Here is a 72,089-nt window from a genome sequence, read left to right as displayed (position 1 = left end):
CACCTCGTTCCAAATTATTATGCAAAATATATTTTTCTCAGATTTTCCTAAATAGTCGATGCAAATGACAATCAGTATAATTTTCAAGTCATCAACCGTTAGAGTATAATTCAAATTTTATTGAACAAACCTCCCAATGATAACAGTAAAAAAAATTAAAATAAAAAACTCAAAATGCACTGTTCCAAATTATTATGCACAACAGAGTTTCAAAACATTGTATAGGTTGTAAAGAACTAAAAATGGTAATTTGATGAATTTAGGGTTAGGAGGTCATATTAGGAGGTCATATTTACTGAAATCAAAAGCTATTTCAAACAAAAACATCTTAACAGGTCAAGTTACATGTTAACTTAGGACCCCTTCTTTGATATCACCTTCACACTTCTTGCATCCATTGAAGTTTTTGGACAGTTTCTGCTTGAATTTCTTTGCAGGATGCCAGAATAGCCTCCCAGAGCTGCTGTTTTGATGTGAACTGCCTCCCACCCTCATATATATTTTGCTTGAGGATGCTCCAAAGGTTCTCAATAGGGTTGAGGTCAGGGGAAGATGGGGGCCACACCATGAGTTTCTCTCCTTTTATGCCTATAGCAGCCAATGACACAGAGGTATTCTTTGCAGCATGACATGGTGCATTGTCATGCATGAAGATGATTTTGCTACGGAAGGCACGGTTCTTCTTTTTGTACCACGGAAGAAAGTGGTCAGTCAGAAACTCTACATACTTTGCCGAGGTCATTTTCACACCTTCAGGGACCTTAAAAGGGCCTACCAGCTCTCTCCCCATGATTCCAGCCCAAAACATGACTCCGCCACCTCCTTGCTGACGTCGCAGCCTTGTTGGGACATGGTGGCCATCCACCAACCATCCACTACTCCATCCATCTGGACCATCCAGGATTGCACGGCACTCATCAGTAAACAAGACTGTTTGGAAATTAGTCTTCATGTATTTCTGAGCCCACTGTCATGCTGCAAAGAATACCTCTGTGTCATTGGCAACATTTAGTTTTACTTTGGGCTGACTAGGTAGGATAAGGAGAAGTTTGTATACTTGTTTGGTTACACATGAGTGGATTACTTGAATACTCTTGTTGGCCTCTAATAGTATTTTTTCAACACTGAAAATGTTTATGTATGTAAAGCCTACTGTAGTTGTACTACATAAGCGTCTTTGAGTGTCTAGAAAAGGGCTATTTAAGTCTAATGTATTATTATTACTATTATTATTATTATTATTATTACAATGAATTTGAGGAACTTGTTGCAGTTATGACACTTCCTCCATCTTTTAGCAATAATAACCATGTCATTTTGACAACCCAGAAAATTATAAATTGTGTTTACATTTTGCTGGGTTGTCATGGTAACATTAGGCTACATGTCAGAGTGACATCATTGGAGGGTTCCAATAATGGGGTTGCCAGGTGATATTCTAGAAGGTGAGAGTAGAACAACAGATGGTTTTAGCAGTTGGTACAGAGACACTGAAGAGGTTACGTGAGTACGATATCTTTGGATAATGATTATGTAACAGGTTGTAAATAGGCTAACTAGTTTGGTGATGGTGAAATTCCTGCTAAAAATGTGAATGTTAGTCTCAGGAATGTGTTCAAACAGCGACATCTACTGGTAGTAGAACATCTATGAAGTGATAATTTATGAAGTAATAATTTATTACTGTAACTTAGTTGGCACTGTGTCTCGGATGTGATGCTGCTGTTGCTGCAGTGTGAACTATTGATGGGTATATAGGCCCTAGACCTCATGGATTTAAAGATGTTAAAAAAATGGAGTCTGGGTGTGGCTGCGCGGGTGCGTGTGTGTGTGTGTGTGTGTGTGTGTGTGTGTGTGTGTGTGTGTGTGTGTGTGTGTGTGTGTGTGTGTGTGTGTGTGTGTGTGTGTGTGTGTGTGTGTGTGTGGGCGGGGGTCTGGATGTGGCTGCGCGGGTGTGTGTGCGCGCGAGCGCTGACTCCGCTGAGTGTCAAAGTCTAGCTCGTTTATTGTTTGAAAGTGATCCAAAGTGTCAATGCCAACAGAGATTCTTATATAAAGAAGCTTTTTCTTTACAACCCGACGTCCTAGCCATATTTTTTGAAGGTAGAAATACGAAAAGGAGAATGGCTTTTTGGCACGTTGCTCCTGCAACTGATGCTTCAATCACAATGTCACGCAATATCAACGTCAGTCACTTTGGAAGTTCAAACAGCCTCACAGTCATATATGAACTCATAGGGGACAAGTCATTCTATAATAATTATATATAAATATAAAATACGTCATTTCACATTCTCTTCCTTGTTCAGATGTTTGTAGAAAGTTATAGAAATGCCAAATAAGAAGAAGAACCAGGGAGATGACTTCAATGTCCAGTCTGCTTGGCAGCTTGAAAAGGAGTTTCCCGATGACGACATCACCTTAACCGAATCTCTGGCCCACAGAGCAGAACCCAGAGGTGTGTGTGTGTGTGTGTGTGTGTGTGTGTGTGTGTGTGTGTGTGTGTGTGCGTGTGTGTGTGTGTGTGTGCGTGTGTGTGTGTGCATGCGTGTGCGTGTGCGTGTGCGCGTGCGCGTGCGTGTGCGTGTGCGTGTGCGTGTGCGTGTGCGTGTGTGTGTGTGTGTGTGCGCGCGCTGAGTAGAAATCAACGTGAGTCTTGTGTGTAAATTACCGGAGAGTCTTGAATTACAGATTTGCGCTTTAAAAATGTGCCTTGACAAGTAAAAGTCTATGGGCTTGACGGCCCGCCTGTATTAATAGAGTGTTTTAACTTTTTAGGTTAAATTATTCACTTTAATTGGTCCCAGAAGGCCTTGCGGCAAGACGTCATAGAAGTTGACAGTTTAGTTTGTTGGTTTTTGAGAAATGCAAATTGTAACGTCCAGAATTAAAGTGAACATCCAATAACTCGTTTATTGTTTGAAAGTGCTGAAAGTGTATGCCAACAGATTTTTTAATATAAAGAAGCTTTTGCTTTATAACCCGACGTCCTAGCCATCATTTAGGAAGGTAGAAATACAACAAGGAAAGGATACAGATTTTTGGCACGTTGGCACGTTACTTACTTACTTACTTACTTACTTACTTACAACTAATGCTTCGATCACAATGTCGCGCAATATCTATACGTCAGTCACTTTTGAAGTTCAAACAGCCTCACAGTCATCCATGAACTCATAGGGGACAAGTCATTCTATAATAATAATATATAAATATAAAATACGTAATTTCATATTATCTTCCTTCCGTTTCTTATATCGTAGTCATGAGCAGGAGCACTCAGAGGAAGCTGGAGGAGAAGAGGGAGAAATGGAGGGCCGTGGTGGAGACCAAGTGGAGGGCCGTGGTCAAGGACTCTGAGCTGGAGGCCGAGGACTCTGAGCTGGAGGCCAAGGACTCTGAGCTGGAGGCGGAGAAGGCCAGGAGCACTCAGAGGAAGCTGGAGGAGAAGAGGGAGAAATGGAGGGCCGTGGTGGAGACCAAGTGGAGGGCCGTGGCCAAGGACTCTGAGCTGGAGGCCGAGGACTCTGAGCTGGAGGCCAAGGACTCTGAGCTGGAGGCGGAGAAGGCCAGGAGCACTCAGAGGAAGCTGGAGGAGAAGAGGGAGAAATGGAGGGCCGTGGTGGAGGCCAAGTGGAGGGCCGTGGCCAAGGACTCTGAGCTGGAGGCCAAGGACTCTGAGCTGGAGGCCAAGGACTCTGAGCTGGAGGCGGAGAAGGCCAGCAGCGCTCTGGCAAAGGCGGAGTTGGAGAGAGCGAGGGAGGAGGTGGAGGAGGGCCGACAGAGAGAGGAAGGCCTCCTCCAAAAGCTCCACGATATGGAGCAAGAAAAGAGGAGCCTCGTCTGTGACAACTCCGACCTGGAGAAGGAGAGGAGCCAGGCCCTCGCTGCCCAGCGAGAGACTGAGGGGAGCCTGGCCGGGGTCAAGGCGACCCTCCTGGAGACCGCCAACGCCACCAGGGAGGCAGAGGACCACATCAAGGCCCTGCAGAAAGAGGCCCTGGAGGACAAGCTGGCGGCAGCTGAGAAGGCTCAGGTGCTTGACAGGGAGGTGGAGAAAAGCAGACAGAGAGGGAGAGACCTCAAAAGAAAAGTCCATGTTATGGAGCAGGAGAATAGGAGTCTTGTCTTGAGCAGAAGAGGAGTCTTGAAGGAGATGAGCCAGGCCCTCGCTGCCCAGCGAGAGACTTCGGGGAGCCTGGCCGGGGTCAAGGCGACCCTCCTGGAGACCGCCAACGCCACCAGGGAGGCAGAGGACCACATCAAGGCCCTGCAGAAAGAGGCCCTGGAGGACAAGCTGGCGGCAGCTGAGAAGGCTCAGGTGCTTGACAGGGAGGTGGAGAAAAGCAGACAGAGAGGGAGAGACCTCAAAAGAAAAGTCCATGTTATGGAGCAGGAGAATAGGAGTCTTGTCTTGAGCAGAAGAGGAGTCTTGAAGGAGATGAGCCAGGCCCTCGCTGCCCAGCGAGAGACTTCGGGGAGCCTGGCCGGGGTCAAGGCGACCCTCCTGGAGACCGCCAACGCCACCAGGGAGGCAGAGGACCACATCAAGGCCCTGCAGAAAGAGGCCCTGGAGGACAAGCTGGCGGCAGCTGAGAAGGCTCAGGTGCTTGACAGGGAGGTGGAGGAAAGCAGACACAGAGAGAGAGACCTCAAAAGAAAAGTCCATGTTATGGAGCAGCAGAAGAGGAGTCTTGTCTGTGACAACTCCGACCTGGAGAAGGAGAGGAGCCAGGCCCTCGCTGCCCAGCGAGAGACTGAGGGGAGCCTGGCCGGGGTCACCTCCACAGCCTCGGTCACACAGCCTCAGAGGGATGCTAGTGGGAAGAAGAAGAAAGGGAAATTCAGGAAATTCTGTTCAATGGTGAAGCGCAAGGTAAAACAGAAATATACAGTGAATTTATAAGAGAGCCACATTCCACATAATTTCACATTAAGGAAATGTAATGTAAAGGTAAAGTCTTACCAGTTTATCGTAAAACAACAGACAAGCTATGCATTGTTGTTGTAGGAATACTGGGGTTTTAAGAGATATGTTCTGTCATTGATTCTTCTTCTGTAACAACTGATATAGTGCAAGAGGACCAACCAGGCTGGTGTCCAGCCTCCAGCCCCAGGACAGGAGGACATCGAGGTTGCCCACGACGATGGACAAAGCAGAGGTAAGTCAACATGTAGAACACATAGACCTAGGACATACTAACCAGACGCCTGATCCTGGATGTCCTATTATAAGGACGGTTATTCAGGAGGACTCAGTGCAGGACCCAAATGGTACAGGCATTGCCCAACCCTATCTAGTTTCACCCCTCTATATAACGAAGAAGTTTGAACACACTGCACCAATCCTGAGATTGCCGAACATTGGCGCTGTCTGGCGAACGAGCCCGCGTTCATACCAGTGTATCGTTCGCCGGACAGCGCCAACGTTCGGAGGTTTCCGAATGCGAACGCGAACCGGCACGGTTCTTTGCCGGTGTGAAAGCCCTATCAGAGAATTGAATTCAAAGTACTCCCAATTGTATACAAATCACAAAATGGTCTTGGTAGACTAATCAGCTAATCATTCCAAGAGTGAAAACAAAACACGGTGCAGCAGCTTTTAGTCACTCTGCCCCATGCTCCTGGAACTCCCTGAAGAAATCAAACAGGCCCCTAAAAATATTTAAATCTAAGCTAAAAAAATGTTTTGCAACAGTAATGGTTAAACACTAACACTTCGATCTATGTCTTTTCATCCATTATCTATTATCTTATTAATTATCTTGTTAAATGTTTATCCATATATATCTATTCTTGTAATTTAAAACATATGTTACGGTACATGTGGGAATACGGTACATGTGGGAAAACTAGGGTTAGGGTTAGGTGCTAGGGTGCTAGGGTTAAGGTTAGGATTAGGGTTAGGGGTAGGGTTAGGGTTAGGGTTAGAATTAGGGTTCGACATGCCAGCATGTACCAAGTCACCCTAGCACCTAACCCTAACCCTAGTTTTCCCACATGTACCGTATTCCCACATGTACCGTAACACATATATATATTTTCTTACTATCCTCCTCTTGGTATTGTTCAATGCTGTATGTAAAGCACTTTGAATTGCCTCTATTGTATGAAATGTGCTACAAATAAACTCACCTCGCCTTGCCTATGTGACACCAGATATGAGGGTATCACATGTCTTGCCAAACTTTGGCAAGGAGGATTATGGCCTCTTGGTGCGAGGGATCTGCACCAAACTGCTGGTGAATATATTTCCCGCCATATCTGCGAGAGACCTGAATGAGAAGAGCATACGCGTCACAGAGTCGGTCCTCTCAGACTTCTGCGCAGCGTCACGCATCCCACGGACTCAGGAATACCCTCGGGGTCTGGACATCTACAAGATCTACATGGATGTTCACAAGGAGCTTGTGCAACAGTTCGGTGGTGAGGAAGGCCTCAAGATGGCGGCTGAGTCCAAATATCCAGCAATTGTCAATGTTTTGGAGACGTCATTGACGACGGAGCTTCTTGGTGCGTGTGGTGCAGCACAGGCAGCCAAGAAAGGAAAGAAGGGAAAACTATTCTCTCGCTGGAAGGTATATTACACATACTGAATCTATATCTTTCTAAATGTTAATTGATAACACTGCCTTGTCTTTAACTAATTGATACAGAATTACACATTTATATTCATATGTGTAGTATTTTAGTTTGTATAATTGCATTGCTTTATTGGGATTGATAAGCTGCAACAGGTATGGCATTTCCATTTGCACCTTTTCTCAACATTCAGGGCTCCAAGAAAATAGACGGCAGTCCTCCGAAATCGATGAAGAGCAAACCTCAAAGCTCTTCCAGGCCTGTATCCTCTACAGCAGTGGTCTTCAACCGGGGGTCCGCAGAGGTACTGCAGGAGGTCTGCCAATTTCTGTCATAATAATTGACAACTTTCACCAAAATAATCAGTGAGAATTAAAAAATATAACAAAAATGATATTGAGTAAGGTACAAGAATTAATAGGCAATAATAAGCTACGTTTGACAAAAACAATTTACAAAATAAATGATGCCCATGATTCTAGAGTCTAACATAACGTCAGCTGGAGAAAAAACACATTGCGAAACACATTGCGAAATTAACGTTAATTAATAACTAGCATAACGTTTCTAATTTAGTTACTAGTTTGATAATAACAAACCCGCCTCTTTGCTTCTCTATGCGCCACATTCCACATAATTTCACATTAAGGAAGTGTAATGTAAAGGTAAAGTCTTACCAGTTTATCATAAAACAGCAGACAAGCTATGCATTGTTGTTGTAGGAATAATGGGGTTTTAAGAGATATGTTCTGTCATTGATTCTTCTTCTGTAACAACTGATATAGTGCAAGAGGACCAACCAGGTTGGTGTCCAGCCTCCAGCCCCAGGACCGGAGGACATCAATGATGGTGTCCAGCCTCCAGCCCCAGGACAGGAGGGCATCGAGGTTGCCCACGACGATGGACACAGCAGAAGTAAGTCAACATGTAGAACACATAGACCTAGGACATACTAACCAAACGAATGAAGTATTCTATTCTGTAGCTATAGGCCTGGTGAAGCTCATATGAACTCTCTCTCCTCTCTCTAGCGGCCAGCCCAGTGACAGCTGAGACGCCGCCTTGTGAGGAGAGCGGAGCTTCAAAGAAACAGAAGCGTTCCCGCCTCCAGAGGATGCTCACATCTGTGAAGAGCCTTGGGCTGCTGAGCTGCGGTCCAGGCAGACGGCCTCCGTCCCCCCAGTAACCGTCTTCACGACGATGGACACAGCAGAGGTAAGTCAACACATAGAACACATAGACCAAGGACATACTAACTAAACTAATAAAGTATTATATTCTGTAGCTATAGGCCTGGTGAAGCTCATATGAACTCTCTCTCCTGTCTCTAGCGCCCGTCCTCCAGAGGACGCTCACAACTGCAAACAGCCTTGGCCGGAGCTGCTGCCCACCGTGAATAAAAAATAATTTGGATTGCATTCCTTTTGCTTGTGCATTTTTCATATTCTTATGAACTTGTTATGCTGAAGATTGTGTAACTAGATAAGTGATCTTAAATATCATAGCTAGAAGCAACTGCGATTACAGCAACAAATATAGTAGCTAAGCATGTTTACAGCTATGCTTGAGGCAATATCCCAATAGAAATGTAATCATAACAAGAATCATATACAAGAATCATATACAAGAATCATAACAAGAATCATGTACAAGACATATAATGAATCATTAGAAATATACATGAGCTAGAAATGGTAGGCCTACTGAAGAAAGATGGTCATCCATTCTCCCTCCCTCCCTGATACTAAACAACAAAGTAATTACTATTAAAGTGTTTATTACTATACATGTATTAACTTTAACTTTATGAAGCAGTTTAATTGGAGTTGTGTTAGCCACATAAAGAAAATACATATCTAGAACTGAATTATGAAGGTTACTATGGGATTAGGTTAGACTAGAGAGAGAAGGAATGAGGATTGTGTTACAAGCAATATCCCCCTACCTGGTCGTACCCTTAAATGTCCACTAGATGGCAGGCATGTATCAGCATAAAGCAGGGGTCTACAACCTTTTTTCATCTGAGAGCTACTTTGAAAAAATGTAAGTGGCCGAGAGCTACTCATATCTTATTACTTACATTCATTCACATAACGAATTATTTTGTCTTTTTGTCTCTTTCAAAAAATATTGTGCATGTGTGTAATAAGTGTGTTGACTCATTCCTACCCTTAGTGAGATGACTGTCACTGCATGGAGTCTACTACAGTTGTGTATGCTGGAGTGTATCCACTTAGGTTCACTCTTATAGAGTCATTTAAATGGTCATCTGTCAGGCTTGTTCAGAATGTAGATTTCATTACATTCATATCAGAAAAAGCTGATTCGCAAACGTATGTAGACAAATAAAGCAAATACTTTCAGGGCTGCTTGGTGAATATTCTTATAGTTGTCTGGGTCTACCAGGCTCCAGAAATGTTGTGAATGTTGTTGCGATTGTAGCTGGACATTATTCTGGAGATTTAACCTCCATCTCCATCTCTACAGGATTGACACTGAACAGTTCATCTATCTGCTCTCAGTGTTTCCCCTAGGTTTGCTGCCTTGGGGGGGTGGCATGGACTGTGGCATGGAACCCCCCCCCTCGGTGATGATAACTCAGCATTAAGGGTTGGTTGGGGGTAAGACCCTGCGACATACCAGCGTCATGTCCAGGGGGTGTACTTGTACATCAAGCCGCCTCACGCTACAGAAACAGGAAAATCCTGCCCTATGGGCCATTAGGCTCGAGAACCATCGGTTCACAAGGCTACTTATGTGGTCTTGACTACCTGTCCACTTTCCTGGAGCTGGAACTTTTGGAACTTTTTACTTATTGAGCCTGCACTGTTTTATGTATTTTATTGAATGTTTTCTGTTTTCTGTATTGAATGTTTTCTGCCCTAACTGAGCTGTTTGACAACAAAATTTCCCCATTGGGGACAATAAAGGTTTTCAATCAATTCAATCAATCAATGCCGACGGACCGTTGTGCCGACAGCCCTCCCTGCATGTGAATGCTCTCCGCTTCTCTGTTACGGTACATGTGGGAAAACTAGGGTTAGGGTTAGGTGCTACGTCGACTTGGTACATGCTGGCATGTCTAACCCTAACCCTAATCCTATCCCTAACCCTAACCCTACCCCTAACCCCAACCCTACCCCTAACCCTAACCCCAACCCCAACCCTAACCTTAACCGTAGCACCCTAGCACCTAACCCTAACCCTAACCCTAACCTTAACCGTAGCACCCTTGCACCTAACCCTAACCCTAGTTTTCCCACATGTACCGTCTTGTCAGCTCTCGCAGAAATCCGCTAATAAACTGTCGGCATCGTGGTCCGTCGGCACAGCGGGTGGCCCCCAACATAAGAACCAGAGTATTTATAATCTAATAAGAGGTATAAATTGATCCATATCAATTTATAACATTATTATAATTGAATATTGGATTGCTGTGGGCAATGCAGTCAGATAATGTCATTTTGACTTTACTCTCACCTGAAAAAAAATCGTATGTCCATCTATAAAAAACAGACATTTCCAATGCTTCAATCCACTGTCCATGTACTGTAAATATGCCATTATGGTATTACCATGAAACCCAATTCTAGCAGAATAAGAAAGATTGTATATCTACTTTAAGTAAAATAATAAAGTGCATCCAGTTAGCTCTTTAGCTGGCAAGTGTGCAGCAGACTAGCTCATCTAATCACCTCTGAGCTAGCTAGTTAGAACAGGAGACGAAAGGAGACCAGAGGGAGAGAGAGGCAGAGAGAGAGAGAGAGAGTACCCGTTCCCAGAGTCCCGTCTGTCTGAGCTCCCCCCCCCTCCCCCCCCCCCCCCCCCACCTGCCCTCCTCCATCATGACCACCAGAGGAAGCAGTCGCCCCAACGGCACGCTGCCCCAGACCAAGATCTGCCAGTTCAAACTCGTGCTTCTGGGGGACATGGCTGTGGGCAAGTCCAGCTTGGTTCTGCGCTTCGTCAAGGGCTAGTTCGACGAGTTCCAGGAGACCACCATCGGAGGTAAGGGGGAGGAGGGGTTTGGTTTGGTTTGGTTATTTGGATCCACTATTAGATACAGCAATGCAGTAGCTATTCTTCCTGGGGTCCTCATACCATACTTTCAAACAATTGTTCATCTTAAACACTTAAATACAGACAATACACTTCCATAACATTCATACATACATACATACATTAGCTCTATTATTTACATTTAACCACTACGCCAGCCAGACCGCTGTGATGACAGCAATGCAAGTTGAGACAATTACTTCTTTTTTTTTACACTCTTTTCTTTATTGATCTATCGATCTATCTATCACACTTTCAAAATATCAAGTTATCTATCACACAATCAAACTATCTATCGATCGATCACACTTTCAAAATATCAAATTATCTATCTTTCACACAGTCAACCTATCCATCTATCTATCTCGTGTGAAGTGGGAACTAATAATTTCCTAAAAGAGGAACTGTCGTTCGGGATGTAGTTTCCGCCTGTGAGCCTTTTTTGACGCGCGTCTTACCATAGCCTGTGTTTTAGCCTGGTCGCGACCAGGCTAATTATATCTGACTCAGAAGGAGCTCAACCAAGCAGCGAATTATTTGAACCACATTGATGGCACCGAACGCAAGCTAACATTTTCGAGGCTTAGAACTTTATCGAGGCTTAGAACTTTATCGAGCTTCGTGGAATACCCCCCAGCTGTTTAGTCACTTGAGTGACGTTAAAATCACTTCAGGCTTGTACAGTACTTACTTCATGCTGGCACAACCTGACAATATTGATGTCTAACTTACTAGATTGTCTGTTTCCTTTAGCTTCCTCAACTTTACATGTTACATGATTTTTTTTTTTTGTATTGTTGTGTTATGATTATCTGTAGCCTATGCAGACATGATTTGGCAAGGACCTTTGTAGTTTGAGCGTGTATCTGAGATATTGTGTGCAATTAAAAAAGTTATTAAAATGTATTGTGTTCTGTTTTTTTCATAGTTTTGTCAGACAAATACCTCCCTTTCAACAAACACATCAGCAGCATAATGAATTCCTGTCATTCTCACATCCACCAGTAGAGGGCATACAATACAAAACATTCACTGACATGACTGACTACAGTGTAGTCTGTAGATTCTATGTCGTCAATAAAAGTTGTATACCTGACCACAAAGCGGCTATGGTCTGGAAAGAGAGTAGAGGTTTTTGCTCACAGTGGCATAGATGTAGCATGTACGTGTAACCAGTAAAAAAGCACAATGTGGTAGAGGTCAAATGGGTTCAACGGATTACGTCATAAACATGTTTTGGTGGTGGTGGTGGTGGTGGTGGTGGTGGTGGTGGGGTGCGTCATTATCGTGGGTTTAAGTTAAATAACCATAAATGATAAACTATAGTCTGGATCGTGCACACTTTTAAATGTAGGTACTTTTATATCATTATCTTAAGTATTCATAGTATTGCAACAGACAGAAGGAAGCAGCATGGTATATGTATAGTTTAGTACTGGTGTGAATCTGTCCATGCACATCTGTGTGTGTGTGTGTGTGTGTGTGTGTGTGTGTGTGTGTGTGCGTGCGTGCGCTCGCGCGTGTGTGCGTGCATGCGTGCCTGTGTGTGTGTGTGTGTGTGTGTGTGTGTGTGTGTGTGTGTGTATGTTCATCTCCAGTGGATGCCCAGCAGATGGGAGCTGAGGGCCCAGAGTTTCAGAGCGGTGTCCTCATCACCGCCAGCTCTTGAACACACAGCACAGTCTCTGAGAACACGAGATGACAGTTGGACAGGAGAGGGGAGGTGAAGGAGAGGAGAGGAGAGGAGAGGAGGGACGACAGGAGAGGAGGGAAGAGGAGAGGAGGGGACGACAGGAGAGATGAGAGGAGAGGAGACAGGTGGAGAGGAGAGGAGGATAGGAGAGAAAGCAGAGGAGAGATGAGTCATACTGTACAGTTTTATGACCTTTTGCATCAGCAGCCTTTCAACCACTTGCACACCGAAGCTAATTGGGCATCACTCAAGGTCATGATGTATTTTGTCACCAAAAACAACAATTTCCATCAGACCCAGAGTTTCAGGCCTGACCAAGGCCAAGCAGTCAAGACAGGGTTAAGACACATCTGGCTTTAATTTAATAGCGTAAAAACCAATCTTGGCTCAAATGCAGGCGCTGGGGGTGGCGTTGGGGGGTGATGTCTGAAATATCAGTGCTATTTTCAATGCCAGAATTGTTCAGCGCACCTGGGGGGTCATTAATAAAACGGTGCTATCTATACTGACTACAATGGAGGCAAAGTCTGACAGAAAGGCTAACAAAAATACATTTCACGCAGTGAAATTCTGCGCAACAGTTCTGCGCAACGGAACACGTGATAACAATGCACACGTGAAAGACGGTTTTTTAAATGTCAGTAGATTTATTAAAATTGAAATACATAAATACTGATATGTACGTAAGTATTCAGACCCTCTGCTATCAAATCAAGTTTTATTTGTATAGCGCATTTCTCACAAGATGCGACTCAATGAAGAAAACCTGACAGGAAATAAAAGAACCAAGAGTCATGGTCATTATTATCCCCCTCAAACAGATCAGGCATCTCAGTCCAGTTAGGGTGTAGTAACCTTCTTCTACAACTGAGTGGCGCTGTCACCCTACAATGATAATAAATCTCTCAGCGACCCACGCAATAATGTATCATAGATGGAGGTGTAGTAACATAATCTTGTAGTCACAATGTTTTAACATTCCGCACATAGTCAAGTTCACTCACAGAAGTTTTGACCTGCCAGAATATACTCGACTCTCTAGCGAAATCCGTTTGTCACTGCGTTTTATTAGTATTCACAAGTATTCACGATCAATAACCATTATTGATTGTTCTTCATTAGGTATTTATTCCTCCAATGCATCAGAAATTACATGTTCAGTATAATATTTTTGATGTGTGTCTATATTTTATAGTTACTTGCTGTTTTAACTCGTTGGTTTTTCATGTTTCTCCCTCCCTTATGTTACCATGGCCACAGTTAATATGGAGGGTGGTTATGATTATGAAGCCCTATTCCACGGGGAGGTAAGTTGAAACAATAGTCAGGCACAAATGCACAGGAGATAAACTGTTAAAACTTTAATGTGTGTCTCCCTCTTTTGCAGAAAAAGCTCATGAAGGCGTTCATGTTGCTGAAACATCCGGTGGAGGTCCCCTCCTATATAACAGCTAAGGACATGAGGAACTGGCTGTTAACGGAGAGGCCCTTCCTGCTGGATGAGTGAGTGATTTCTTTTTTTGTGATACATTTTTTATTATTATTTCAGGGAATAATACAAGGGAGTGGTAACAAAAACTTAAACTCAGGAGAGAAATACAATGACAAAATTCAAGTACAAATATAAAATTACCATAAACCTGCTGGCTATGTCTATGAAGTCTAAGATCCACCTCTGCATAATCAAAGATGAGTGAGAGATTTTATCAAACTGTATAGATAGGTTGATATATTCTATGGATAGCAGTCTGATACATTATTTTATTCACATGAAGGTATGATGACATGGCAGAGAAAGAGCCCAACTTACAGCTCCATCTCCTTGAACTTGTAAGTAGCCTACTAGGACAACACATGAACATGTTTACTGACTTACCCAGCAATAACAGGCAGTAAATTCATTTTATTAACATATTAGTGCCCTGACTCTCCTGCAAGAAATAATGTGGAATGTTGTGCACAGCTCTGGAGAGCCGCTCCTCGGAATGGAGAAGATGGAGGAGGAAGTCCGCAGGGAGATCCAGGATGAGCACCGCCTCTCACTGCTGATGGGCAGAACGGTATGACAACACAACACACTGCTATTTCCTGGAGACAAACCTCAAAGTGCTTGCTTGAGTCAACTCTCTGTCTGTCACATGAAGGTAACCATGGAGGGGATGGACCTGTTCCTGTGCAAGACCCGACCGGCTGCGGAGGAGGCGGTCAAGAAGATCCTCCTTCCTGTCCTCGCCTCACTCCTGAAGGAGGTCACTCTCTCCAGGGTATTTCGATTGGTTGGAGATCTCTCCCCAGAGATCGTAGAGATGGCCTTTGAACATCTCCTGGCTAGGTAATACAGAAGCATCATGCCTACTGTAAATGGACTGCACTTATACAGTGCCATATTCCAAAACGCTTTACAATGGCCTCTCATTCACCCATTCACACACACATTCACACACCAATGGCGGCAAGGTACCATGCAAGGCGCTGGCCCGCTCACTGGGAGCGATTTGGGGTTCAGTGTCTTGCCCAAGGACACCTCGACACGTGGCCAATCAGAGATTGAATCTCTGAACCGGCAACTTTGCGATCATTAGACGCCGGCTCTACTTCCTGAGCCACAGCCGCCCCATACTGTAAAATCTTATTTCACTTAAGAATGGCATCACAGAACAAGGCATCACATTACTGCAGTTAGGATTTTAGATAACAACATACAGGCATATATTATATTATTAAATATTATTTATTATAGATATTTTATTTTTATTTTATAGAAGTGACCTAACCCTAACCCTAACCCTAAATCCTTAACAGAGAACAGGTCAGAGGCCAAACTGAAGACCTCCACCATGGAGAAGACATGGGAGGCTGCTGCTGCCAGGGACATCAGTGGGCTGATGGAGAATGCAACTGCCTCTTTTCTCTCCCAGTCTGGAGAGGAAGTGCCTAAAAATGATGTTCTCTCTGCCATCACCAAGGCCATGGCCCAAAATAATTAAGACAACAAAATTATGTTATGAATATATAAAATCAGTGCCCTTTGCAGTGACGAGATGATGCATTCAAGTCAAGAGTCAAGTCAAGAGTCACTTTATTGTCCCATCACTGGGAAATTTGTATTGGGCTTACACCCCACAGCAGCCAACAAAGAGCAACAGACAATACAGGATATTAGCACACAAACAGAAGGCAGACCTGATTAAAACAAGAGTGGGAATAAAATGATAAGCAAGATAAGTTACATTCATCTGGTGCAGTTTAAAAGTTTAACAGAAACGGGAATAAAAGAATTTTTAAATCTATTTAATCTAGCGCGGGGGACTCTGAACCTCCTCCCAGAGGGCAGCAGTTCATACTCTGCATGTAGGACATGGGAGGGATTCATGAGAATTCTACTAGCCTGTCTGAGAGTAGCCTGTTCAAAAATAGACTGCAGGGATGAGTGGTCTTTCACCCCTATGATCTTCCATGCAGTCTGTATCAGTCGGACCAGTTTGGACCTTAGTTTTACAGATAGGTTACCAAACCAAGATGTAATGCCGTATCTGATGAGACTCTCTAAGACAGACTGGTAGAAAAGTAGCATAAATTTTGGGTCAACACCATGAACTCTAAGGCGGCGTAGGAAGTGTAGTCGTTGTTGTAATCTGCTACAAAGGCTGTCTACATGAGTGCTCCAGGTGAGTGAGTTATCAATGAAAACCCCAAGATATTTGTAAGAGGCGACCTGAGAGATGGATTGTTTGTGGATGACCACAGGCCTGTGGTCCCCAACACCTCTGGGGTCGAACACCATCTCCTCAGTTTTCTTAACATTTAAAACCAGGCAGTTAACATCACACCATTTAACAAACCTCTGGATTTCAGAATAATAGTCATTTAGGTCACTGTCCTTTTTGATTAAAGCAAGGATGGCAGTGTCATCCGAAAATTTTATGATGCGGTTGCTAGGGTAGGTGCTTCTGCACTCGTTTGTGTATAAAGTAAAGAGCACGGGGGAACTGACTATACCCTGTGGAGCACCAGTGCTTATGGTTCTGGGTTCCGAAAGAGTGCCATTAACACTGACCCGCTGTGTGCGGTTAGTTAAGTGTATTACAAATGAGCCACGATCACAATAACATTAATGTTTTCCTGTGTAAGACACTACAGGAAATAATGTGTTGCTGTTCCTACTCTTAGACTGCTCTCCTCTGTTTGTTTACAGCCCTCAGAGCTCATGGCTATTGATTCCAGTGGTACGTTACTTTTACTGTTAATTTTCTAAAATCGCAACGAGTTAACATCATAAAACAAAAACCCTCACACCAATCATTGTGTCTAAAGTAACAGTTGTATTAATCATTTAATAAATGGAAGAACACTCAAGTATCTTGTCCTTCCTTCACAGAGGATAAAGCCACCAAACTGAAGACGAAGAAGAAGAAGGGAGGAGTTCGGAGGTTCTTCAGCCGCGTTTTCAAAATGATTAAGTGCATCAAGTGCCCCCCCCCACACACACACACACACACACACACACACACACACACACACACACACACACACACACACACACACACACACACACACACACACACACACACGCGCGCACACACACACACACACACACACACACACACACACACACACACACACAGTGGCTGTTAGAACAGGTGGCATAATTATAATGAATTAAAGAATGCTTTAAAAAAATGTTGTGAACTGTAGCTACACGGACAGTTCTTCACCCTTTCACAGTTGTCACCCTTTTTACATAACATATAGTTAAAAGTCCCAGTGCTGTTATACTGTATATCGTAACTCATGGAATGCCTCTTGTCCAATCAAATCACTTGGTCGGAACTAACTGTTGTATATATTATTATCACTTTGGTTACAGTCACAGATATTTAGATTGCTGTATCTAAGGCAAGTAGAGAAAGGCGATTGGTCAAAACAGGTAATCTCACATCTGATTGGACCAGAAGGTAATCTCATCGCTGATTGGACCAGTAATAACCAGTAGTAATTCAGATTGTTGTATCTAAGGCAAGTAGAGAAAGGCGATTGGTCAAAACAGGTAATCCCACATCTGATTGGACCAGAAGGTAATCTCATCGCTGATTGGACCAGTAATAACCAGTAGTAATTCAGTCTTTGTCACCAGCGGGAATCTCCTCACTCGCGGACTTTCCTGAGGGGATTTAGGAGAGTCATCACATAGTTTGAAACCCGAATAATTCATTCCGAGATAGCTACCGACCAACCCCGTTTCCTTTGCAACGTTGGCACTTTTGTGAGAGTGAGGAAATGTTTTATTATCCTAATGTTCTTCGACGTCGCAGTGGCTGCTTTTCCACCATTTGGTAAGTCCATGACAACATGTAGCTAGCTAAGAGTTTAGCTTGATGCTAACAAGTTACCTCTGTAGCTAGCTTCTGATAAAAACCTCACTGAAAGGGATCTAGCTCATATAACTCAACTGGAAACTAAAGCCTGCACCTTTTCAGTTCAACCTGTGAGGAATAGCTGGATATGTATTTGTATGTAATACCGCTTTCATTCTTTGGGAAGAACCCTGATGTTACAATGCTGTTGGCTGTTCCATCTAGTTAATGTGATGTTCCTGGTGTATTCTGAGGTAATGTAACATAGTTAATGTGATGTTTCTAGTGTATTCTGAGGTAATGTAACATAGTTAATGTGAGGTTGTTGGTGGTATTCTGAGGTAATGTAACATAGTTAATGTGATGTTCCTGGTGTATTCTGAGGTAATGTAATATAGTTAATGTGATGTTGTTGGTGTATTCTGAGGTAATGTAACATAGTTAATGTGATGTTTCTAGTGTATTCTGAGGTAATGTAATATAGTTAATGTGATGTTCCTGGTGTATTCTGAGGTAATGTAACATAGTTAATGTGATGTTGTTGGTGGTATTCTGAGGTAATGTAACATAGTTAATGTGATGTTGTTGGTGGTATTCTGAGGTAATGTAATATAGTTAATGTGATGTTCCTGGTGGTATTCTGAGGTAATGTAACATAGTTAATGTGATGTTCCTGGTGTATTCTGAGGTAATGTAACATAGTTAATGTGATGTTCCTGGTGTATTCTGAGGTAATGTAATATAGTTGATATGATGCGTTTTTGTGTGACTATGCCAAATGTTGTGTGCCTATCAAATATTGCAATACTCATTGTGTAACCTTAAACATACTTTAAGTGTGTCCACTCTCAGGACATAAACTGACCACTCTGAGTCAGCATGCGTTTCTGTAACTGGACCTGAGCCAAATATAGAGACCACAGCTAGTGGGGACCAGCATAGAACCTGGGTCAATAGGTCAGTATATTTAGGACCAGCCAGTCAGCTGACCAGGGTCAGGTAGCTGGGTTGTCAGGATAATCAGCCACTTTTGGGAGATGGGGACTTCTCGTCAACAACCCTACCTAGACTCAACGGAGCCCTGTCTTTGGGAATGATTTGCATGACAAACAGCTGGCTGCTTGATCAGCAACTTTTGCCTATATCAAGCCGCTGCAAAGTGTCATTAGTGTGTGCCTCTCACCGTTGCTTGCCGTGTGTTGAGGGGTTGACCCAGCGCTGTGTATGGATTAAACTTTATCTTAATTGTCTACCTCGAGCATTAATTAATTATCATAAGGAAGCAACACATCTCGGCCTGCCGCCCTTCATCTGACATTCATCTTATCAAATGGCTTCTAACGAACAGGATGCTAGATTCAGCGAAACAGGTAAGGCACAATGTAATTATTTGCTTAACCTGAATTGCTGTTCTAGAACGAATCTAATTTTTTTCAAAAAGGAGATGTATTGATATTGGAAAGTACTAAATTAAAATAGTTTGAATAGAAGGCGCTGTATAGTCAAAGACGGTGTGACTGGTCAAAACACTGAGAGTTAGGATTTATTGAGATTCTGAACTTTGTAAGGAACAAAGCAGAAGTTTATTGCGTATTAAGTTAGGGACAAGACCTTAAATACGTGATTGAAAGCACAGCACTTTGAGGAAAACTAAGTTTGAAAATATTTGGCCATAATATTTAAAAGACTCTAAGAGAAGTTTCAATCAACATAATTGATTACTAAAACCGCATGTCTATTAACATCATGGGAAGCAAACTACTATGTATGGCATGCAGAATGTTATCATTAAGAATGAAATGAATAACAACCATATTTCTGAACCAAGCTTCACAACAGGGCGAGAGTGTTAAAACTCTGACCCTAGGCTATTAATAGAACGGAGACTGCTCCTGTAACCAAACACACACACACACACACACACACACACACATCGAGCTACAACATACAATAAATAGACAAATTTGTCTCATATTGAAATGATCATGCAAATCTGTGTTGATTCAGCAGACATATAACATTTTGATTGATTTAGTGAACAGAGAAATACACATTAAGACTCTAAGACTGTGAAACATCAAAGGAGGACATTTCTGATGGAGAAAACACAATTCAGCAAGAAAGACCTGGAATGTATTCTGACAATGCCTGTCAATTCTATTTCCTGACAGAATCAAGGAAATCAAGAGACATTGAGCGAAGGACTAAGAGACCGAGATGCTGTTAAGATCTGGTCTAAGTTAACCATTGCAGAAGTGGGGAGAGAATGTTACAGATGCTGAAGGAAGCTATTGCCGGATGAAACAAGAGAAATGAGACAAACTAATGACATTTCAATGTGACAAACAATGGAAATGTTAATTCTTATGATTTAAGACAGAGACATGATGATGACAAGAGAGACTTACACATACTTTTATGTAGTCGTAATTGTTCAATTGTACTGACGCACGCAACTAACAGTGTCATCAGCAGTAAACAGCTGAATTATACCATGCACACACTATTCATGGCATGAACTTACAAACTTTCTTCTAGGAATTCTAAGGGACGGGAACAACAGTCCAGATAACCCAATTAACAGACTTATGCTTAACATCTGTATTTTTGTTTCCAACTGTTTCTGAGCAGGTTAATTCCACAATCCATTGATGGAAAGCTTAAGATTTTATAGACTTGAGTCAAGAAAAGGAGGGGTGTAGTGTAATGATAATGCTAAAATTGTCTTAAGTTAATAAAACCTATTAACGCTGTGAACAGAGGCAAGAACACGTGCAAGACTGATGACCATCAAAGAATCAAATAGCACTCCTTGTTACCAGAAACACAAGGCCGTTCCTTTGATTGAAGATCTACTTCCAGACATTGTTATATTGACATATAATGTACTTTGTATGATGGAACCGATGCCTAATTTATTTCTGATGTGGTCATTCATTGACGTTATTAATAACACCACATGTTTTTCAATAGAAATAATTTACCAGTCAAATTAATCTTACATCATGGGGAAAAAAAAAGAGTGAGCTGATATGATGCGTTTTTGTGTGACTATGCCAAATGTTGTGTGCCTATCAAATATTGCAATACTCATTGTTTAACCTTAAACATATGTTATGTGTGCCCACTCTCAGTAGTAAACACATATTTAGGAGCAGGCACATACCATATCAAGTAACAGTGAGACCAGTTTAACTCTAAAGGACATAGGAGCCTTAGCCCAGTGGTCAGCAGCAAGAGCAGAACAGCATGAACACAGAATAGCCATGTATGGGAACTAATGTCACTATTGTAAGTTACGAGGTAAAGCTATTTCCCTCTCTGAGAACTGTATATAAGCTGTAACAAACATCAGTACTTGGCTTGGCATCTCTATGCCACAGCCAGGCTCGGCACCAGCCATGTCGTAGCCATGCTTGAAGCTTGGACTTAACAGAGCATGCTGCCTTGGAAACATCTGTACATGGGAATGCAACCCAGATCTGCCTAATACAATGATTACGATTCAACCTTCTCTCTGAGTCATCAATATACAATTTCCGGCCACGTGACCAAGAAAGATCTCCTTATATCAAATGGCGTCACGAACATTATATCAATAGTTAATGTGATATTGTTGTTGGTGGTATTCTGAGGTAATGTAACATAGTTAATGTGATGTTCCTGGTGTATTCTGAGGTAATGTAATATAGTTAATGTGATGTTCCTGGTGTATTCTGAGGTCATGTAATATAGTTAATGTGATGTTGTTGGTGGTATTCTGAGGTAATGTAACATAGTTAATGTGAGGTTGTTGGTGTATTCTGAGGTAATGTAATATAGTTAATGTGATGTTGTTGGTGTATTCTGAGGTAATGTAATATAGTTAATGTGATGTTGTTGGTGGTATTCTGAGGTAATGTAACATAGTTAATGTGATGTTGTTGGTGTATTCTGAGGTAATGTAATATAGTTAATGTGATGTTGTTGGTGGTATTCTGAGGTAATGTAATATAGTTAATGTGATGTTCCTGGTGTATTCTGAGGTAATGTAACATAGTTAATGTGATGTTCCTGGTGTATTCTGAGGTAATGTAACATAGTTAATGTGATGTTCCTGGTGTATTCTGAGGTCATGTAATATAGTTAATGTGATGTTCCTGGTGTATTCTGAGGTAATGTAACATAGTTAATGTGATGTTGTTGGTGTATTCTGAGGTAATGTAATATAGTTAATGTGATGTTGTTGGTGTATTCTGAGGTAATGTAACATAGTTAATGTGATGTTCCTGGTGTATTCTGAGGTAATGTAATATAGTTAATGTGATGTTGTTGGTGGTATTCTGAGGTAATGTAACATAGTTAATGTGATGTTGTTGGTGGTATTCTGAGGTAATGTAACATAGTTAATGTGATGTTTCTAGTGTATTCTGAGGTAATGTAACATAGTTAATGTGATGTTCCTGGTGTATTCTGAGGTAATGTAATATAGTTAATGTGATGTTCCTGGTGTATTCTGAGGTAATGTAACATAGTTAATGTGATGTTGTTGGTGGTATTCTGAGGTAATGTAATATACAGGCATGATAATCGCTCACCTTTCGGCGAAATTCGCCGTTTTGAATCCATAATAGACATCCATACTTTTTTTTATTTTTTATTTTTTTTAATCTTGTAATTCTGCATGTGACCACCACTAGAGTAAATCTAAAAGAAATCAGATATGAGCAAATGGAAGCTAATTATTCCACAAAAAAAACTTTCCGCCGGGACCGCCTAGCAGGTTCCGGGTCTCGTATCCTTCTCACCTTTTTCACCCCGACCCATTTTCATGCCTGATCTGGGTGGTTTTAGGTTGGCAGCCACGAAAGGAACCAGAATAACACGCAGGGAGCTTCTGAAGGTCAATGTTGGGAAAACATGGTATGTAAACCCCCCCCCCCCATCCCCTCCACTGTCTGAGGGAATACGAGGTATTGATTTAGCATTATGGTTTTATTGAAACTTCTGTCACAGCAGTACTAATTCTTGTACAGACCTTTCTGATCTCTTCAGACTACATCTTACCTGTCAGGCATTGTAACTGCCAATGGCCCCTGGTCATAGCATAGATTACTTTCTTGTAATGACTGATGCATAGATGATTCACTTACTTCAGACAAATGTATTTGTGTAAGTCGCTTTGGATAAAGGCATCTGCTAAATGCTTAATGATGTACATTGTGTGTCAGACTTTACAGTACAGCATGAGGCCACCAGACATAGGTTTAAATAACACATGTTATATTTCAAATATCTGTGCTTGACTGATGGCGCCTGGAGCAATTGAACCATTGTTGAATAATCCCCAAAAGTGCAAATCATGCCATTCAGGGACTCCAGACAGGCTCAAGTAAACGCTCAAGTATTTGAAAGGATTTCAAATAGTATTTGACCCAGGTCTGAAGGTCACACACTGGTGCTTTAGATCAGAATCTTTGATGGGTGTGTGTCTGATATGTGTCACGTTGATCCTAGTGATGACATCATGGACTATGTGATGGTGCGGGTGCCTCCCCTCCAACCAGGCCTCCCCCGGCCCCGCTTCTCCCTCTACCTGTCTTCCCAGCTCCAGTACGGCGTAGTCATCGTCTACCACCGCCAGTGTGCTTTTCTTCTGGGTGAGAGAGAGAGGGAGGGAGGGAGGGAGTGGGGCTGGGGGAAGGCAGGGCATTTTATGCCCTGAAATGAAGGGCATAACAAATGTCATTGTGGAAAGAACTGCTGTCGATACACACAGAAATGAGAGTAAGGTAAAGTAATACATCAGGTCTGACAGCTGCACAGTGAAGGGCACTGGTTGATCTGAAATACAAACCACCAAAGCCACAGGACCTACTACTACACGCACTCACCTCCATACACACTCATTGATAAAACACAGCACATGCAGCACATTGTCATTAGAGGTAGATACAACTCACTAAAGGATGAGGCTTACCGTCTCTTCAAAACACTCTGGTACACAATAATACCTTTTATTTTATTACCATTTAGCAGAATTAATTCGTAGTAGTAGTTTATCTTTCGTTACCAGCCAAACTGTTAGATTTATGACCTCCTCCACCGCAGAATGCAGCATAAACCATAAACACTTCAGCAAAGTTAGTTGTGATGGTACTGTAGATGCAGAATCACATCATCTTCCAGGTCACCCACGCAGAATCACCACGGTAACTGTGCAGCCTGTAAAATGAATGTGATGTCACACAGTACCTTGACCTCATGATATACTGTAGTAACTTCCCTGCTCTTTTCCAGATGAGATTCAGCAGACCATCGAGCGCCTGCTGCGCTCCAAGATACACATAAGCATCGACTTGCCTGAGCCTGACAGGTCAGGGGACACACATCATACATGCACGCTTACACACACACATACACAATGTCACCCACACACCTGCCCCAGAGTAGGCATTTACCATCGTCTCCCCTCAACACACTCAGAGTAAAGGGTTTGTTTTAGCCGTACTTCTCAGAAGTTCTCAAAGCTAAAAAGGGAAATATTAGTTTATTCGTTAACGATCGCGGTTAATTTGGCAAACCTTTACGCGGTAAAAAATTATAATTATAATACGCGAATGAATCATATTACCACGGTATATACAGAACTCTATATTAGTTACTGGGTTCAGGTTGCAATCTCATCTGGAGTCATGGGTTCAAATCCTGCTTCTGACAACTTTTAGTTTTTTACTTACATGTTACTAAATATGAAATACGGTGGAAATACACAGTAGTATTCGTTCAGTGGACCACTGACCAACAACGAGTGTTGGGTCATCGCAAATCTGAAGAGCCGCTCGTTTTGTGTGTTTGAGCTAATTCCCCTTCCTCTCACAAGGCTAAAGTACGGACCCCCCCTGGGGTCCCAAGGGTTAGGGTTAGGCCCTACCAGGATTAGGGTCAGGGTTAGGGTTAGGTTTAGGGTTAGAATCCTTGCGATCGTTCTGGCTCGTAGGGCCTAACCCTAACCATAACGAATTACTAAACCGAGGGAACTAATTACTAAACCGAGGGAACTAATTACTAAACCGAACGAACTAATTACTAAACCGAGGGAACAGATTTACTTAACCGAGGGAACGGATTCACACATCAAATAATGTTTTCCTACCATGTGACCCCAGGGGGGCTCCGTACTAAAGTGATCTCAAGAACGAATGGTATACTTTAACCTGTGTCCTTCTTAGTTTATGTAGGAGCTAAAGTATACAGTATTCTGTGATAGCAGTTCGAGAATGAAAACAACAGTGATCAGTTTGAAGAAAGAAACTGTCTGAAAGCAAGACATAAGCAAGACAAACTGTCGATTTCTGAAGTCCTGAAAGTCGGAACAGCGCCACAAAATCAACCAGTGGTCGAACAACAAATAAATAAAGTGTTTACAGGTTTTCGCTTTAACACTAACATCCAAACCTCAAACACAATGACCAAAACCTGAAACTGGTGTATTTTATCTCACACCAATTCTGACAAACACATTTCTTGCTTATCACTAATTTTGCCACGCTAAACCACCCAGTTAACAAAACACTAAATACAATTCTCTACATTTGGCACACACTTCCTTGATTGATTGATTGATTGAAAACTTTATTAGAAGATTTGCAGAAGTAGGTACATGAAAGTACATATTACATACAAGGTCAACTAACAGGATAAAAACCCAAGAAAGCCACTGGCTTATTTCAATTGGGGTCCTTGATTCTCAATTCATCGTTACATGTAAGACAGACAAAAAAGCTAGTACTTTCTACAAGATAATACAGACAAATAACTATTACTATCTACAAGATAAACACACATCCATCATGGGAAGAACAATACAACAAAACATAAGGTATGTACAGCGGGTAGGACAGGTGGGGACATACACCACAGGTGGGGGCGGGGGACAAAACACAAAGTATGTACAGTGGGTAGTTCGGGTCTTTTAATCTGATTTTTGATTTAGAGGGTCCAGTTACGGATTGCAGCCTCCTGTAAATGTTTTTTGAGAGTGGTTTTGAAGGTGGGCAGTGTTTTGCACTCCTTTAAGATTATAGGAAGGGCGTTCCACATTTTTACTGCATAGTTTGCAAACGAGTTTAACCCCTTGTTTGTGGTGCAACGCGGTTGAACGTGGTTCGTGGAGCTTCCTCTGGTGTTGTATGTGTGGACGTTGTTCACTTTTTGGAAGTATGTTGACAGGTACTTGGGTGTCTTTGTGGTGTAGCGTATCTTGAAGACCAGGCCCAGTGCAAGCTGCTGCACTCTGTCAACTACTCGTAGCCAATCAAGGCTCAAAAAATGAGCAGCGGTTAGATGTGTCCTAGGGTTGAGACCTAGCAGAAGCCTAACCAGTTTATTTTGGGCTGTCTGGAGTCTTGTTTTATGGGCCTTTGTGGTTCTATAGTACCATGATGTTACGGCATAGTCGAAGTGACATTGAATGAGAGCTCCTGATAGGGTCCTCAGTGTGTTTTTACTGACAAGTGAGGATATCCTGTACAAGAATCTAGTTCTATGGTTAACTTTTTTGATTACTTTTGCTGCCATTTTATCTCCGGAAAGATTTGCCTCTAAGATGGAGCCCAGGTATGTAATATCCTCTTTTCTTGTGATATTAATGTTACCCACTTTTATTTTAAAATTTTCAGATAAAATCTCTTGTGTTCACATGGAAAACACTACCATTCAGAATGCTAAACTCAAAACATCAATCACACTCCATATGGGCAAACACCTATTGCATTTGAATTAGCAATCATAGCTTAAGCAATAAGGGCTAAAGGTGAGCTCTCCTGTGTTGAAATATATCTGAAGTATATCAGGGCTGGATTCGTCATGCCAGGCGATACTTTCCCCTCTGCTTGGCCAGGGAGAACATTACCTGTGATGTTGACAAGGTCTTGTGGCCTTTGTGTAGACAGAGTATATGCAGAAGGCTTATTTTTTTCTTCTTCTGTTGTTTGTTCTGTATGAAGAACACTTTACAAATCCAACTGTCATTGCTGAGATGTGTACAGTATTTCAGAATAATAATAAAAAACGCAGCCAAAGTAAAGTAATTAAAAGCTAGGTTACTTTAGGGCGAAAATTATTTAATCAAAAACAACATGTACTATGTTAATTTCATGTGTGTTGTAGTGCCTATGAAACACTTGATCGATCTAGATCTTGTGTGCAACACTGACTCTTTCAAAGTGAAATATAGGCCCTTGGTATGGCACTAAATTGATGCAGGATGGCAGGTTTTTCTCCAGTGTTTAGAAATGTTGCTGTGGAATTGCATGAAATGTACAAAATATAGATTATGAATCGCCAATGATTCTGTAATAGCTGTTTAGCTGAAATGACGGCACTATGGACAGCAGGGTTCTCCCCAGGACTCTTGAACAGTATGGAGCTGGGTTGCATGATCACAACCCGACTCACGTTTATTCTTGTCAAAAGGAACATCATAACGCTTTCACTTTTGCTTTAGTTTTAACAACAATAGTGTTGTCGATCAAAGGTAGTTACTCTATCATTACTAAATATATAGTTTAATTTGCCTTGAAATGTTTACAGCGTGTGGCAACACCACTGTGTTTTAATCATTCATCTTTGTAGGGGGAGAGCCAATGTATGTTTTTCAAGTATTCGAGGGCTATGCGAAAATATATTTTGCGTAAGGGGAGGGTCGTCAATTTTGGTATTTTAGAGGTTAAATCCATCCGTGTACCACCCCCATCATAAATAAAGATCAGTCCCGTAACCCAGAAACACAACACGCTTACTGTAAGAAATTGTTATCTTCAGGGTAAAGGTTGTGGTTAGGTATACAGTAAGTTTATGTTTGGTTAGGGATAACGTTTCAGTCTAACCGGATGAGCAGCCTATAACCCTACCTGTAGCCTCGGTCTAACCATAAACTCAAACATAAGCTTGTAACTATGCTTACACTTATGCTCTAGTATGAGGACATCTCACCCCACTCCCTGCCTATGTGTCAGACCCACCTGGGCAATGCATAGCAGCCATTTTGCATTTAACATTGGCCCTTTTGTGTCCCAGACTAGCCCTGAACGTGGCTGATTCCCTGTTCCTTCTGGAGGAGGCTGAGGGGGCTCCAGACCCCTTCTTTGGTGTGATGGGCTCAGGAGACCAGCTCCCCAGTCCCTACAGGATCCCTCAGGTACTTTCAACGTTAACCAACAACAAAACATTTTCTCTACTTTAATTAGAGTTAGAATTCAAATTCTCTGTTGATTCATCAAATGTATTTACAAAGCATTATTCTAAGGCTTAGCACACAGAAAAGGTGGTATATTGATTGACCTTGTTTTATGGCGATTCTGTTACTTCCCCAACCAATGCAGATTATGGCGGCTGTGACTACACAGCGCTCTCCAGTGGTCAGTTCCAGAACCGCATCGGAGGGGGAGGGTGAGTCAATTCCTAGCCATGGTGAGTCAATTCCTAGCCAGGGTGAGTCAATTCCTAGCCAACCTCTACTAGTTGCAACTCTACAAGAAGCTTCTTTCTCGAGTTGCAAAAAAAAAGACACAGACTGAAACAGAAAGTGGGAATAAGGTCAAAATACTCACCAGAAGTTTCCGCTAGAAAGATAATAAGACATGTTAGAGTTGCCCCCCCCTAATATAAGCATGTGTGGATGTGACAGAATGGAATAGGTATATTGCTTCCACTTGTAAAATCCTCTAAAGATCTTTACGAGTTTCAAGGGCACACCGTTGCTTCCGGACAGGGCTAAAACATAGTCTGTTATTGAGATCAGATGACAAATCTTCACCAAGAGATCAGCGTCTCTAACGTTGGTACTTTTCCTCCACTCTCCCTTTTTTCTTTTCCTTCTCTTGTCTCTATGTCCCTCTCACCTCAGGTTTGAACCAATCCACGCCAGAAGCCATCACCCTGAAAGAGCCGGAGCCGGTCATGCTTCACTTCACTCAGGTGAAGGCGTGGGCCTGGGAGAGGGTTCTTGGATTAGCATCGAAAATTGTCATTTTGAAATTCATTCGTTTGAACTGTTTTTCCATATTATGAAAGTGCAGATTGTAAGCTTTCAAACGATGTGTCATACATTGACATCTGAAATCTAGTTGAAGAAGATATGCTTATTTGAATGTTGGTACCCCTCAAACCAAATACCGGAGAAAGACGCTCTGAATCAAAACACACGCAAAACAGTTGCTAGTAGCTAGCAAGGAACATCACTATGAACACCTAACTGCATTTGTAGCATCACATCACAACATGCTGATTGAACATCAACATGCTAAAAACACATAACTCCACATAATTAGATGATCACACAGTCCTTGCTTTTGCACACGTCCTAAAACGTAAGTTTGTTTACAAGCCATCTATCACTTACCTAGTAGTCCATGGCAGATGATGTAGTGAATACAATTCACAAATCATAAGTAACAAACTGTTGTTTGTTATAACCTCAGCAAATATTTTCAAGTCAAGACTAAAAACCCATCTTTTAAATATTGCCTTTAAATGACTCAATAATTAAATTATTATTATATAATGATTAAAGCAAGTTATTATTATTATTATTATTATTATTATTATTATTATTATTATATCGAGTGGGCTCTTCAACACTTCAACACTTCACATTTATATATATATTTTAAAAAGGTCATTTGCGTGACGTGAGAATCGCCGACATACAGACCTTTTCACCAGCAACATTATGTGACACGTTCTAATGCTTTGGTCCTCATATCGGCGACCAGTCAAAATGTTCTGACTTTTCTTTTGAAACACGGAACTACGTTTCAACATTGTTGAGAATCACAACACAAACTCGCTAGTCAAGCCAAAATACTGCAACGCAATGGATTCGGTGAGTAATCCCCACTGCTACCTAGTTAAACTATGACAATACTTAGCAGGCTCACAAAACAAGCTGCATTAGTTGACTAGTGATGTGTCATTTATTTTCAACAACAAGGAATTGTATTCACATTTTTCTAAAGAAAAGTCTGATCATTACATATGAGGATCAAAGCATTAGAACATGTCACATATGTGGTCTAGTAGTGGTCACTACTAGTCACTAGTAATAAAATCATAATATGAATAATTGCACTCCCAAATGGGCAATTTCAAGTATTCGTTGTAATGGATGGTCAGGGTTTTTTGGCCCACAGTTAACCACTCAGGGTTCATTTTGGCCTACCAAGCCAAACACACGGGCACTCCTGCACTGAATAATTGACTGATACCACAGTCTCCCATTAACGTTATGGGATCAGACCAGTGGGTTCTTGGCCTGATAACAACAGTAGTCCCTTACCTGATGCAACATACTTTAGACAGAAGAAATACACTGTGCAAGGACTTTGCCTTGGGTCTTCTGAATTCCCCCTTCAGAACCTGGCTGCCACCTACCAGAGCCCAAATATCAAATCGCCAAATCAGAAACTACCCAACTGAGATCCCCAAAACAAGAACAGCAAGATACAAAACATTACCCATCCCATTCTTTACAGGTCTCCTGAACGCCAAATAACGTAGGATGAACGTTTTAGCCTTACCCACCACCGCCATAGACTGTGCTGAATAATAAATCAAGATTCACTAAGTTATTAGCACTGTTTTTATCCAAAATTGTGTTTTATATTTTGATGTTGTATTTCGTTGATGTTGACGTAAGAATACTGTTCCCCACTGAATGGCTCAAGACACAAGTGTTGAGCTGGGTTTTTTATGGTTACTTATCTCTCTCTCCCTGTCTCTCTCCATCAGTTTGAGGGAGCGGAGCTAACTGAAGCCACAGGCAGAGTGATCGACTTGCTTCTGGAGCAGCCAGACCTATTCGACTGGGGTAAGAGAGATGAGAGAGGATAGTAGGATTCTCTAAGTAATGACAGGCGATCGATATGGACATTTGTTAGCGTGAAAGGAGTGAAAAGGTGTGTGTGTGTGTGTGTGTGTCTACTGGGAATGTCCAAGGGAGAAGCAAAAAGGCTCAGCAAGTATTGCTCTGTCTCTGCGATTATTGGCAGCCGCCAAATATGGCGGAGACGGTGTTACTTGTACCCGTGAGTCTTGTCCTGTTGTATGTGAAAGACATTGTCCATGTCTGTTTGTGAATGCATCCCATCTGTGCCTTCAGTATTTGTGTCCTTGTATACTTGTTTCTATGTGGACAGAAATAAATGATTAAAATGTGTGTGTGACAGACGCAGAGATTGAGGAGAGGGAAAGGGAGAGAGAGGGAGAGACGGAGAGAACAAGGGACCAGGAGGGAGCCATGACATCTATTGACCAGTAAGTCCCCTGGGACCCTTTCACAGGCGGATCTTACTGCCACAAGGGCTGTGGTCACTGTTCAAGTCCAGCTAGGACTTGAACAGTCTTCATTTTTGCTGTGTGTGTTTTCTGATTACAATAAATGAGGAAGCTAGATGGTTATTAAGATAGTACCCACCATTGTGTGTGTGTGTGTGTGTGTGTGTGTGTGTGTGTGTGTGTGTGTGTGTGTGTGTGTGTGTGTGTGTGCATGTCCAGGCTGAAGGACACGGTGGTGGTGGGGGACAGTGTGTGGCTGCTGGACAAGGAAACGGGCCAGCCCATGGAGATGCCACTAGAGGCCCCGTACTCCTCAGAGAGAGAGGACGAGTCAGAGAAGGGGACAGAGAGAACACCGGAGAGAGCGCCAGAGAGAGCGCCAGAGAGAGCGCCAGAGAGAGCGCCAGAGAGATCGCCAGAGAGAGGGCCAGAGAGAACACCGGACAGAGCGCCGGAGAGAGCGCCGGAGAGCTCTTGTGGAGAGGTGTGTGTATGTATGTTTGTTTGTGTGTGTGTGTGTGTGTTTGTGCTTGTGTGTGTGTGTGTGTGTGTGTGTGTGTGTGTGTGTGTGTGTGTGTGAGAAATGGAGACAGTTACATTCAGTTACAGTCATCAGCCTAGCCTAATAGACTATCTAAGGTTACTCTTCTGCAACTTGTCCATGTGTGTCTGCCATCATTCATACAAAATAAAGTGCCAGAAGGCTTAACTGCCCAGAAAGCAGGAGTTAAAATGTTTAAAGGAAGAACTACATACAACACTCGAATAGCCGTTTCAGTTAAATATTTTTGACACAGTATTTCATATATTGGTGCCAGTGTTATGGCGCATTCGTCGGAAACCTTCGTTTTCGACTACACTGTACGGGCAAAGGTCTTTGCGGATAAACCCAGCGATAGACTTGGTAATAGTCGTAGCCCTCGTTTCAGCCATTCATATATACACACAGTCTTACCGTCACAACAATGATGTACCAGATATACACTCTGAAGTTCCCAGTGAGTTAGGCGTTGAGCACAGTGAAAGAAAAGAGGAAGCACTTTTCTTTTTCTTTTCTTTTTTGGAGAATAGGACACATCGTGAATAAAGAATTTATTAATTTCCAGATTTCCAGTCTTCTACCTGGACACAAACATTCCAATAACTGTTAAATAACACTTTATAACACTTTATTATTAGTAATTGTATTTTTTATTATTATTACAAATTAACAAAAAATGTCAGGTTGGAGAGGATTGGAAGGGCTAGAAGGGAGATAGTGTGCTAGAGGGGGTGGAGACAGTTTGATAGATAGGCGGAAATGTATGTAATAAAGTGTTTGACGGTTGTTTATTTCTTTTCACGGTCGCCAGTTACACGCTTATACTATTACCGTCACAGACTCGCTGTAGTGTCTCAATAGGCCTCATTCATCAACCATGCATACACACAGCTTTGTTTGTAGATGTTTATTTTTTCTCTCCCTCCTTCTCTCTGCCTCTACATCCTCTCTCCTTCTCTCTGCCTCTACATCCTCTCCCTCCTTCTCTCTGCCTCTACATCCTCTCTCTCCTTCTCTCTGCCTCTACATCCTCTCCCTCCTTCTCTCTGCCTCTACATCCTCTCCCACCTTCTCTGCCTCTACATCCTCTCCCTCCTTCTCTGCCTCTACATCCTCTCCCTCCTTCTCTGCCTCTACATCCTCTCTCTCCTTCTCTCTGCCTCTACATCCTCCCTCCTTCTCTCTGCCTCTACATCCTCTCCCTCCTTCTCTCTGCCTCTACATCCTCTCCCTCCTTCTCTCTGCCTCTACATCCTCTCTCCTTCTCTCTGCCTCTGCCTCTACATCCTCTCTCCTTCTCTCTGCCTCTACATCCTCTCTCTCCTTCTCTCTGCCTCTACATCCTCTCTCTCCTTCTCTCTGCCTCTACATCCTCTCTCTCCTTCTCTCTGCCTCTATATCCTCTCCCTCCTTCTCTCTGCCTCTACATCCTCTCTCCTTCTCTCTGCCTCTACATCCTCTCCCTCCTTCTCTCTGCCTCTACATCCTCTCTCTCCTTCTCTCTGCCTCTACATCCTCTCCCTCCTTCTCTCTGCCTCTCCATCCTCTCCCTCCTTCTCTCTGCCTCTACATCCTCTCCCTCCTTCTCTCTGCCTCTACATCCTCTCTCTCCTTCTCTCTGCCTCTACATCCTCTCTCTCCTTCTCTCTGCCTCTACATCCTCCCTCCTTCTCTCTGCGTCTACATCCTCTCCCTCCTTCTCTCTGCCTCTACATCCTCCCTCTCCTTCTCTCTGCCTCTACATCCTCCCTCCTTCTCTCTGCCTCTACATCCTCTCCCTCCTTCTCTCTGCCTCTACATCCTCTCCCTCCTTCTCTCTGCCTCTACATCCTCTCTCTCCTTCTCTCTGCCTCTACATCCTCTCTCTCCTTCTCTCTGCCTCTACATCCTCCCTCCTTCTCTCTGCGTCTACATCCTCTCCCTCCTTCTCTCTGCCTCTACATCCTCCCTCCTTCTCTCTGCCTCTACATCCTCTCCCTCCTTCTCTCTGCCTCTACATCCTCTCTCCTTCTCTCTGCCTCTACATCCTCTCTCCTTCTCTCTGCCTCTACATCCTCTCTCCTTCTCTCTGCCTCTACATCCTCTCCCTCCTTCTCTCTGCCTCTACATCCTCTCTCTCCTTCTCTCTGCCTCTACATCCTCTCCCTCCTTCTCTCTGCCTCTACATCCTCCCTCCTTCTCTCTGCCTCTACATCCTCTCCCTCCTTCTCTCTGCCTCTACATCCTCTCCCTCCTTCTCTCTGCCTCTACATCCTCCCTCCTTCTCTCTGCCTCTACATCCTCTCCCTCCTTCTCTCTGCCTCTACATCCTCTCCCTCCTTCTCTCTGCCTCTACATCCTCTCCCTCCTTCTCTCTGCCTCTACATCCTCTCCCTCCTTCTCTCTGCCTCTACATCCTCTCCCTCCTTCTCTCTGCCTCTACATCCTCTCTCTCCTTCTCTCTGCCTCTACATCCTCTCCCTCCTTCTCTCTGCCTCTACATCCTCTCTCCTTCTCTCTGCCTCTACATCCTCTCTCTCCTTCTCTCTGCCTCTACATCCTCTCTCCTTCTCTCTGCCTCTACATCCTCTCTCCTTCTCTCTGCCTCTACATCCTCTCCCTCCTTCTCTCTGCCTCTACATCCTCTCTCTCCTTCTCTCTGCCTCTACATCCTCTCTCTCCTTCTCTCTGCCTCTACATCCTCTCCCTCCTTCTCTCTGCCTCTACATCCTCTCCCTCCTTCTCTCTTCCTCTACATCCTCCCTCCTTCTCTCTGCCTCTACATCCTCTCCCTCCTTCTCTCTGCCTCTACATCCTCTCTCTCCTTCTCTCTGCCTCTACATCCTTTCTCTCCTCTCTACCTCTAACATTCCACTCTGCCGCTACATCCTTTTCTACCTCCTTCTCTCCGACACCTAGCTCCCCGAAGTTGTCCCCTCTCCTAAGAGACAGGGTCGCAGGCGACAGCTTGTTTTCGCCGACCCTCACACGCAGATCTCCATGGAGGCAATGCAGTTGCAGATCAAGGACCCTCTTGCTGAGACCATGCCCCTGGTAAGACCACCCACCCTCCTACCAGGCACCAGAGGAATTCACTGAAGGATTGATTCTTCAAATCAGTCAAGTATCTTTGTCTGGGTATCTAAATAGATCTTTTTGTTTTGTTTTAAGGAAGTACTGTTCAGTAGGCTGGTCACAATAAAAGGCCACTCTTAAATGTGCAGTTTTATCACATAGCACAATGCCACAGATGTCGCAGGTTTTGAGGGAGCGTGCAATTGGCAGCAATGTCCACCAGAGCTGTTGCCCGTGAATTGAATGTTCATTTCTCTACCATAAGCCGTCTCCAAAGGTGTGTCCGAGAATTGGAATTGGAAACGACTTTGGAGATGGTTTATGGTAGAGAAATACATTTTCAATTCACCGGCAACAGCTCTGGTGGACATTCCTGGAGTCAGCATGCCAATTGCACGCTCCCTCAAAACTTGCGACATCTGTGGCATTGTGCTGTGTGATAAAGCTGCACATTATAGAGTGGCCGGATCTGGCCTGCGGGCCGCCTATTGGTGATCCGTGCTTGAGGAAGTGTAGTTGACCTCTTTGCCTAGTATTGCTGTCTCTCTCTCCCAGTCCAAGGTGCTGATAGACCCCGCCTCCCGGTCCACGGCCGCCCCCGGAGAGCTCTTCAGCGCCCCCGCCTGCCGTGAGTATCTCATACCTCTACTGAGAGAAACTTGGATGACAAGGTCTGACGTTTCAGCGTACCCAGAGGTAGACATAATGGATCTTTCCCAGCGTATATATGCCACCGCAGATGATAGTGATGATATATTGTGAGTTGGTGGACATTGCGGTCTAGGGAGGAAGTATGCAGTTCAGTCCATGATGGATAGATGGACCCAGGAAGGGACGATTGGACGGATGGGTGGATGGATGGATAGATGGATAGATAGACAACCCTTGTGGCGTTTTTAGAGAGAGCGATCACATAAGTAGATGACTACGATTAAGATAAGACAAGTTTGCTTATCTTCTCTTTGCCCCCACCCCCACCCCTCCTTACCCTCTTCCCTAACACAGCTCACCTCCACCCTGACCTCCTGTCACTATGGCAACAGTGTGCTGTCCTCAGGAAGAAGAGCAGCAGGGAGGGGGGAGACTCTGAGGTCGACGTAGACATGGGGGTGGAGAAGGACAGAGAGAGGAGGGGCTCTGGCGTGAGAGGGGTAAATTCTTTATTTCTGTTGACTATGACCGCATTTGTTTTCATTCAACCATCAATCAATGAACATTAGTTTTTAGTAGGGATGTAACAATGCACTCAACTCACGATTCAATACGATTCACGATATGAGATTGTAGCCAAATTAGGACTATTTCTCAGACAAAAACTACAAAATACGCTTATTTGCACCTCTTCATTGCCAACAAAATAAGGAGTTATTATACTGTATTGTTTGTTTTTGTTGGCATATGGGATGTGTTCAGCTAGGCTCAAATCATATTTTCCAAAAGTATTGCTGCTGATATGTAGTTCCTATCTATATCCATATCTATTTGCATGTTCAAATGCATTGCCATAGTTGACATTTTGATGATGACCCTGCATGCATGCAGAATCACTTCTTCAACTGCATTCCCAATGTCAATGTAGCTAGCTAGTTTAGCTGTACACTTACAATAACACACCAACACAGCACCGACAATGCACACTTCAACAACAGTATTGCAAGACGAGTGCATCAAGCTACAACGTTATTCCACCACCGTTCCCCACGTTGGTTTGTTTGTTGATATACGTCGACCCATGATTCATCCAGATTATTGAGAGTACATTCTCTGTCACGACACAACATGTCTACAGTGCATGTGTCGATGAGTGTCCTCTGTACACAGGTCACACGAGAGCTGAGGGAGTCAGGACGAGCCCCCTCTGAAACCTCAGGTCAGACACCAGGGGATCTATCTCAAGTTTCAAGTTTATTGTTACATCACATTACACAAGTGTAAGAGAGTAACATTCTTAGGCTTCGGTTCCTGACATTGTGTTGCAGCACAAGACATAAGGCAATAGACATAATTCAAGAAAGTAACAGTAGTACAGGACATACATGGAGAAAAAAATGGGCATAATACCAGATAAAGGTGACAATAGTACAGATAAGACAGAATACACTAGTGGTGCAACTAGTGATAATAGATAGTTCAGTAGTAAAGTGGCTAGGTGCTTAAGGTTTCTGTAGTCCGTTTACATGGGGTGTGCTTGGGGAAGATAGTCAATTGTCTACTACAGTGGGCTTGATCATGAGCCTGATCGATCACATGTTTCTTTCAGCTGTCTCAGAGCTCCAGGAAGTGTCCAAAGAACACACTCCGGCCAGCAGACGGTGAGAGATGAGAAAAAGAATTCAGTGAACATTATCTCTCTAGAAAGAGGATGAGAGCGACTGAAATATAAATTGAATATTAAATATAGATTATTATTTTTTAAAGGGGGGGTTAGTAGGAGTGGCTTGACATCTAATCTGGCGTCCATAATCCCAGGTGCCATTTTTTACATTTTGTCAGGGTGTAGAGGGCAAGTAGCAACGTGTACTAACATTTTCATGTCAAAAGTCAATTCTTAGAATTGTAACTGATGGCTAATGGGTGAAGATACTCTACCTAATAATGGTGTGTGTGTGTGTGTGTGTGTGTTTATGTGTGGGGGGGCAGGTCTCCCATAGAAGAGGAGGTGGTGGTGGCTATGGAGGACATAGTGGAGGAGTGTGTCGACCTCCCTGAGAGAGAACCAGAGCTCACCCCTGAGAGCCTGCTGAGGTAAATGTCGATGGGTCCGACTGCATTTTTCACAATCAGTTAGATGATGGATGCTAAATGTCATTTATCGATCGTGCATGCTATATTTATGCTGACTTAAATTATCTTGTTTATTCAAACTCGTATCTATGTCCACGATGTAAAATAAATAACCATTTCATAGGTCTGTGTTTGAACTGTGAAGTTAGTCATGTCAGTTTGCCTGTGTCTCAGCATCACTGGAGATCGCTGGGTGTTTTGTTTTGAAGTATTGAAGTATTACAGTTGCCAAATGGTGGTATGTGAATTTACTATTGCAAAGTTTACATTGAACAACATTATCGTGAGCAGTGGCAATAGCCCATGGCAACAACTGAGAGGGGATGAATGAACTCAGCGAGGTTGTTATGTAAATGAATGAAAAAACACGGCCACATGCATTTTTTAATCTCACAAATACTGAGTACTTGTAATGGGTTTTTTCGATTTGTCGATTAGATATCTTTGTATCGATGCGGAAGTCCGTGATTGACTGATAGATAAATGGATCAACCTAACCCGTCCCTACGGAGCACCCTTCATCAGAGAACCACAGGTAAACCACTATCAATGCTACAATAAACACTCCTCTCTCCTCTTCTTCATCTCCCTCTCCAGAAAGGTGTCATTGGAAGAGGACTTCCACTCTCTGCTGCCCCCTGATGCAGACCGCAGTACTGCAGCTCAAATGTTCTTCCAACTGTTAGGTGAGGAGTTGATGATAGACTGAATTGATGATAGAGTGCCATATAATGGCGTGTTAAATTGGATTTAAATCTGAAGATTGCTCCCCATTGCTGTCAGGATTGCAGAGTCTCTCCCTATCTTCTGCCATAGACTTCATCTTTTCAGGCTACACCTTAACTGTCCCTCCTTAAACCTCTGAATCCCCCTGTTCAGTTTCTCAACTGTATATTACCAAAAAAGGTGTCCACTAAATTCCAAAAATGTAAATGGAAAGACTGACTTTACTTTCCACTTCACTTTTGGCCCTGAAAAGTGGGCTGACCTTATTTATTTTAGAATAGAACTTTGTTGTCCAACCAAAGATGGACCACTGTTTGGGGCTCAGCTCAGGCATTAGACACTTGTAGGACTACATAGGGGTAGTGGTGGTCTAGTGGATAGTGAGTTGGACTTGTGATCGGAAGGTTGTGAGTTCAAATCCCGCCTGAAGCTCCCGCCTGAACACTACTAGTGTGCCCTTGAGTAAGGCACTTAGCCCTCAGTTACTCCAGGGGGAATGTCCCTGTAATTCGTAATTGTAAGTCGCTTTGGATAAAAGCGTCTGCTAAATGGCAAAATTATTAAGTTTAAAATTATTACTACATGGGGTCGGTCTTCTGGTTCTGGTGTGTTCTGACCTGTATGCCACTGTGTTTGTCCAGAGCGGGTGACTGGCAGAGAGCTGGGTGTGTGTCAGGGGCATCCCTACGGCCCCATCACTGTCATCCCCTCCCACTCCCCCCGGACAGCCTGAGGTACAGAGTGGGACCTGGACACACACACACACACACACACACACACACACACAGACTTTCACAAATGCACACCATGCGGGTTCACACACCCAATCACAAATACACAACAACTGGTTCACACAAGATACACACATACACTTGATTGACAACTTTCACAAATGTACACTCACAGGCACTCACAGTGATACTGATATCCACCAGGTGCTTAGATATTATACAGGCACACAGACACACACCCACACACAGATACATATACACACACAGAATACAGTCTGATGGTTATGGCTTTTAACTGGGTACCCACTGATAAACCATACATGAATTCAATTGGCCTTTTCACTGTCTGGTGTTAAAAGAGATGCAGGGTGCAGGGTCACTAGGGCTTCGTTCACATGGCAGTGAAATGCGACCCAAATCCGATTTTTTTGTGACTCAGGTCTGATTTATGCATGACCATGTGAATAGCGCAAATCACATGAAATCTGACTTTTTAAAATCAGACCTGGGTCGCGTTCAGAGGTGGTATTATATCGGACTATGGCAAGCCGTTTTAACATTTATTAGCTACAATGGATATTCATTACTGATATCTGCAACATCATTTTGCCTAGTCAAAACTCAAATTCAAGATATCTTTAATTATATTTGGACTAATCAAAACTCACATTTTAGATATCTGTTATTATATTTTGACTAGTAAGATTCAAATGTATTTTGCCATTCAAGTGTATGGGGTTTGTCATTACAGATATCTACAATTCAGTTGTAGATATCAGCTATTCACATTGCCGATATCTGCAACTGAATTATGACTAGTTGTAATTACAGTTTCAGATATCTACGGTTTCATTCTGACTAGTCATACTTCCAGTTCAAGATATCTTTAATTCCCATTAATTCAAGATATCTACATTGTCCTTAAAGATATCTTAAATTAAGTTGAAGATATCTTGAATGAAGTTGTAGATATCTCAAACTGGAATTAGGAATAATCGTAATTTAATTGTAATAATACATTTTATTTATATGGCGCCTTTCATGGCACTCAAGGTCGCCGATTGTAGATATCTATTATAAAGTTATAGATATCTTGAAATTCATTTTTAATGATTGATATCTCAAATTGGTGATATCTTTAACTTTCATTCTGCCTAGTCGAAATGTTATTACAGATATCTTAAATTAGAGTTTAGACTAGGCGAAATGACGTTTCAGATATGTCTGTTGTTGTCAGAAAACGCTGGAGCAGCTTCAATTACTGCGCTGTAGATTTCTAGTACAAGCATCTAGTGAACGAATCTCACGTTCACCACAAATCCCTTGATGATATATTCTCTCTATTTCATGGCATTTTCGCGCTATCCTATCCACCACAGCAACCGCCATTGCTTCTGCCAACACTCATCAAATGCTTTGCTGGTCCCGCCAATATCATGAGATACCTCGCATCATGAGCATCGTCATGCAATACAATTCGGACTAGTCATAATGACGTTTGAGATATCTGCAACTATTATTTTGACTAGTCAAAACTGAATTACAGATATCTGCAATGTCATTTAAGGATGTGTGACGAGTTGAGTGTCGTTTTCGGTGACATCACTGCTGATATCTGTAATTACATTTTGACTAGTCAAAACTGAATTACAGATATCTCTAACTGTCGTTTTGACTAGTCAGAATGACGTTATAGATATCTTGAATACAAATTTAGACTAGTAAAAATCGAATTTCGACTAGTCAAATTTAGCTAATAAATGTTAAAACGGCTTGCCATAATAGGACACATATCTGCTATTTAGCAACGCGCCCCCGCCCCCCGTCTGAACTGTCAAGTCGCGTTTAATGCGACTTTTACGTCATATGAGCACTTGCTCATATCTTTGCCGGCTTCCGCTGCACAAAAACTTGAAAATGAAACCGGTTGTAACGTTATCATGTTATCCTATATGTTATCATGTTATCATGTATATTATATATCATACATCTAGATATACTTGCAGTATACAGAGTAGACCTGTATCCTACAAAGAGACTTAGATTTAGATTTAGTAAACAAAACATTTTGAGCCAGGAAAAACCCTGACATGTAGCCTCTATAAACTCTAGATCTGAAGTGTGCGTGTGGGCTTGAGTGAGTGTGATTTTTTTTTAAACTAAGTATTCTTTCCTCCCAGGGCAAACAAGAACATCACCTTGACCCTGTCATGGAACGTGGTACCCAACGCTGGCATCCTGCCCCTGGTCATGGGCTCTGGCCACATGTTGAACAGTTGAACAGTTGCCACAGGTTGTTTAGTTTGAGATTACATTTTTAGGCCAATACATGTTTTTAGGGTCACAACTGAAATTCAACTTAAATATTTGTTCAGTTGTCAAAGTCAAGCTAGGCCATTGAGACTCAGTGGCAGATAGATAGTATCTTTAGGTTTGCACAGAACAATTAGTTAATTTAATATGGTAATGGTTAACCAGGAATTAAATTAAGTTCAGGAATTAATATACAGATTGAGATAACACGTGAATTTAAATTAAGCTTTCCTTTATGGACACTCTTTGGTGAAGAGACTGCATGAAAAGCAGTATCATGCACCCCTTCCCAGACGCATACGAGACCACAAAGAGCTACTGAACTGTCCCATGCTTGTTTGTAAATGTTGTGCCCTCTTTTATGACTTTTAATAAAAGTAAAAGTTTGGGAATGGGTGTGTCTGTCTGGATGTATGTACAGTGCCTTGCAAATGTATTCACCCCCCTTGGCTTTTTACCTATTTTATTACATTACAACCTGTAATTTAAACATATTTTTTTATCAGAATTGTATTTGATGAATCTGCACAAAATAGTGTTAGTTTTTAAATGAAATGAGAAATATATATATAAAAAGAATTTAAAAAAAATAAAGAACTGAAAATTGGCATGCGCATATGTATTCACCCCCTTTGTTATGAAGCCCCTAAACACTTCTGGTGCAACCAATTACCTTCAGAAGTCACATAATTAGTGAAATGAAGTCCACTTGTATGCAATCTAAGTGTCACATGATCTGTCAGTATATACACACCTTTTCTGAAAGGCCCCAGAGGCTGCAACACCTAAGCAAGAGGCACCACCAACCAAACACTGCCATGAAGACCAAGGAACTCTCCAAACAAGTCCGAGACAAAGTTGTTGAGAAGTACAAGTCAGGGTTGGGTTATAAAAAAATATCCAAATCTTTGATGATCCCCAGGAGCACCATCAAATCCATCATAATCAAATGGAAAGAACATGGCACCACAACAAACCTGCCAAGAGAGGGCCGCCCACCAAAACTCACGGACGGGGCAAGGGGGGCATTAATCAGAGAGGCAGCACAGAGACCAAAGGTAACCCTGGAGGAGCTGCAGAGTACAGCAGAGACTGGAGTATCTGTCCATAGGACCACAATTAGCCGTACACTCCATAGAGCTGGAGCTTTATGGAAGAGTGGCCAGAAGAAAGCCATTACTTTCAGCTAAAAATAAGAAGGCACGTTTAAACATAAATGTTTATTGGAGCAAGAATATTATTGTGTGTGTGTGTGTGTGATTAATGTGTGTTGTTGTGTATTGTTGTGCAAGGTAGTTCAACTGGGACAAGCAATGGTGCAGTAGTAACGGTAAGGACATGGTTAGACAAATGTATAACATGTGGTGCTTTCTACTAGACAGTACTGGGCAGAGGGAAGTTGCCATGTCCTTTTATTTGTCTGCATATCCAATTAATTTATGAATTTCAGAAACATATTGTGTATTGAGCCATGGTATATGTGTCTATGGTATCTACATAGGCAAATATATAAGCTACGCCATCAAGATAACGGTACCAACTTTATAACGACACTCTGCATACAGCAGGTCATTATTATTATTATTATGTTTGCAAGAAAAGTGCTATACAAATAAACGTTATTATTGTTGTTATTAATATTAATATTATTATTATTATTATTATTATGCACCAACAGAGCGCACAGAAAATCACGGCCGCTCCATGGAAACAGGTGATGAAATAGGGCATTATGACGGATATTGACAATGACGTTTATAAATGTTTTATCGTCAAACATTTCACAGCATTTTGCAAGTGCGACAAATCCACTTAACAATGGTGCTGCATAGACGGTCAATTAAACTTTAATTGCACCACAACGGGTGCAAAAAATTAAATTTTTTTTTTTTTTTTTGAATTTGGTTTTCCCTCCAAAACACTTTAAAAAAAAAAGTAGGAGGAAGGACGGTAAAGTGTGATATATGATAGTGTAGTGTGGTAAGTATATGTATGTTCTAAGACTGTGGAGGGTAGAATGAACTCCCAGGGTGTAGTTAGGCAATGGAGGGTAGAATGAACTCCATAACAAGCTCCGCCCACTTTGACACAAGCTCCGCCTACTTTGACTTAAGCTCCGCCCACTTTGACACAAGCTCCGCCCACTTTGACTTAAGCTCCGCCCACTTTGATCTGTTGTGCTTTAATTTAAAGGAAAACAAGTGAGATTTGAAACGGTGATAGTCGGTCAAAACTTTTACGCACCACTAACAGGGTCTTCCGGTAATTTAATGAATTGCAAGTGCGGTATAATATGACTATGAAGTCCATATACATGTTCTTGATACCGGAGGACGAAGATGAAGTCGGGAAAATCCCAGCAGGACTCATCTTTCGGTATGAGCAGGTGCAACAGATCATTTGACCACTCAATTTAACATGCCTACATAGGCTACTTATCATGTAAACTGTTGCGCTAATGCTGATTGTTCGTATTCAGTAGGCCTAGTATAGCGGATGTATTGTATTTTCCTCACTGAGAGAATCTCGGTCAACAATTTGTAACAATTGTACACATTTTATTTAGTATTCTCAGTATGGGAAAATAGGAATTCACTTTTAATGTGTTACATTTCCAGTTCAAACCCTTATCGACTTTGACACAAACCCTAATCAATCCCGCCTATAGATTTACTGCAATAGTAAACAAAAGTGTTAACAAGAAGTGGCCTAGAGTATAAACCCTACATTGGTTCCCACTAACTGGTCACATTTAGAATTTACAGTACTTCAAATGATTATTTCACTTGGCTGTGACTTGAATTAGACCGGCATACCGTATTCAGTACCGACCTCTAATAGCTGTTTTAATGTAATTATTAGGCTATATTATTATTATTTTAATTAAATCGTGGGGTATGATTCCTTAATGACCTGCATCAGAATGGCTTATGCGGTGCATTTTTACCATATATTTCTAGGTGGAGGATCAGAGGTTAAGATGTGCTTGCTGAATGATGAGGAAAAGACAAATCGTCACAGGATTGACCTTCTCAACTGGTAGAGGTATTCAACACTGTATAGATGTGGCCAATCACCAGGGATCAGGTAGGAACATGGTGTTACCACAGCTTCTCTGCTGAGCTCAAACCTTTCAGAACATGTGTATAGATGGCAGAATAGTTTGTATGATACAGAAGGTAAAGATAAGCCTACCCATGAATGTACTTAGCGCTGTCAATTGTTAAATAGGCTATTGCAATATTTATTACAATTATTTTTTAATAATGATAATCAACAAAATGGAAACATTTTCAGATTACAGACATCTGCCGATATTAACTTCTTTAAAAAAAAAATGAAACTGATATTTCACTGTTCTGTGCCTGAGGTTGAAGAATTATTGAATAGCCTAATTAACAACAAATGTAATCAAACCTGTTGAGATTAAATGTGAATTGTGGTCTTTACAACCAGAATGCAACTCTGACTAATTATGGGCTCTTCCCATGCTGAGCCTGAGACAAGGAAAAGCAATGTGTGAAGAGCCAATAATGAATGTCTTGGAAGACTTGAATTCTGTGTTGTCTGTAAATGGGAAGTCTATGGAGATTATGATGATGTCATAGCATTTGACTTTTATTACGTTCAATTCAACAATTCTGTGGGACATGTGTTGGTTTACAAGCTACGGAGCAAAGCTACAAAGTCAGAGGGTCGTGGGTTGTTTGAATTCCTCTCAAATCCTGCAAATCACTATTTATAGAGAGAACATATCAGCTGATCATGTGATCATCAGGTTTTTCGCCCTTGCTTGCTTGCTATGTGCCGGAGGTCCTCGGGCATCTCCTCTGAGGGCCCCCAGCCGCCTCGGGTGCCTGGTCTGTTCTGCCGCTGGGGCACCTGCTTGGCTAGCCTGGTGTGGGGCTATTATGGTCTGTGCTTGGTTGGGCCGGGTGTGCTGGTGGTAGGGCGGGTCGGGTGTGTGGGGCGGCTGGTTTGGGTGGCGCTGTGTGTGCTGGTAGGCAAACTGGTAGTAGTCGCTCTATGAGTAGAGGGCTGCAAGGGAATTTTCCTGGCTGCACAGTGTACAGTTTTTTTACCTTTCTGTCATCATGTGAAGCGCATTGAGTCACATCTTGTGAGAAATGCGCGATACACCATTTAGTCATGAGGACATGACTAAATTGTGTTTTATTCAAGGTGGATGTGACTGACAATCAGCTTGTCCGTACCAAAGGACATCTTTTTGAACTTGATGGCCTACATGGAAACAACATGACTAATTATGGGCTCTTCCCATGATGAGCCTGACACAAGGAAAGGCAATGTGTGAAGAGCCAATAATGAATGTCTTGGAAGACTTGAATTCTGTGTTGTCTGTAAATGGGAAGTCTATGGAGATTATGATGATGTCATAGCATTTGACTTTTATTACGTTCAATTCAACAATTCTGTGGGACGTGTTGGTTTACAAGCTACGGAGCAAAGCTACAGAGTCAGAGGGTCGTGGGTTGTTTGAATTCCTCTCAAATCCTGCAAATCACTATTTATAGAGAGAACATATCAGCTGATCATTTGGTAAGTACAGAACGATCTTTTTCACATGAGAATATATGCCATTGTCAGTTATTAATTGACTTCATATTAGTCTGTAGCCTATCATTTACTCTTAACCCAATTAACAAGCTAGTTAGTTGTGTAACTATTTGTAGTCAAATGTTAATCTCTAGCTAGCTAGCTAGTTTATATACCGCATGTTTTCATTTTAGTGATGTATTTCTAACACCAGCATAAGTAACAGTGAAGAGTAAGAGTTGAAACAGAAGTGCCGCTCACTATTTGCTCACTATTTCTCCCCTTCTCATCTCCTCATCTGTTTCCCTAACAACTTCTATAATTGCCTGCTCTGATAGGAACCCTGGCACTACCTCATACCTAAAATCCCTTACTCTAATCAGTCCTGCCCTCCAGAAACTCCTAGATTCTAACATTTTCCCCTCTCTTCTTATTACAGGGTTCAATAAAACTGGAACATTTAGTATCTCCCCTCTCTTCTCACACTGATATCCTACCTCAGGCAAAAAACTACCCCAGGCTTTAAACACCTCTTTATAGAATTCCAGCACCCTATCATACATCCGTGCTTTAAAGCACATCAAGCTGCGGGGGAGGAGCTTTGTTATGCAGAATTTTATGGATGAGACAGATGTTTTTGTATTTGATCTTCACCACAGCTTTACACCAGGAGAGGCAGGAGGAGGTAGACATCAGAAAACGGGCTCATTGTCATGTATGGGATGGAACAGGAAATGGTGTCATACCTTTCCATGCATTACAGCCAGCCCGTCCAACAATTGTGTACACCTGTCCAATCTGCTCAGATCTCAAGAAGTAGATGGGGTCACAGGTTGATGTAGAATTGGGGGAAGTATTTTCTTAACACTAGAAGAGTGAGGGGTCATGGTGACCCCTGTGAGTATTTTTTTTTTAAATATCTTTGCACTCGATAACATTTCAGGACCCTCCTTTCATGACTTTTACTAGATATCTGTGTTTTACCACCCAGTATCCTTACATTTTCAAAATCACTTCAGGATAAGATAGTAAAGCTGTTTTGCAGTTTTTTTGTGTCGGAGGCAGGCTAAAAAAGAAGCGCCCTCTAATGATCGTTGTGTGTAAATAGCAGATTTACATTCTAAGGCGGCTCTACTACACCTCGTTCCAAATTATTATGCAAAATATATTTTTCTCAGATTCTCCTAAATAGTCGATGCAAATGACAATCAGTATAATTTTCAAGTCATCAACCGTTAGAGTATAATTCAAATTTTATTGAACAAACCTCCCAATGATAACAGTAATTTTTTTAAAAATAAAAAACTCAAAATGCACTGTTCCAAATTATTATGCACAACAGAGTTTCAAAACATTGTATAGGTTGTAAAGAACTAAAAATGGTAATTTGATGAATTTAGGGTTAGGAGGTCATATTAGGAGGTCATATTTACTGAAATCAAAAGCTATTTCAAACAAAAACATCTTAACAGGTCAAGTTACATGTTAACTTAGGACCCCTTCTTTGATATCACCTTCACACTTCTTGCATCCATTGAAGTTTTTCAGTTTCTGCTTGAATTTCTTTGCAGGATGCCAGAATAGCCTCCCAGAGCTGCTGTTTTGATGTGAACTGCCTCCCACCCTCATATATATTTTGCTTGAGGATGCTCCAAAGGTTCTCAATAGGGTTGAGGTCAGGGGAAGATGGGGGCCACACCATGAGTTTCTCTCCTTTTATGCCTATAGCAGCCAATGACACAGAGGTATTCTTTGCAGCATGACATGGTGCATTGTCATGCATGAAGATGATTTTGCTACGGAAGGCATGGTTCTTCTTTTTGTACCACGGAAGAAAGTGGTCAGTCAGAAACTCTACATACTTTGCCGAGGTCATTTTCACACCTTCAGGGACCTTAAAAGGGCCTACCAGCTCTCTCCCCATGATTCCAGCCCAAAACATGACTCCGCCACCTCCTTGCTGACGTCGCAGCCTTGTTGGGACATGGTGGCCATCCACCAACCATCCACTACTCCATCCATCTGGACCATCCAGGATTGCACGGCACTCATCAGTAAACAAGACTGTTTGGAAATTAGTCTTCATGTATTTCTGAGCCCACTGTCATGCTGCAAAGAATACCTCTGTGTCATTGGCAACATTTAGTTTTACTTTGGGCTGACTAGGTAGGATAAGGAGAAGTTTGTATACTTGTTTGGTTACACATGAGTGGATTACTTGAATACTCTTGTTGGCCTCTAATAGTATTTTTTCAACACTGAAAATGTTTATGTATGTAAAGCCTACTGTAGTTGTACTACATAAGCGTCTTTGAGTGTCTAGAAAAGGGCTATTTAAGTCTAATGTATTATTATTACTATTATTATTATTATTATTATTATTACAATGAATTTGAGGAACTTGTTGCAGTTATGACACTTCCTCCATCTTTTAGCAATAATAACCATGTCATTTTGACAACCCAGAAAATTATAAATTGTGTTTACATTTTGCTGGGTTGTCATGGTAACATTAGGCTACATGTCAGAGTGACATCATTGGAGGGTTCCAATAATGGGGTTGCCAGGTGATATTCTAGAAGGTGAGAGTAGAACAACAGATGGTTTTAGCAGTTGGTACAGAGACACTGAAGAGGTTACGTGAGTACGATATCTTTGGATAATGATTATGTAACAGGTTGTAAATAGGCTAACTAGTTTGGTGATGGTGAAATTCCTGCTAAAAATGTGAATGTTAGTCTCAGGAATGTGTTCAAACAGCGACATCTACTGGTAGTAGAACATCTATGAAGTGATAATTTATGAAGTAATAATTTATTACTGTAACTTAGTTGGCACTGTGTCTCGGATGTGATGCTGCTGTTGCTGCAGTGTGAACTATTGATGGGTATATAGGCCCTAGACCTCATGGATTTAAAGATGTTAAAAAATGGAGTCTGGGTGTGGCTGCGCGGGTGCGTGTGTGTGTGTGTGTGTGTGTGTGTGTGTGTGTGTGTGTGTGTGTGTGTGTGTGTGTGTGTGTGTGTGTGTGTGGGGCGGGGGTCTGGATGTGGCTGCGCGGGTGTGTGTGCGCGCGAGCGCTGACTCCGCTGAGTGTCAAAGTCTAGCTCGTTTATTGTTTGAAAGTGATCCAAAGTGTCAATGCCAACAGAGATTCTTATATAAAGAAGCTTTTTCTTTACAACCCGACGTCCTAGCCATATTTTTTGAAGGTAGAAATACGAAAAGGAGAATGGCTTTTTGGCACGTTGCTCCTGCAACTGATGCTTCAATCACAATGTCACGCAATATCAACGTCAGTCACTTTGGAAGTTCAAACAGCCTCACAGTCATATATGAACTCATAGGGGACAAGTCATTCTATAATAATTATATATAAATATAAAATACGTCATTTCACATTCTCTTCCTTGTTCAGATGTTTGTAGAAAGTTATAGAAATGCCAAATAAGAAGAAGAACCAGGGAGATGACTTCAATGTCCAGTCTGCTTGGCAGCTTGAAAAGGAGTTTCCCGATGACGACATCACCTTAACCGAATCTCTGGCCCACAGAGCAGAACCCAGAGGTGTGTGTGTGTGTGTGTGTGTGTGTGTGTGTGTGTGTGTGTGTGCATGCGTGTGCGTGTGCGTGTGCGTGTGCGTGTGCGTGTGCGTGTGCGTGTGCGTGTGTGTGTGTGTGTGCGCGCGCTGAGTAGAAATCAACGTGAGTCTTGTGTGTAAATTACCGGAGAGTCTTGAATTACAGATTTGCGCTTTAAAAATGTGCCTTGACAAGTAAAAGTCTATGGGCTTGACGGCCCGCCTGTATTAATAGAGTGTTTTAACTTTTTAGGTTAAATTATTCACTTTAATTGGTCCCAGAAGGCCTTGCGGCAAGACGTCATAGAAGTTGACAGTTTAGTTTGTTGGTTTTTGAGAAATGCAAATTGTAACGTCCAGAATTAAAGTGAACATCCAATAACTCGTTTATTGTTTGAAAGTGCTGAAAGTGTATGCCAACAGATTTTTTAATATAAAGAAGCTTTTGCTTTATAACCCGACGTCCTAGCCATCATTTAGGAAGGTAGAAATACAACAAGGAAAGGATACAGATTTTTGGCACGTTGGCACGTTACTTACTTACTTACTTACTTACAACTAATGCTTCGATCACAATGTCGCGCAATATCTATACGTCAGTCACTTTTGAAGTTCAAACAGCCTCACAGTCATCCATGAACTCATAGGGGACAAGTCATTCTATAATAATAATATATAAATATAAAATACGTAATTTCATATTCTCTTCCTTCCGTTTCTTATATCGTAGTCATGAGCAGGAGCACTCAGAGGAAGCTGGAGGAGAAGAGGGAGAAATGGAGGGCCGTGGTGGAGACCAAGTGGAGGGCCGTGGTCAAGGACTCTGAGCTGGAGGCCGAGGACTCTGAGCTGGAGGCCAAGGACTCTGAGCTGGAGGCGGAGAAGGCCAGGAGCACTCAGAGGAAGCTGGAGGAGAAGAGGGAGAAATGGAGGGCCGTGGTGGAGACCAAGTGGAGGGCCGTGGCCAAGGACTCTGAGCTGGAGGCCGAGGACTCTGAGCTGGAGGCCAAGGACTCTGAGCTGGAGGCGGAGAAGGCCAGGAGCACTCAGAGGAAGCTGGAGGAGAAGAGGGAGAAATGGAGGGCCGTGGTGGAGGCCAAGTGGAGGGCCGTGGCCAAGGACTCTGAGCTGGAGGCCAAGGACTCTGAGCTGGAGGCCAAGGACTCTGAGCTGGAGGCGGAGAAGGCCAGCAGCGCTCTGGCAAAGGCGGAGTTGGAGAGAGCGAGGGAGGAGGTGGAGGAGGGCCGACAGAGAGAGAAAGGCCTCCTCCAAAAGCTCCACGATATGGAGCAAGAAAAGAGGAGCCTCGTCTGTGACAACTCCGACCTGGAGAAGGAGAGGAGCCAGGCCCTCGCTGCCCAGCGAGAGACTGAGGGGAGCCTGGCCGGGGTCAAGGCGACCCTCCTGGAGACCGCCAACGCCACCAGGGAGGCAGAGGACCACATCAAGGCCCTGCAGAAAGAGGCCCTGGAGGACAAGCTGGCGGCAGCTGAGAAGGCTCAGGTGCTTGACAGGGAGGTGGAGAAAAGCAGACAGAGAGGAAGAGACCTCAAAAGAAAAGTCCATGTTATGGAGCAGGAGAATAGGAGTCTTGTCTTGAGCAGAAGAGGAGTCTTGAAGGAGATGAGCCAGGCCCTCGCTGCCCAGCGAGAGACTTCGGGGAGCCTGGCCGGGGTCAAGGCGACCCTCCTGGAGACCGCCAACGCCACCAGGGAGGCAGAGGACCACATCAAGGCCCTGCAGAAAGAGGCCCTGGAGGACAAGCTGGCGGCAGCTGAGAAGGCTCAGGTGCTTGACAGGGAGGTGGAGAAAAGCAGACAGAGAGGGAGAGACCTCAAAAGAAAAGTCCATGTTATGGAGCAGGAGAATAGGAGTCTTGTCTTGAGCAGAAGAGGAGTCTTGAAGGAGATGAGCCAGGCCCTCGCTGCCCAGCGAGAGACTTCGGGGAGCCTGGCCGGGGTCAAGGCGACCCTCCTGGAGACCGCCAACGCCACCAGGGAGGCAGAGGACCACATCAAGGCCCTGCAGAAAGAGGCCCTGGAGGACAAGCTGGCGGCAGCTGAGAAGGCTCAGGTGCTTGACAGGGAGGTGGAGAAAAGCAGACAGAGAGGGAGAGACCTCAAAAGAAAAGTCCATGTTATGGAGCAGGAGAATAGGAGTCTTGTCTTGAGCAGAAGAGGAGTCTTGAAGGAGATGAGCCAGGCCCTCGCTGCCCAGCGAGAGACTTCGGGGAGCCTGGCCGGGGTCAAGGCGACCCTCCTGGAGACCGCCAACGCCACCAGGGAGGCAGAGGACCACATCAAGGCCCTGCAGAAAGAGGCCCTGGAGGACAAGCTGGCGGCAGCTGAGAAGGCTCAGGTGCTTGACAGGGAGGTGGAGAAAAGCAGACAGAGAGAGAGAGACCTCAAAAGAAAAGTCCATGTTATGGAGCAGGAGAACAGGAGTCTTGTCTGTGACAACTCCGACCTGGAGAAGGAGAGGAGCCAGGCCCTCGCTGCCCAGCGAGAGACTGAGGGGAGCCTGGCCGGGGTCACCTCCACAGCCTCGGTCACACAGCCTCAGAGGGATGCTAGTGGGAAGAAGAAGAAAGGGAAATTCAGGAAATTCTGTTCAATGGTGAAGCGCAAGGTAAAACAGAAATATACAGTGAATTTATAAGAGAGCCACATTCCACATAATTTCACATTAAGGAAATGTAATGTAAAGGTAAAGTCTTACCAGTTTATCGTAAAACAACAGACAAGCTATGCATTGTTGTTGTAGGAATACTGGGGTTTTAAGAGATATGTTCTGTCATTGATTCTTCTTCTGTAACAACTGATATAGTGCAAGAGGACCAACCAGGCTGGTGTCCAGCCTCCAGCCCCAGGACAGGAGGACATCGAGGTTGCCCACGACGATGGACAAAGCAGAGGTAAGTCAACATGTAGAACACATAGACCTAGGACATACTAACCAGACGCCTGATCCTGGATGTCCTATTATAAGGACGGTTATTCAGGAGGACTCAGTGCAGGACCCAAATGGTACAGGCATTGCCCAACCCTATCTAGTTTCACCCCTCTATATAACGAAGAAGTTTGAACACACTGCACCAATCCTGAGATTGCCGAACATTGGCGCTGTCTGGCGAACGAGCCCGCGTTCATACCAGTGTATCGTTCGCCGGACAGCGCCAACGTTCGGAGGTTTCCGAATGCGAACGCGAACCGGCACGGTTCTTTGCCGGTGTGAAAGCCCTATCAGAGAATTGAATTCAAAGTACTCCCAATTGTATACAAATCACAAAATGGTCTTGGTAGACTAATCAGCTAATCATTCCAAGAGTGAAAACAAAACACGGTGCAGCAGCTTTTAGTCACTCTGCCGCATGCTCCTGGAACTCCCTGAAGAAATCAAACAGGCCCCTAAAAATATTTAAATCTAAGCTAAAAAAATGTTTTGCAACAGTAATGGTTAAACACTAACACTTCGATCTATGTCTTTTCATCCATTATCTATTATCTTATTAATTATCTTGTTAAATGTTTATCCATATATATCTATTCTTGTAATTTAAAACATATGTTACGGTACATGTGGGAATACGGTACATGTGGGAAAACTAGGGTTAGGGTTAGGTGCTAGGGTGCTAGGGTTAAGGTTAGGATTAGGGTTAGGGGTAGGGTTAGGGTTAGGGTTAGAATTAGGGTTCGACATGCCAGCATGTACCAAGTCACCCTAGCACCTAACCCTAACCCTAGTTTTCCCACATGTACCGTATTCCCACATGTACCGTAACACATATATATATTTTCTTACTATCCTCCTCTTGGTATTGTTCAATGCTGTATGTAAAGCACTTTGAATTGCCTCTATTGTATGAAATGTGCTACAAATAAACTCACCTCGCCTTGCCTATGTGACACCAGATATGAGGGTATCACATGTCTTGCCAAACTTTGGCAAGGAGGATTATGGCCTCTTGGTGCGAGGGATCTGCACCAAACTGCTGGTGAATATATTTCCCGCCATATCTGCGAGAGACCTGAATGAGAAGAGCATACGCGTCACAGAGTCGGTCCTCTCAGACTTCTGCGCAGCGTCACGCATCCCACGGACTCAGGAATACCCTCGGGGTCTGGACATCTACAAGATCTACATGGATGTTCACAAGGAGCTTGTGCAACAGTTCGGTGGTGAGGAAGGCCTCAAGATGGCGGCTGAGTCCAAATATCCAGCAATTGTCAATGTTTTGGAGACGTCATTGACGACGGAGCTTCTTGGTGCGTGTGGTGCAGCACAGGCAGCCAAGAAAGGAAAGAAGGGAAAACTATTCTCTCGCTGGAAGGTATATTACACATACTGAATCTATATCTTTCAAAATGTTAATTGATAACACTGCCTTGTCTTTAACTAATTGATACAGAATTACACATTTATATTCATATGTGTAGTATTTTAGTTTGTATAATTGCATTGCTTTATTGGGATTGATAAGCTGCAACAGGTATGGCATTTCCATTTGCACCTTTTCTCAACATTCAGGGCTCCAAGAAAATAGACGGCAGTCCTCCGAAATCGATGAAGAGCAAACCTCAAAGCTCTTCCAGGCCTGTATCCTCTACAGCAGTGGTCTTCAACCGGGGGTCCGCAGAGGTACTGCAGGAGGTCTGCCAATTTCTGTCATAATAATTGACAACTTTCACCAAAATAATCAGTGAGAATTAAAAAATATAACAAAAATGATATTGAGTAAGGTACAAGAATTAATAGGCAATAATAAGCTACGTTTGACAAAAACAATTTACAAAATAAATGATGCCCATGATTCTAGAGTCTAACATAACGTCAGCTGGAGAAAAAACACATTGCGAAACACATTGCGAAATTAACGTTAATTAATAACTAGCATAACGTTTCTAATTTAGTTACTAGTTTGATAATAACAAACCCGCCTCTTTGCTTCTCTATGCGCCACATTCCACATAATTTCACATTAAGGAAGTGTAATGTAAAGGTAAAGTCTTACCAGTTTATCATAAAACAGCAGACAAGCTATGCATTGTTGTTGTAGGAATAATGGGGTTTTAAGAGATATGTTCTGTCATTGATTCTTCTTCTGTAACAACTGATATAGTGCAAGAGGACCAACCAGGTTGGTGTCCAGCCTCCAGCCCCAGGACCGGAGGACATCAATGATGGTGTCCAGCCTCCAGCCCCAGGACAGGAGGGCATCGAGGTTGCCCACGACGATGGACACAGCAGAAGTAAGTCAACATGTAGAACACATAGACCTAGGACATACTAACCAAACGAATGAAGTATTCTATTCTGTAGCTATAGGCCTGGTGAAGCTCATATGAACTCTCTCTCCTCTCTCTAGCGGCCAGCCCAGTGACAGCTGAGACGCCGCCTTGTGAGGAGAGCGGAGCTTCAAAGAAACAGAAGCGTTCCCGCCTCCAGAGGATGCTCACATCTGTGAAGAGCCTTGGGCTGCTGAGCTGCGGTCCAGGCAGACGGCCTCCGTCCCCCCAGTAACCGTCTTCACGACGATGGACACAGCAGAGGTAAGTCAACACATAGAACACATAGACCAAGGACATACTAACTAAACTAATAAAGTATTCTATTCTGTAGCTATAGGCCTGGTGAAGCTCATATGAACTCTCTCTCCTGTCTCTAGCGCCCGTCCTCCAGAGGACGCTCACAACTGCAAACAGCCTTGGCCGGAGCTGCTGCCCACCGTGAATAAAAAATAATTTGGATTGCATTCCTTTTGCTTGTGCATTTTTCATATCTTATGAACTTGTTATGCTGAAGATTGTGTAACTAGATAAGTGATCTTAAATATCATAGCTAGAAGCAACTGCGATTACAGCAACAAATATAGTAGCTAAGCATGTTTACAGCTATGCTTGAGGCAATATCCCAATAGAAATGTAATCATAACAAGAATCATATACAAGAATCATATACAAGAATCATAACAAGAATCATGTACAAGACATATAATGAATCATTAGAAATATACATGAGCTAGAAATGGTAGGCCTACTGAAGAAAGATGGTCATCCATTCTCCCTCCCTCCCTGATACTAAACAACAAAGTAATTACTATTAAAGTGTTTATTACTATACATGTATTAACTTTAACTTTATGAAGCAGTTTAATTGGAGTTGTGTTAGCCACATAAAGAAAATACATATCTAGAACTGAATTATGAAGGTTACTATGGGATTAGGTTAGACTAGAGAGAGAAGGAATGAGGATTGTGTTACAAGCAATATCCCCCTACCTGGTCGTACCCTTAAATGTCCACTAGATGGCAGGCATGTATCAGCATAAAGCAGGGGTCTACAACCTTTTTTCATCTGAGAGCTACTTTGAAAAAATGTAAGTGGCCGAGAGCTACTCATATCTTATTACTTACATTCATTCACATAACGAATTATTTTGTCTTTTTGTCTCTTTCAAAAAATATTGTGCATGTGTGTAATAAGTGTGTTGACTCATTCCTACCCTTAGTGAGATGACTGTCACTGCATGGAGTCTACTACAGTTGTGTATGCTGGAGTGTATCCACTTAGGTTCACTCTTATAGAGTCATTTAAATGGTCATCTGTCAGGCTTGTTCAGAATGTAGATTTCATTACATTCATATCAGAAAAAGCTGATTCGCAAACGTATGTAGACAAATAAAGCAAATACTTTCAGGGCTGCTTGGTGAATATTCTTATAGTTGTCTGGGTCTACCAGGCTCCAGAAATGTTGTGAATGTTGTTGCGATTGTAGCTGGACATTATTCTGGAGATTTAACCTCCATCTCCATCTCTACAGGATTGACACTGAACAGTTCATCTATCTGCTCTCAGTGTTTCCCCTAGGTTTGCTGCCTTGGGGGGGTGGCATGGACTGTGGCATGGAACCCCCCCCCTCGGTGATGATAACTCAGCATTAAGGGTTGGTTGGGGGTAAGACCCTGCGACATACCAGCGTCATGTCCAGGGGGTGTACTTGTACATCAAGCCGCCTCACGCTACAGAAACAGGAAAATCCTGCCCTATGGGCCATTAGGCTCGAGAACCATCGGTTCACAAGGCTACTTATGTGGTCTTGACTACCTGTCCACTTTCCTGGAGCTGGAACTTTTGGAACTTTTTACTTATTGAGCCTGCACTGTTTTATGTATTTTATTGAATGTTTTCTGTTTTCTGTATTGAATGTTTTCTGCCCTAACTGAGCTGTTTGACAACAAAATTTCCCCATTGGGGACAATAAAGGTTTTCAATCAATTCAATCAATCAATGCCGACGGACCGTTGTGCCGACAGCCCTCCCTGCATGTGAATGCTCTCCGCTTCTCTGTTACGGTACATGTGGGAAAACTAGGGTTAGGGTTAGGTGCTACGTCGACTTGGTACATGCTGGCATGTCTAACCCTAACCCTAATCCTATCCCTAACCCTAACCCTACCCCTAACCCCAACCCTACCCCTAACCCTAACCCCAACCCCAACCCTAACCTTAACCGTAGCACCCTAGCACCTAACCCTAACCCTAACCCTAACCTTAACCGTAGCACCCTTGCACCTAACCCTAACCCTAGTTTTCCCACATGTACCGTCTTGTCAGCTCTCGCAGAAATCCGCTAATAAACTGTCGGCATCGTGGTCCGTCGGCACAGCGGGTGGCCCCCAACATAAGAACCAGAGTATTTATAATCTAATAAGAGGTATAAATTGATCCATATCAATTTATTACATTATTATAATTGAATATTGGATTGCTGTGGGCAATGCAGTCAGATAATGTCATTTTGACTTTACTCTCACCTGAAAAAAAATCGTATGTCCATCTATAAAAAACAGACATTTCCAATGCTTCAATCCACTGTCCATGTACTGTAAATATGCCATTATGGTATTACCATGAAACCCAATTCTAGCAGAATAAGAAAGATTGTATATCTACTTTAAGTAAAATAATAAAGTGCATCCAGTTAGCTCTTTAGCTGGCAAGTGTGCAGCAGACTAGCTCATCTAATCACCTCTGAGCTAGCTAGTTAGAACAGGAGACGAAAGGAGACCAGAGGGAGAGAGAGGCAGAGAGAGAGAGAGAGTACCCGTTCCCAGAGTCCCGTCTGTCTGAGCTTCCCCCCCCCTCCCCGGGTGGCACCCACCCCCCCCCCCCCCACCTGCCCTCCTCCATCATGACCACCAGAGGAAGCAGTCGCCCCAACGGCACGCTGCCCCAGACCAAGATCTGCCAGTTCAAACTCGTGCTTCTGGGGGACATGGCTGTGGGCAAGTCCAGCTTGGTTCTGCGCTTCGTCAAGGGCTAGTTCGACGAGTTCCAGGAGACCACCATCGGAGGTAAGGGGGAGGAGGGGTTTGGTTTGGTTTGGTTATTTGGATCCACTATTAGATACAGCAAATATGCAGTAGCTATTCTTCCTGGGGTCCTCATACCATACTTTCAAACAATTGTTCATCTTAAACACTTAAATACAGACAATACACTTCCATAACATTCATACATACATACATACATTAGCTCTATTATTTACATTTAACCACTACGCCAGCCAGACCGCTGTGATGACAGCAATGCAAGTTGAGACAATTTACTTTTTTTTTACACTCTTTTCTTTATTGATCTATCGATCTATCTATCACACTTTCAAAATATCAAGTTATCTATCACACAATCAAACTATCTATCGATCGATCACACTTTCAAAATATCAAATTATCTATCTTTCACACAGTCAACCTATCCATCTATCTATCTCGTGTGAAGTGGGAACTAATAATTTCCTAAAAGAGGAACTGTCGTTCGGGATGTAGTTTCCGCCTGTGAGCCTTTTTTGACGCGCGTCTTACCATAGCCTGTGTTTTAGCCTGGTCGCGACCAGGCTAATTATATCTGACTCAGAAGGAGCTCAACCAAGCAGCGAATTATTTGAACCACATTGATGGCACCGAACGCAAGCTAACATTTTCGAGGCTTAGAACTTTATCGAGGCTTACAACTTTATCGAGATTCGTGGAATACCCCCCAGCTGTTTAGTCACTTGAGTGACGTTAAAATCACTTCAGGCTTGTACAGTACTTACTTCATGCTGGCACAACCTGACAATATTGATGTCTAACTTACTAGATTGTCTGTTTCCTTTAGCTTCCTCAACTTTACATGTTACATGATTTTTTTTTAAATTGTATTGTTGTGTTATGATTATCTGTAGCCTATGCAGACATGATTTGGCAAGGACCTTTGTAGTTTGAGCGTGTATCTGAGATATTGTGTGCAATTAAAAAAGTTATTAAAATGTATTGTGTTCTGTTTTTTTCATAGTTTTGTCAGACAAATACCTCCCTTTCAACAAACACATCAGCAGCATAATGAATTCCTGTCATTCTCACATCCACCAGTAGAGGGCATACTATACAAAACATTCACTGACATGACTGACTACAGTGTAGTCTGTAGATTCTATGTCGTCAATAAAAGTTGTATACCTGACCACAAAGCGGCTGTGGTCTGGAAAGAGAGTAGAGGTTTTTGCTCACAGTGGCATAGATGTAGCATGTTACATGTACGTGTAACCAGTAAAAAAGCACAATGTGGTAGAGGTCAAATGGGTTCAACGGATTACGTCATAAACATGTTTTGGTGGTGGTGGTGGTGGTGGTGGTGGGGTGCGTCATTATCGTGGGTTTAAGTTAAATAACCATAAATGATAAACTATAGTCTGGATCGTGCATCGTACTTTTAAATGTAGGTACTTTTATATCATTATCTTAAGTATTCATAGTATTGCAACAGACAGAAGGAAGCAGCATGGTATATGTATAGTTTAGTACTGGTGTGAATCTGTCCATGCACATCTGTGTGTGTGTGTGTGTGTGTGTGTGTGTGTGTGTGTGTGTGTGTGTGTGTGTGTGTGTGTGTGTGTGTGTGTGTGTGTGTGTGTGCGTGCGTGCGTGCGTGCGTGCGTGCGTGCGTGCGTGCGTGTGTGTGTGTGTGTGTGTATGTTCATCTCCAGTGGATGCCCAGCAGATGGGAGCTGAGGGCTCAGAGCTTCAGAGCGGTGTCCTCATCACCGCCAGCTCTGGAACACACAGCACAGTCTCTGAGAACACGAGATGACAGTTGGACAGGAGAGGGGAGGGGGAGGGGAAGGACAGGAGAGGAGGGAAGAGGAGAGGAGGGGACGACAGGAGAGATGAGAGGAGAGGAGACAGGTGGAGAGGAGAGGGGAGGGGGAGGGGAAGGAGAGGAGAGGAGGGATGACAGGAGAGGAGGGAAGAGGAGAGGAGGGGACGACAGGAGAGATGAGAGGAGAGGAGACAGGTGGAGGGGAGAGGAGGATAGGAGAGAAAGCAGAGGAGAGATGAGTCATACTGTACAGTTTTATGACCTTTTGCATCAGCAGCCTTTCAACCACTTGCACACCAAAGCTAATTGGGCATCTCACTCAAGGTCATGATGTATTTTGTCACCAAAAACAACAATTTCCATCAGACCCATGGTTTCGGGCCTGACCAAGGCCAAGCAGTCAAGACAAGGTTAAGACACATCTGGCTTTAATTTAATAGCGTAAAAACCAATCTTGGCTCAAATGCAGGCGCTGGGGGTGGCGTTGGGGGGGGATGTCTGAAATATCAGTGCTATTTTCAAGGCCAGAATTGTTCAGCGCACCTGGGGGGTCATTAATAAAACGTTGCTATCTATACTGACTACAATGAAGGCAAAGTCTGACAGAAAGGCTAACAAAAATACATTTCACGCAGTGAAATTCTGCGCAACAGTTCTGCACAACGGAACACGTGATAACAATGCACACGTGAAAGACGTTTTTTTTTAATTTCAGTAGATTTATTAAAATTGAAATACATAAATACTGATATGTACGTAAGTATTCAGACCCTCTGCTATCAAATCAAGTTTTATTTGTATAGCGCATTTCTCACAAGATGCGACTCAATGAAGAAAACCTGACAGGAAATAAAAGAACCAAGAGTCATGGTCATTATTATCCCCCTCAAACAGATCAGGCATCTCAGTCCAGTTAGGGTGTAGTAACATTCTTCTACCACTGAGTGGCGCTGTCACCCTACAATGATAATAAATCTCTCAGCGACCCACGCAATAATGTATCATAGATGGAGGTGTAGTAACATAATCTTGTAGTCACAATGTTTTAACATTCCGCACATAGTCAAGTTCACTCACAGAAGTTTTGACCTGCCAGAATATACTCGACTCTCTAGCGAAATCCGTTTGTCACTGCGTTTTATTAGTATTCACAAGTATTCACGATCAATAACCATTATTGATTGTTCTTCATTAGGTATTTATTCCTCCAATGCATCAGAAATTACATGTTCAGTATAATATTTTTGATGTGTGTCTATATTTTATAGTTACTTGCTGTTTTAACTCGTTGGTTTTTCATGTTTCTCCCTCCCTTATGTTACCATGACCACAGTTAATATGGAGGGTGGTTATGATGATGAAGCCCTATACGGGGACGTAAGTTGAAACAATAGTCAGGCACAAATGCACAGGAGATAAACTGTTAAAACTTTAATGTGTGTCTCCCTCTTTTGCAGAAAAAGCTCATGAAGGCGTTCATGTTGCTGAAACATCCGGAGGAGGTCCCCTCCTATATAACAGCTAAGGACATGAGGAACTGGCTGTTAACGGAGAGGCCCTTCCTGCTGGATGAGTGAGTGATTTCTTTTTTTGTGATCAATTTTTTTAGTATTATTTCAGGGAATAATACAAGGGAGTGGTAACAAAAACTTAAACTCAGGAGAGAAATACAATGACAAAATTCAAGTACAAATACAAAACTCCCATAAACCTGCTGGCTATGTCTATGAAGTCTAAGATCCACCTCTGCATAATCAAAGATGAGTGAGAGATTTTATCAAACTGTATAGATAGGTTGATATATTCTATGGATAGCAGTCTGATACATTATCAAACTGTATAGATAGGTTATTCTATGGATAGCAGTCTGATACATTATTTTATTCACATGAAGGTATGATGACATGGCAGAGAAAGAGCCCAACTTACAGCTCCATCTCCTTGAACTTGTAAGTAGCCTACTAGGACAACACATGAACATGTTTACTGACATACCCAGCAATAACAGGCAGTAAATTCATTTTATTAACATATTAGTGCCCTGACTCTCCTGCAAGAAATAATGTGGAATGTTGTGCACAGCTCTGGAGAGCCGAGAGGCTCCTCGGAATGGAGAAGATGGAGGAGGAAGTCCGCAGGGAGATCCAGGATGAGCACCGCCTCTCACTGCTGATGGGCAGAACGGTATGACAACACAACACACTGCTATTTCCTGGAGACAAACCTCAAAGTGCTTGCTTGAGTCAACTCTCTGTCTGTCACATGAAGGTAACGATGGAGGGGATGGACCTGTTCCTGTGCAAGACCCGAACGGCTGCGGAGGAGGCGGTCAAGAAGATCCTCCTTCCTGTCCTCGCCTCACTCCTGAAGGAGGTCACTCTCTCCAGGGTATTTCGATTGGTTGGAGATCTCTCCCCAGAGATCGTAGAGATGGCCTATGAACATCTCCTGGCTAGGTAATACAGAAGCATCATGCCTACTGTAAATGGACTGCACTTATACAGTGCCATATTCCAAAACGCTTTACAATGGCCTCTCATTCACCCATTCACACACACATTCACACACCAATGGCGGCAAGGTACCATGCAAGGCGCTGGCCCGCTCACTGGGAGCGATTTGGGGTTCAGTGTCTTGCCCAAGGACACCTCAACACGTGGCCAATCAGAGATTGAATCTCTGAACCGGCAACTTTGCGATCATTAGACGCCGGCTCTACTTCCTGAGCCACAGCCGCCCCATACTGTCAAATCTTATTTCACTTAAGAATGGCATCACAGAACAAGGCATCACATTACTGCAGTTAGGATTTTAGATAACAACATACAGGCATATATTATATTATTAAATATTATTTATTATAGATATTTTATTTTTATTTTATAGAAGTGACCTAACCCTAACCCTAACCCTAAATCCTTAACAGAGAACAGGTCAGAGGCCAAACTGAAGACCTCCACCATGGAGAAGACATGGGAGGCTGCTGCTGCCAGGGACATCAGTGGGCTGATGGAGAATGCAACTGCCTCTTTTCTCTCCCAGTCTGGAGAGGAAGTGCCTAAAAATTATGTTCTCTCTGCCATCACCAAGGCCATGGCCCAAAATAATTAAGACAACAAAATTATGTTATGAAAATATAAAATCAGTGCCCTTTGCAGTGACGAGATGATGCATTAAAGTTAAGTGTATTACAAATGAGCCACGATCACAATAACATTAATGTTTTCCTGTGTAAGACACTACAGGAAATAATGTGTTGCTGTTCCTACTCTTAGACTGCTCTCCTCTGTTTGTTTACAGCCCTCAGAGCTCATGGCTATTGATTCCAGTGGTACGTTACTTTTACTGTTAATTTTCTAAAATCGCAACGAGTTAACATCATAAAACAAAAACCCTCACACCAATCATTGTGTCTAAAGTAACAGTTGCATTAATCATTTAATAAATGGAAGAACACTCAAGTATCTTGTCCTTCCTTCACAGAGGATAAAGCCACCAAACTGAAGACGAAGAAGAAGAAGGGAGGAGTTCGGAGGTTCTTCAGCCGCGTTTTCAAAATGATTAAGTGCATCAAGTGCCCCCCCCCCCCCCACACACACACACACACACACACACACACACACACACACACACACACACACACACACACACACACACACACACACACACACACACACACACACACACACACACACACACACACACACACACACACACACAGTGTCTGTTAGAACAGGTGGCATAATTATAATGAATTAAAGAATGCTTTAAAAAAATGTTGTGAACTGTAGCTACACGGACAGTTCTTCACCCTTTCACAGTTGTCACCCTTTTTACATAACATATAGTTAAAAGTCCCAGTGCTGTTATACTGTATATCGTAACTCATGGAATGCCTCTTGTCCAATCAAATCACTTGGTCGGAACTAACTGTTGTATATATTATTATCACTTTGGTTACAGTCACAGATATTTAGATTGCTGTATCTAAGGCAAGTAGAGAAAGGCGATTGGTCAAAACAGGTAATCTCACATCTGATTGGACCAGAAGGTAATCTCATCGCTGATTGGACCAGTAATAACCAGTAGTAATTCAGATTGTTGTATCTAAGGCAAGTAGAGAAAGGCGATTGGTCAAAACAGGTAATCCCACATCTGATTGGACCAGAAGGTAATCTCATCGCTGATTGGACCAGTAATAACCAGTAGTAATTCAGTCTTTGTCACCAGCGGGAATCTCCTCACTCGCGGACTTTCCTGAGGGGATTTAGGAGAGTCATCACATAGTTTGAAACCCGAATAATTCATTCCGAGATAGCTACCGACCAACCCCGTTTCCTTTGCAACGTTGGCACTTTTGTGAGAGTGAGGAAATGTTTTATTATCCTAATGTTCTTCGACGTCGCAGTGGCTGCTTTTCCACCATTTGGTAAGTCCATGACAACATGTAGCTAGCTAAGAGTTTAGCTTGATGCTAACAAGTTACCTCTGTAGCTAGCTTCTGATAAAAACCTCACTGAAAGGGATCTAGCTCATATAACTCAACTGGAAACTAAAGCCTGCACCTTTTCAGTTCAACCTGTGAGGAATAGCTGGATATGTATTTGTATGTAATACCGCTTTCATTCTTTGGGAAGAACCCTGATGTTACAATGCTGTTGGCTGTTCCATCTAGTTAATGTGATGTTCCTGGTGTATTCTGAGGTAATGTAACATAGTTAATGTGATGTTTCTAGTGTATTCTGAGGTAATGTAACATAGTTAATGTGATGTTTCTAGTGTATTCTGAGGTAATGTAACATAGTTAATGTGAGGTTGTTGGTGGTATTCTGAGGTAATGTAACATAGTTAATGTGATGTTCCTGGTGTATTCTGAGGTAATGTAATATAGTTAATGTGATGTTGTTGGTGTATTCTGAGGTAATGTAACATAGTTAATGTGATGTTTCTAGTGTATTCTGAGGTAATGTAATATAGTTAATGTGATGTTCCTGGTGTATTCTGAGGTAATGTAACATAGTTAATGTGATGTTGTTGGTAGTATTCTGAGGTAATGTAACATAGTTAATGTGATGTTGTTGGTGGTATTCTGAGGTAATGTAATATAGTTAATGTGATGTTCCTGGTGGTATTCTGAGGTAATGTAACATAGTTAATGTGATGTTCCTGGTGTATTCTGAGGTAATGTAACATAGTTAATGTGATGTTCCTGGTGTATTCTGAGGTAATGTAATATAGTTAATGTGATGTTGTTGTTGGTGGTATTCTGAGGTAATGTAACATAGTTAATGTGATGTTCCTGGTGTATTCTGAGGTAATGTAACATAGTTAATGTGATGTTCCTGGTGTATTCTGAGGTCATGTAATATAGTTAATGTGATGTTGTTGGTGGTATTCTGAGGTAATGTAACATAGTTAATGTGAGGTTGTTGGTGTATTCTGAGGTAATGTAATATAGTTAATGTGATGTTGTTGGTGTATTCTGAGGTAATGTAATATAGTTAATGTGATGTTGTTGGTGGTATTCTGAGGTAATGTAACATAGTTAATGTGATGTTGTTGGTGTATTCTGAGGTAATGTAATATAGTTAATGTGATGTTGTTGGTGGTATTCTGAGGTAATGTAATATAGTTAATGTGATGTTCCTGGTGTATTCTGAGGTAATGTAACATAGTTAATGTGATGTTCCTGGTGTATTCTGAGGTAATGTAACATAGTTAATGTGATGTTCCTGGTGTATTCTGAGGTCATGTAATATAGTTAATGTGATGTTCCTGGTGTATTCTGAGGTAATGTAACATAGTTAATGTGATGTTGTTGGTGTATTCTGAGGTAATGTAATATAGTTAATGTGATGTTGTTGGTGTATTCTGAGGTAATGTAACATAGTTAATGTGATGTTCCTGGTGTATTCTGAGGTAATGTAATATAGTTAATGTGATGTTGTTGGTGGTATTCTGAGGTAATGTAACATAGTTAATGTGATGTTGTTGGTGGTATTCTGAGGTAATGTAACATAGTTAATGTGATGTTTCTAGTGTATTCTGAGGTAATGTAACATAGTTAATGTGATGTTCCTGGTGTATTCTGAGGTAATGTAATATAGTTAATGTGATGTTCCTGGTGTATTCTGAGGTAATGTAACATAGTTAATGTGATGTTGTTGGTGGTATTCTGAGGTAATGTAATATACAGGCATGATAATCGCTCACCTTTCGGCGAAATTCGCCGTTTTGAATCCATAATAGACATCCATACTTTTTTTTATTTTTTATTTTTTTTAATCTTGTAATTCTGCATGTGACCACCACTAGAGTAAATCTAAAAGAAATCAGATATGAGCACATGGAAGCTAATTATTCCACAAAAAAAACTTTCCGCCGGGACCGCCTAGCAGGTTCCGGGTCTCGTATCCTTCTCACCTTTTTCACCCCGACCCATTTTCATGCCTGATCTGGGTGGTTTTAGGTTGGCAGCCACGAAAGGAACCAGAATAACACGCAGGGAGCTTCTGAAGGTCAATGTTGGAAAAACATGGTATGTAAACCCCCCCCCCCCCCATCCCCTCCACTGTCTGAGGGAATACGAGGTATTGATTTAGCATTATGGTTTTATTGAAACTTCTGTCACAGCAGTACTAATTCTTGTACAGACCTTTCTGATCTCTTCAGACTACATCTTACCTGTCAGGCATTGTAACTGCCAATGGCCCCTGGTCATAGCATAGATTACTTTCTTGTAATGACTGATGCATAGATGATTCACTTACTTCAGACAAATGTATTTGTGTAAGTCGCTTTGGATAAAGGCATCTGCTAAATGCTTAATGATGTACATTGTGTGTCAGACTTTACAGTACAGCATGAGGCCACCAGACATAGGTTTAAATAACACATGTTATATTTCAAATATCTGTGCTTGACTGATGGCGCCTGGAGCAATTGAACCATTGTTGAATAATCCCCAAAAGTGCAAATCATGCCATTCAGGGACTCCAGACAGGCTCAAGTAAACGCTCAAGTATTTGAAAGGATTTCAAATAGTATTTGACCCAGGTCTGAAGGTCACACACTGGTGCTTTAGATCAGAATCTTTGATGGGTGTGTGTCTGATATGTGTCACGTTGATCCTAGTGATGACATCATGGACTATGTGATGGTGCGGGTGCCTCCCCTCCAACCAGGCCTCCCCCGGCCCCGCTTCTCCCTCTACCTGTCTTCCCAGCTCCAGTACGGCGTAGTCATCGTCTACCACCGCCAGTGTGCTTTTCTTCTGGGTGAGAGAGGGAGGGAGGGAGGGAGTGGGGCTGGGGGAAGGCAGGGCATTTTATGCCCTGAAATGAAGGGCATAACAAATGTCATTGTGGAAAGAACTGCTGTCGATACACACAGAAATGAGAGTAAGGTAAAGTAATACATCAGGTCTGACAGCTGCACAGTGAAGGGCACTGGTTGATCTGAAATACAAACCACCAAAGCCACAGGACCTACTACTACACGCACTCACCTCCATACACACTCATTGATAAAACACAGCACATGCAGCACATTGTCATTAGAGGTAGATACAACTCACTAAAGGATGAGGCTTACCGTCTCTTCAAAACACTCTGGTACACAATAATACCTTTTATTTTATTACCATTTAGCAGAATTAATTCGTAGTAGTAGTTTATCTTTCGTTACCAGCCAAACTGTTAGATTTATGACCTCCTCCACCGCAGAATGCAGCATAAACCATAAACACTTCAGCAAAGTTAGTTGTGATGGTACTGTAGATGCAGAATCACATCATCTTCCAGGTCACCCACGCAGAATCACCACGGTAACTGTGCAGCCTGTAAAATGAATGTGATGTCACACAGTACCTTGACCTCATGATATACTGTAGTAACTTCCCTGCTCTTTTCCAGATGAGATTCAGCAGACCATCGAGCGCCTGCTGCGCTCCAAGATACACATAAGCATCGACTTGCCTGAGCCTGACAGGTCAGGGGACACACATCATACATGCACGCTTACACACACACATACACAATGTCACCCACACACCTGCCCCAGAGTAGGCATTTACCATCGTCTCCCCTCAACACCCTCAGAGTAAAGGGTTTGTTTTAGCCGTACTTCTCAGAAGTTCTCAAAGCTAAAAAGGGAAATATTAGTTTATTCGTTAACGATCGCGGTTAATTTGGCAAACCTTTACGCGGTAAAAAATTATAATTATAATACGCGAATGAATCATATTACCACGGTATATACAGAACTCTATATTAGTTACTGGGTTCAGGTTGCAATCTCATCTGGAGTCATGGGTTCAAATCCTGCTTCTGACAACTTTGTTTTTTACTTACATGTTACTAAATATGAAATACGGTGGAAATACACAGTAGTATTCGTTCAGTGGACCACTGACCAACAACGAGTGTTGGGTCATCGCAAATCTGAAGAGCCGCTCGTTTTGTGTGTTTGAGCTAATTCCCCTTCCTCTCACAAGGCTAAAGTACGGACCCCCCCTGGGGTCCCAAGGGTTAGGGTTAGGCCCTACCAGGATTAGGGTCAGGGTTAGGGTTAGGTTTAGGGTTAGAATCCTTGCGATCGTTCTGGCTCGTAGGGCCTAACCCTAACCATAACGAATTACTAAACCGAGGGAACTAATTACTAAACCGAGGGAACTAATTACTAAACCGAACGAACTAATTACTAAACCGAGGGAACAGATTTACTTAACCGAGGGAACGGATTCACACATCAAATAATGTTTTCCTACCATGTGACCCCAGGGGGGCTCCGTACTAAAGTGATCTCAAGAACGAATGGTATACTTTAACCTGTGTCCTTCTTAGTTTATGTAGGAGCTAAAGTATACAGTATTCTGTGATAGCAGTTCGAGAATGAAAACAACAGTGATCAGTTTGAAGAAAGAAACTGTCTGAAAGCAAGACATAAGCAAGACAAACTGTCGATTTCTGAAGTCCTGAAAGTCGGAACAGCGCCACAAAATCAACCAGTGGTCGAACAACAAATAAATAAAGTGTTTACAGGTTTTCGCTTTAACACTAACATCCAAACCTCAAACACAATGACCAAAACCTGAAACTGGTGTATTTTATCTCACACCAATTCTGACAAACACATTTCTTGCTTATCACTAATTTTGCCACGCTAAACCACCCAGTTAACAAAACACTAAATACAATTCTCTACATTTGGCACACACTTCCTTGATAAAATCTCTTGTGTTCACATGGAAAACACTACCATTCAGAATGCTAAACTCAAAACATCAATCACACTCCATATGGGCAAACACCTATTGCATTTGAATTAGCAATCATAGCTTAAGCAATAAGGGCTAAAGGTGAGCTCTCCTGTGTTGAAATATATCTGAAGTATATCAGGGCTGGATTCGTCATGCCAGGCGATACTTTCCCCTCTGCTTGGCCAGGGAGAACATTACCTGTGATGTTGACAAGGTCTTGTGGCCTTTGTGTAGACAGAGTATATGCAGAAGGCTTATTTTTTTCTTCTTCTGTTGTTTGTTCTGTATGAAGAACACTTTACAAATCCAACTGTCATTGCTGAGATGTGTACAGTATTTCAGAATAATAATAAAAAACGCAGCCAAAGTAAAGTAATTAAAAGCTAGGTTACTTTAGGGCGAAAATTATTTAATCAAAAACAACATGTACTATGTTAATTTCATGTGTGTTGTAGTGCCTATGAAACACTTGATCGATCTAGATCTTGTGTGCAACACTGACTCTTTCAAAGTGAAATATAGGCCCTTGGTATGGCACTAAATTGATGCAGGATGGCAGGTTTTTCTCCAGTGTTTAGAAATGTTGCTGTGGAATTGCATGAAATGTACAAAATATAGATTATGAATCGCCAATGATTCTGTAATAGCTGTTTAGCTGAAATGACGGCACTATGGACAGCAGGGTTCTCCCCAGGACTCTTGAACAGTATGGAGCTGGGTTGCATGATCACAACCCGACTCACGTTTATTCTTGTCAAAAGGAACATCATAACGCTTTCACTTTTGCTTTAGTTTTAACAACAATAGTGTTGTCGATCAAAGGTAGTTACTCTATCATTACTAAATATATAGTTTAATTTGCCTTGAAATGTTTACAGCGTGTGGCAACACCACTGTGTTTTAATCATTCATCTTTGTAGGGGGAGAGCCAATGTATGTTTTTCAAGTATTCGAGGGCTATGCGAAAATATATTTTGCGTAAGGGGAGGGTCGTCAATTTTGGTATTTTAGAGGTTAAATCCATCCGTGTACCACCCCCATCATAAATAAAGATCAGTCCCGTAACCCAGAAACACAACACGCTTACTGTAAGAAATTGTTATCTTCAGGGTAAAGGTTGTGGTTAGGTATACAGTAAGTTTATGTTTGGTTAGGGATAACGTTTCAGTCTAACCGGATGAGCAGCCTATAACCCTACCTGTAGCCTCGGTCTAACCATAAACTCAAACATAAGCTTGTAACTATGCTTACACTTATGCTCTAGTATGAGGACATCTCACCCCACTCCCTGCCTATGTGTCAGACCCACCTGGGCAATGCATAGCAGCCATTTTGCATTTAACATTGGCCCTTTTGTGTCCCAGACTAGCCCTGAACGTGGCTGATTCCCTGTTCCTTCTGGAGGAGGCTGAGGGGGCTCCAGACCCCTTCTTTGGTGTGATGGGCTCAGGAGACCAGCTCCCCAGTCCCTACAGGATCCCTCAGGTACTTTCAACGTTAACCAACAACAAAACATTTTCTCTACTTTAATTAGAGTTAGAATTCAAATTCTCTGTTGATTCATCAAATGTATTTACAAAGCATTATTCTAAGGCTTAGCACACAGAAAAGGTGGTATATTGATTGACCTTGTTTTATGGCGATTCTGTTACTTCCCCAACCAATGCAGATTATGGCGGCTGTGACTACACAGCGCTCTCCAGTGGTCAGTTCCAGAACCGCATCGGAGGGGGAGGGTGAGTCAATTCCTAGCCATGGTGAGTCAATTCCTAGCCAGGGTGAGTCAATTCCTAGCCAACCTCTACTAGTTGCAACTCTACAAGAAGCTTCTTTCTCGAGTTGCAAAAAAAAAGACACAGACTGAAACAGAAAGTGGGAATAAGGTCAAAATACTCACCAGAAGTTTCCGCTAGAAAGATAATAAGACATGTTAGAGTTGCCCCCCCCTAATATAAGCATGTGTGGATGTGACAGAATGGAATAGGTATATTGCTTCCACTTGTAAAATCCTCTAAAGATCTTTACGAGTTTCAAGGGCACACCGTTGCTTCCGGACAGGGCTAAAACATAGTCTGTTATTGAGATCAGATGACAAATCTTCACCAAGAGATCAGCGTCTCTAACGTTGGTACTTTTCCTCCACTCTCCCTTTTTTCTTTTCCTTCTCTTGTCTCTATGTCCCTCTCACCTCAGGTTTGAACCAATCCACGCCAGAAGCCATCACCCTGAAAGAGCCGGAGCCGGTCATGCTTCACTTCACTCAGGTGAAGGCGTGGGCCTGGGAGAGGGTTCTTGGATTAGCATCGAAAATTGTCATTTTGAAATTCATTCGTTTGAACTGTTTTTCCATATTATGAAAGTGCAGATTGTAAGCTTTCAAACGATGTGTCATACATTGACATCTGAAATCTAGTTGAAGAAGATATGCTTATTTGAATGTTGGTACCCCTCAAACCAAATACCGGAGAAAGACGCTCTGAATCAAAACACACGCAAAACAGTTGCTAGTAGCTAGCAAGGAACATCACTATGAACACCTAACTGCATTTGTAGCATCACATCACAACATGCTGATTGAACATCAACATGCTAAAAACACATAACTCCACATAATTAGATGATCACACAGTCCTTGCTTTTGCACACGTCCTAAAACGTAAGTTTGTTTACAAGCCATCTATCACTTACCTAGTAGTCCATGGCAGATGATGTAGTGAATACAATTCACAAATCATAAGTAACAAACTGTTGTTTGTTATAACCTCAGCAAATATTTTCAAGTCAAGACTAAAAACCCATCTTTTAAATATTGCCTTTAAATGACTCAATAATTAAATTATTATTATATAATGATTAAAGCAAGTTATTATTATTATTATTATTATTATTATTATTATTATTATTATTATATCGAGTGGGCTCTTCAACACTTCAACACTTCACATTTATATATATATTTTAAAAAGGTCATTTGCGTGACGTGAGAATCGCCGACATACAGACCTTTTCACCAGCAACATTATGTGACACGTTCTAATGCTTTGGTCCTCATATCGGCGACCAGTCAAAATGTTCTGACTTTTCTTTTGAAACACGGAACTACGTTTCAACATTGTTGAGAATCACAACACAAACTCGCTAGTCAAGCCAAAATACTGCAACGCAATGGATTCGGTGAGTAATCCCCACTGCTACCTAGTTAAACTATGACAATACTTAGCAGGCTCACAAAACAAGCTGCATTAGTTGACTAGTGATGTGTCATTTATTTTCAACAACAAGGAATTGTATTCACATTTTTCTAAAGAAAAGTCTGATCATTACATATGAGGATCAAAGCATTAGAACATGTCACATATGTGGTCTAGTAGTGGTCACTACTAGTCACTAGTAATAAAAT

General features: G+C 42.4%; 1 protein-coding gene across 1 annotated transcript; it reads left to right on the top strand.

Moving 5' to 3' along the window:
* Positions 1-13,584: 13,584 nt before the first annotated feature.
* Positions 13,585-38,843, top strand: LOC308168863 (meiotic recombination protein REC8 homolog; the record flags this gene model as incomplete). The annotated part of the gene is made up of 19 exons (XM_080543507.1): positions 13,585-13,641; positions 13,722-13,837; positions 14,298-14,394; positions 14,479-14,666; positions 22,522-22,590; positions 23,185-23,327; positions 23,968-24,043; positions 27,748-27,868; positions 28,053-28,119; positions 28,577-28,647; positions 30,460-30,538; positions 34,455-34,579; positions 35,156-35,228; positions 35,606-35,742; positions 36,422-36,470; positions 36,861-36,912; positions 37,241-37,345; positions 37,982-38,070; positions 38,752-38,843. 19 exons carry the CDS (start codon positions 13,585-13,587, stop codon positions 38,841-38,843), a joined length of 1,806 nt encoding a protein of 601 aa, XP_080399633.1.
* Between the last annotated feature and the right edge of the window lie 33,246 nt (positions 38,844-72,089).

Source organism: Nansenia antarctica, assembly GCF_963989245.1.
Source record: "Nansenia antarctica genome assembly, chromosome: 12".
Lineage (NCBI taxonomy): Eukaryota > Metazoa > Chordata > Actinopteri > Argentiniformes > Microstomatidae > Nansenia > Nansenia antarctica.
The sequence above is the reverse complement of the archived record's forward strand: the minus strand, read 5'-3'. Positions and strand labels throughout refer to the sequence as shown.